Here is a 72,089-nt window from a genome sequence, read left to right as displayed (position 1 = left end):
CTAAACATTTATTAAACACAGCACGTACATTTTCTTTTGAAAGCGCTTTGATTTTTTTGTTTAGATACTATAATATTGTTTCATTTCAGAAATTTAAATAAAAGTAATAAAACAAGAAAATAAATAAAAAAGGAAAGAAAAAACCAGCGTTTCTCCCCACGCCGGGCCAGCCTAATAAGGCGCTGCTAGAAGCGAGTGCTCTCACTGCGAGGGAGGTATAGCCGCCCCAGGTCCAGCCAGGAGTCTACGGGAAAAACGATCAACATCACCTTGTATAGCGCTACAATTTGACGTGAATTGGCTCAGATTTTTTTTAAGGGAATGTCATCATGGCGCACATTATTTCAAGTTGAATAATTATTCATCTTTCATTACACCCGGGACAATAAAGCTACGGGGATTACCCTCCCAAAACACAAAAGAATTAGAAGTAAAAGCATGCCAAGCTAATGTGTGCGCCACCATGTTCACTTCCTGTTGCAATGTTGCACAGAGATATTCCCAATTCTAGATGCAATTTAAAAACAATCTACTAGTATAGCCGAGTATGGACTCCACCCCTGAATGACCCCCATTAAAAGCTTGTACAAGTTCTAGAGAATCTATTTCAACTATTATTGGAACACAACCCAACTTTTCCATCATGTACTGCCCTTCTGAAGCGTTGTTGCCTCTTCTGTTGCTGCATCAAAAATCGATCTAGAGGCCAGTAAGCTCCTGCAATAGCTTCACCAACTGCATTACGTAGCACTGCACCTGCTCCATCTGTTCCATTTTCAATAAAAGATGCATCGATGTTCAGTTTATATGAAATTATTGGTGGTCTGTGGTCTGCACCATGTTACATTGTTACTATACTAGATGACCCGTTGCGCCCATGGCGCAAAGACCGAGTGCAAGCCATGTATTGGAGGAGTGTGCATTGAAATATGTACATACAGATTGAAACATATATAAAATCCTTTTCAGTTGGCATACATCTGGACTTATTCGAGCAAATATTCTTGATAAGACATCTTTACACTAAGAATTTTAAAAAGTAGAGCTTGCATATTTGTAATGAGCAGAGAACATGCAGTAGACAAAGGAAGATTTTTTTAAAGTATTGTTGTTGCCAAAGCACAGCTCATGATACTACATGCAACAAGCAAGTGATACTGATAGACAATTATGCAGAGGCCCTTGGACGTGCACTTGAAGGCAAAAGCATACATTGGTTCAGAAGCACACCAGGCAACACTCTAAGCAGCAAATGACCGACAATTAAACACATAGGATGGTCTTAGGTGATTACATCAGATTTAAAAGCATGATAAACATAGAAGTCTTGGTAGGCATGTATACTAATGCTAAGTTATATAACAAGGGGCTCTTGCAACTTGATTATATTGAGTAGACGATTAGGTGCAGTCCCCTGGAAGTGCATTTGAAGACGAAAGCATATGCTTCACGTTCCTCCATGTGCGCCTGATGGAAGAAGTCGCTCTAGCCTCTAGTGATGGTGGCCCTTTTGTCAACACCCTTGATAAAGCGGGTTGTGATAGCGGTAGTTCCGTCTCCAGTAATGATTGGCACCATGGTCAGCATCCATGTGTGAGAAAAGCGAGCCCTTAGAAACAGAAACCCTAAAGTACTGAAAATGATAGTAAAGGTTAGTTAGTATATCATTTTATATGATGTCATTGTATGAAATAGAACAAAGTAATTGCAAAGGATTACCATCCTTTTGCCATCTGTAGCAAATGTTTCCATCATGTGGCACACATAGTACTGATTAGGTGTGGTGGTGTTATGGATGAGCTTTCGCAGCCTACGAACATTATGGTTGTAGAGCTTAACTTTGTTGCCCCCACACAACGTGCCGACTAAACTCATCTAGGTAGTGGATGCCAGGATTACCTATGTTAAATTATACAAAGTTATACCATTTTGTAGTTGTGATGAGAGTAGTTGGAATGAGAAGAGTAATGTAGCTCTTACTGCGGAGAATATACTTTCCTGGCTTTAGATTGATTTTATTTCCTTTGAATTTTTGCATTGAGCTTGCTTTGCGTGGGTGATGAATATACTCAAATGGTTTATTGTGCTTGCGACATAGCGGTTCGTCTGTAATGAATAAATAAAATCATGCTAAGATAAAATGATGTCTATGATTTGAAACTTGTCAATAGTCATCATAAATATGTTTTTGAGTATTACTCTTGGTAATTTGGCCGTCCCCGATATCGCTAGTTGTGTCTGCCTCCTCTTGTTTAACTGCTGACATCTAGAAAAAAGTAGTAGAATCATTAAGCTGACCTATCTGTATCTGATTTCAGCTGGCATGTTTAACAGTTATGCATGCGTTTGAATATAGTGAGACCGAGTTATTACTGGACATAATTTCACAGGCTATTACTATGAAATTGCAAGTGTATCAGGAAATGAATAATCTGTTGTTGCTGCATAAATATAGGAGCTGCATGATTTCTTATTCTCCACCAACCGCCTTGTTAGTGTGCCACATGCTTCCGTGGGGTCCTCACACCGCCCTCCCTTTCTCTTATCTCCAGCCAAGAGACACACAGCCACATATTCCTCCAAGCCCCTCCTCCCTTCCTCTGTTCCGCTCTCCCTGATCTGTTGCCTCCCCCAAGCCCCTCCTACCTCCCCGATCTGCTACCTCTATCAAGCGATGCAGCCAAATCGATGGCCTCCATGCGCATCCCAAGAGAAAGTGAGGTAGAGGGAGCGGCCCATGGCTGGATTAGGCAGCTGCAAAGCTCAGTGGCTCTGCTGCGAGCCTGAGACGGCGGAGGTGAGAGTATGGACGCCGGCTGACGACGGGATACTGTGGGCATCGTTGGCCGGGGCTACAATGGAGCCCGGCACCACGGCGCCCGGAGCTGCAATGGAGCTCTGCCGGGGTTGCAATGGAGCCCGGCACCACGGCGCCCGAGCTGCAATGGAGCCCGGCACCACGGCGCCCGAGCTGCAATGGAGCTCCATTGGAGCTGCCATGAAGAGTGGGTGCTACTGCCGGCGGTGTGGCAAGTCGAGGACGGCGACGCTCACCACCGGTGCTGCAATGAAGTGGGCGTTGCTGCCGACGGCATTGCAATAGAGCAGGTGCTGTTGCGGGTGGCGCAACAAGTCAAGGATGGCAGGGCAGCAAGTCGAGGACGGCGACGCTCGCCACCAGTGATGCAATGAAGCGAGCGTTGCTGCCAATGGCGCGACAAGTCGAGGACGGCGGTGCTTTAATGAAGCGTCGATGGAGCCACCGACGTCGGGCTGCTGCATGGCGAGGGATGCAATACTATGGCGGCCTTGGGCCTCGATGATGTTGTGTTTGTCTGGGTCACAACATCGCCGCTGCTGCCAAATTACCAAGAGTAATACTCAAAAACATATTGAGGACCTGCTGTAGTCACGTTGGTCACGCATAGTCAGAGTCGCGTTTGCTGCTTTGCGCTGGGAGTGGTGTATGCGAGGCCACTGTAAATTGGTGCTACCAAGGCGAGTGGTGGATCCCTGATCCCTACATGCAGTACCAGTTTAGATAGTAATACTGGTTAAATTAACTCATGATCAACTATTAAAATTTGCCGCTATAAATTAAGGTGAAAGGCCCCTTGAATTGTTTGCCTCGTTCACACAATGAATTCCTTGTGCAGGGAGTTCTAGCGATGCATTATACAAGGAGCTATGGCATGCTTGAGCTAGGCTTTTGATCACAGTGCCTTGCCAAGGTGAAAGGATTTACTACTTTCCAGATAGTTATATGGAACAGGTATGTGTCACCGCATTGGTGTTTGCTTTTCTTGATGCCAAATAACTAATGAATGAATTTTGCTACTCAACACAAACAATAGCTATTTGTACAATGTGACAGTGCTTGCTTCTTGTGTTAAAATGGCAATGACTTTGTTTATGCCGAATACTCATCTAGGTATTCAAATAATAATCATCCGCGTATTTAAAGATCGTCCACATACACATTTAGAACCTATTAGGGTCATCGTGTGTGCGAGACGTGTGCTTCTCTAGTATGGTCATGTATTAGTTGACAAATGAGTATCCATTAGAGGGTACCACTTTACATACAGTGCTTCCAGCCTTGTAGGCCTCACGAGAAGTCCCTTTGCCAAGCTTCACTGTGATGCCTAACTAACTATTTCACAAACATTTTTGTTAGCTAATAAAATCAATAGCTTTTCGCATGTGATGACAAACTGATTTCTTCCGGCTGCCCAAAAAACAGAGTACTAATACACTGAGAGACTGTACAATTGTTTAGCCTACTTTACAAATTAATTTCAGAACTGGCTAAACATATCAGGATATACACCGTTGACAGCGAAGAAAATAAATCATCACCACTAAATGAATACATCCATTCACATCTCCAGAATTGTACTCCCTCCGTTCCAAATTACTCGTCGCAGAAATGGATGTATCTAGAACTAAAATACATCTAGATACATCCATACCTGCGACAAGTAATTCGGAATGGAGGGAGTATTATACATGTCAAGAATGACTAACAGTACTTGTTCTTCTCTGAAAGCTGACAAGAAAATACAGTTGGTAGAAATGTTAAAATGATTTTGAGCTCTAAACTCCAGTTATGAATACACTTGACTGTCTACCGATCTCTGACTGGTTAATTTAGGAATCATCAAATTTACCTATAAGGGAGCATTTGTCTGTAAGATGTGACTTGTTTGCATGCATTTTATAGATAAATATTTAAATTAAAGTTGACTTGCATACCTGGATATTTACATTCACATCCAGAGACAATATATCTTCAATTTCACATATAGGAAAAGAATGTATAGTCACAAACTCACAATTCCATGGCAGCAAAAATCTTCAACCATCTGTGAACTCCATACAACAATGATATTAGAGATCTCTTGTTTTGTTGATATATTGATATATAGAGGAAGGAGATGTAGTCTATAGGACAGGAGAAGCAACCATCAATTGTGCTAATGTCACCTATCCATAGTGCCATATGTCCAAAGGCACTCGAGTAAAAATTAAAACACAAAAGTGACAAATGGCAATGGGAGTTTGTAGCTCATCCATCTGATTTAGATGGTCTGGGAAAGAACAACGATTTTGCCCTCTTGTGGATTTAAAATACAATTAGAAAAGTTCAGTTAACTAGTGAATAGGTGCTTTAAGCTCATCCAACCTCCTTAGTTTTGAAAATGAACAAATCCCTTTGATAACATAATTTAATACATCATATTTATGCAGACATTGCCAATTCAATTATCTGGCACACAATAGTTAAAAAATAGGAACTGCTAGTACATCATACATATACACGTAGTATATCACAAAGCATGGCTAGAGTTCTTTGGTTATTAAAATGCTCTCTTGTGAGTACAATAGCAGTTTAGGATAAAATCCTGGACCGCTAGAGTTCTTTTGTTAACAGCATTTTTGGTAGAAAATAGAAGCTTCAGCTAGCACCAAGTCATAAACTTATAGCAGATAACTCCAAGAAGTAGGTTATCAGTCCCTTGTGGATTCTTTTTATAAACAATGTTACCATGCTTTGAAGCCTCTCTGTATTTTACTGATCTGTACTTCTTGTGGGCAAATGCGAAGTGCCTCTCTTCATCACCAGCTACAGCCGCTCCTTCAGCTGCAGGCGTGGAAATTGTAGCCCAAACAAACACACCCTAAGTAATAGTAAGAAATTGGTTAGGAATAATATGCAACACATATATAAATAATCAAGAGATATGGGAATTCACATGCAGATTTTATTTGATAATAGTTCTTTATCTAAGAAGATACAAAATTCCATGTAACCATATTTCCTACCACCATATGATATATTATGGTGCCATTTCATTAAAAATCATTGAGATTATTAAGAAATGGATAGAAAAGATGAACTATAAAATAAAGTAGCATCTCTATACGGGCATCAAACAAATTACCATGCTGACCTAATAAGCACATACATGTAGCCTTAGCACCGAATAGAACATCTGAACATGAATAGACAATGTCATACAATATTAATGCAAGGATGCCATGGACTGATCAAAATGAAAATAGGGCCTATATAAAACCCTCTTTGAAATTCTAACTGGTGAATAGTTTGTGGATGCTTACAAATTCACTCAATGAGTTATGGTCGAAAGCAGTAAATTTGAACTATTTTTGTTCTGGCGGGGGATCATAATACACACATAAAACACTACTTGTAGATATACATATTGGATATAGACATCATCGAGGCTGCAAATTAAAATATACCTCTATAATAAGAAAATTAAGAAAAATCCAATTTCATAGTTTCCATCTTGTCAGCATCAAGGCTCAGTGTGAAGCAATGGTTTTAGGTAACGGTATGGCTCAAACATTTACTATGTTAATGCGTGTGTGCTATCTCCCATATTTCTACCTTCCAGTAACCACGGAATATTATTATTCCAAAACAACCCCCTGCAAAATTATGAAGGAAAAGAAAGACAAGAACAGAGTCAGTCATGAACAAAGCAACAAGGAATTAATAGACCAGCATGAAAGATACTTTCACACAAGAAGAAACAACCCACCCACATATATTTGCTTCCCACAATCCTTGCAAATCGGAGGAACACAAACAAAAGAGCAAGATATGGGGAGAGGAGAAGGATGAGCAAGAGGGGATCTTGTGAGAGGAGGATAAACCGACCACAACCATGGAGCTCGGGCCTCGTTGCTCCATCCCAGCAGGCCGGCGTCGCTGCTCCCCACTGCTGGCCTCCTGGGCCTCCCCTGCTCCTCCACCCCAGCGAAAAGACCCCGCCTCCCCAACCATTGGTCGTGTCAATTGTGCTAATGTCACCTATCCATAGTGCCATATGTCCAAAGGCACTCGAGTAAAAATTAAAACATAAAAGTGACAAATGGCAATGGGAGTTTGGAGCTCATCCATCTGATTTAGATGATCTGGGAAAGAACAACGATTTTGCCCTCTTGTGGATTTAACATACAATTAGAAAAGTTCAGTTAACTGGTGAAAAGGTGCTTTAAGCTCATCCAACCTCCTTAGTTTTGAAAATGAACAAATCCCTCTCATAACATAATTTAATACATCATATTTATGCAGACATTGCCAATTCAATTATCTGGCACACAATAGTTAAAAAATAGGAAGTGCTAGTACATCATACATATACACGTAGTATATGATAAAGCATGGCTAGAGTTCTTTGGTTATTAAAATGCTCTCTTGTGAGTATAATAGCAGTTTAGGATAAAATCCCGGACCGCTAGAGTTCTTTTGTTAACACCATTTTTGGTAGAAAATAGAAGCTTCAGCTAGCACCAAGTCATAAACTTACATTAGATAACTCCAAGAAGTAGGTTATCAGCCCCTTGTGGATTCTTTTTATAAACAGTGTCACCATGCTTTGAAGCCTCTCTGTACTTTACTGATCTGTACTTCTTGTGGGCAAATGCGAAGTGCCTCTCTTCATCACCAGCTACAGCCGCTCCTTCAGCTGCAGGCGTGGAAATTGTAGCCCAAACAAACACACCCTAAGTAATAGTAAGAAATTGGTTAGGAATAATATTCAACACATATATAAATAACCAAGAGATATGGGAATTCACATGCAGATTTTATTTGATAATAGTTCTTTATCTAAGAAGATACAAAATTCCATGTAACCATATTTCCTACCACCACATGATATATTATGGTGCCATTTCATTAAAAATCATTGAGATTATTTAGAAATGGATAGAAAAGATGAACTATAAAATTGTTGGGGAACGTTGCAGAAAACAAAAATTTTCCTATTCGTTTCACCAAGATCATCTAGGAGTTCATCTAGCAACGAGTCACGAGATGCATCTACATACCTTTGTAGATCGCTAGCGGAAGCGTTCGTTAGAACGAGGTTGAAGTAGTCGTACACGACGTGATCCAAATCACCGATGACCAGCGCCGAACGGACGGCACCTCCGCGTTCAACACACGTACGGGACGGGAGACGTCTCCTCCTTCTTGATCCAGCAAGGGGGAAAGAGAGGTTGATGAAGATCCAGCAGCACGACGGCGTGGTGGTGGATGCAGGGCGTCACGACAGCAGGGCTTCGCCGTGTACTACGAGAAAGGAAGAAGTAACGGGGAGAGAGGAAGCACCAAAAGCGTGGGCTGCAAGTTCCTCCTCCCCCCCACTATATATAGGGGTGCCAGGGGGGGCGCCGGCCCTGGTAGATGGGATCTACCAAGGGGGCGGCGGCCAAGGGGTGGGGGGCTTGCCCCCCAAGCAAGGGGGCGCCCCCCTTAGGGTTCCCCCCCAACCCTAGGCGCATGGGCCTTGGGGGGGCTGGCGCCCCAGCCCACTATGGGCTGGGTTCCCTCCTATTTCAGCCCAAGGGGCCCTCCGGGATAGGTGGCCCCACCCGGTGGACCCCCGGGACCCTTCCGGTGGTCCCGGTACAATACCGGGTACCCCGAAACTTGTCCCGATGGCCGAAACTGCACATCCTATATATAATTCTTTACCTCCGGACCATTCCGGAACTTCTCCTGACGTCCGGGATCTCATCCGGGACCCCGAACAACATTCGGGTTACTGCATATACATATCTTCACAACCCTAGCGTCACCGAACCTTAAGTGTGTAGACCCTACGGGTTCGGGAGACAAGCAGACATGACCGAGACGACTCTCTGATCAATAACCAACAGCGGGATCTGGATACCCATGTTGGCTCCCACATGCTCCACGATGTTCTCATCGGATGAACCACGATGTCGAGGATTCAATCAACCCCGTATGCAATTCCCTTTGTCTATCGATATATTACTTGCCCGAGATTCGATCGTCGGTATCCCAATACCTCGTTCAATCTCGTTACCGGCAAGTCACTTTACTCGTACCGTAATGCATGATCCCGTGACCAGATACTTGGTCACTTTGAGCTCATTATGATGATGCATTACCGAGTGGGCCCAGTGATACCTCTCCGTCATACGGAGTGACAAATCCCAGTCTTGATCCGTGTCAACCCAACAGACACTTTCGGAGATACCCGTAGTATACCTTTATAGTCACCCAGTTACGTTGTGACGTTTGGTATACCCAAAGCACTCCTACGGTATCCGGGAGTTACACGATCTCATGGTCTAAGGAAAAGATACTTGACATTGCAAAACTCTAGCAAAACGAACTACACGATCTTTATGCTATGTTTAGGATTGGGTCTTGTCCATCACATCATTCTCCTAATGATGTGATCTCGTTATCAATGACATCTTATGTCCATAGCCAGGAAACCATGACTATCTGTTGATCAACGAGCTAGTCAACTAGAGGCTTACTAGGGACATGTTGGTGTCTGTTATTCACACATGTATTACGATTTCCGGATAACACAATTATAGCATGAATAAAGACAATTACCATGAACAAGGAAATATAATAATAATGCTTTTATTATTGCCTCTAGGGCATATTTCCAACAGTCTCCCACTTGCACTAGAGTCAATAATCTAGTTACATTGTGATGAATCGAACACCCATGGAATTCTGGTGTTGATCATGTTTTGCCCTAGGGAGAGGTTTAGTCAACGGATCTGCTACATTCAGGTCCGTATGTACTTTACAAATTTCTATGTCTCCATCTTGAACATTTTCACGAATGGAGTTGAAGCGACGCTTGATGTGCCTTGTCTTCTTGTGAAACCTGGGCTCCTTGGCAAGTGCAATAGCTCCAGTGTTGTCACAGAAGAGCTTGATCGGCCCCGACGCATTGGGTATGACTCCGAGGTCGGTGATGAACTCCTTCACCCAGATTGCTTCATGTGCTGCCTCCGAGGCTGCCATGTACTCCGCTTCACATGTAGATCCCGCCACGACGCTCTGCTTGCAACTGCACCAGCTTACTGCCCCACCATTCAAAATATACACGTATCCGGTTTGTGACTTTGAGTCATCCAGATCTGTGTCGAAGCTAGCGTCGACGTAACCCTTTACGTCGAGCTCTTCGTCACCTCCATAAACGAGAAACATCTCCTTAGTCCTTTTCAGGTACTTCAGGATATTCTTGACCGCTGTCCAGTGTTCCTTGCCGGGATTACTTTGGTACCTTCCTACCAAACTTACGGCAAGATTTACATCGGGTCTGGTACACAGCATGGCATACATAATAGAACCTATGGCTGAGGCATAGGGGATGACACTCATCTCTTCTATTTCTTCTGCCGTGGTCGGACTTTGAGCCGAGCTCAATTTCATACCTTGCAGTACAGGCAAGAATCCCTTCTTAGACTGATCCATATTGAACTTCTTCAATATCTTATCAAGGTATGTGCTTTGTGAAAGACCTATGAGGCGTCTTGATCTATCTCTATAGATCTTGATGCCTAATATATAAGCAGCTTCTCCAAGGTCCTTCATTGAAAAACTCTTATTCAAGTAGGCCTTAATGCTGTCCAAGAGTTCTATATCATTTCCCATCAAAAGTATGTCATCCACATATAATATGAGAAATGCTACAGAGCTCCCACTCACTTTCTTGTAAACACAGGCTTCTCCATAAGTCTGTGTAAACCCAAACGCTTTGATCATCTCATCAAAGCGAATGTTCCAACTCCGAGACGCTTGCACCAGCCCATATATCGAGCATTGGAGCTTGCACACCTTGTCAGCATTCTTAGGATCGACAAAACCCTCCGGCTGCATCATATACAATTCTTCCTTAAGGAAACCATTAAGGAATGCCGTTTTGACGTCCATTTGCCATATTTCATAATCGTAGAATGCGGCAATTGCTAACATGATTCGGACGGACTTCAGCTTTGCTACCGGTGAGAAAGTCTCATCGTAGTCAACCCCTTGAACTTGTCGATAACCTTTAGCGACAAGCCGAGCTTTATAGATGGTCACATTACCATCCGCGTCTGTCTTCCTCTTAAAGATCCATTTATTTTCTATGGCTCGCCGTTGTACGGGCAAGTCAGTCAAAGTCCATACTTCGTTTTCATACATGGATCCTATCTCGGATTTCATGGCTTCTAGCCATTTGTCGGAATCCGGGCCCGCCATTGCTTCTTCATAGTTCGAAGGTTCACCGTTGTCTAACAACATGATTTCCAAGACAGGGTTGCCGTACCACTCTGGTGCGGAACGTGTCCTTGTGGACCTTCGAATTTCAGTAGAAGCTAGATCAGAAGTATCTTGATCACTATCATTAACATCCTCTCTAGTCGGTGCTGGCACCTCAGGAACATTTTCTTGAGTTGCGCCATTTTCCGGTTCAAGAGGCAATACTTCATCTAGTTCTACTTTCCTCCCACTTACTTCTTTCGAGAGAAACTCCTTCTCTAGAAAGGATCCATTCTTGGCAACAAAGACCTTGCCTTCGGATCTGAGGTAGAAGGTATACCCAATAGTTTCTTTAGGGTATCCTATGAAGACGCATTTTTCCGACTTGGGTTCGAGCTTTTCAGGTTGAAGTTTCTTGACATAAGCATCGCATCCCCAAACTTTTAGAAACGACAGCTTAGGTTTCTTCCCAAACCATAATTCATACGGTGTCGTCTCTACGGATTTCGACGGAGCCCTATTTAAAGTGAATGCGGCAGTCTCTAAAGCATAGCCCCAAAAAGATAGCGGTAAATCGGTAAGAGACATCATAGACCGCACCATGTCTAATAGAGTGCGATTACGACGTTCGGACACACCGTTACGCTGAGGTGTTCCAGGCGGCGTTAGTTGTGAACCTATTCCACATTTTCTTAAGTGTGTGCCAAATTCATGACTCAAGTATTCTCCTCCACGATCTGATCGTAGAAACTTGATCTTCCTGTCACGTTGATTCTCAACCTCACTCTGAAATTCCTTAAACTTTTCAAAGGTTTCAGACTTGTGTTTCATTAAGTAGATATACCCATATCTACTCAAGTCATCAGTGAGAGTGAGAACATAACGATAGCCACCGCGAGCCTCAACACTCATTGGACCGCACACATCAGTATGTATGATTTCCAATAAGTTGGTTGCTCGCTCCATTGTTCCAGAGAACGGAGTCTTGGTCATTTTACCCATGAGGCATGGTTCGCACGTGTCAAATGTTTCATAATCAAGAGACTCTAAAAGTCCATCTGCATGGAGCTTCTTCATGCGTTTGACACCTATGTGACCAAGGCGGCAGTGCCACAAGTATGTGGGACTATCGTCATTAACCTTACATCTTTTGGTATTCACACTATGAACATGTGTAGCATTACGCTCGAGATTCATTAAGAATAAACCATTCACCATAGGAGCATGACCATAAAACATATCTCTCATATAAATGGAACAACCATTATTCTCGGATTTAAATGAGTAGCCATCTCGAATTAAACGAGATCCCGATACAATGTTCATGCTCAAAGCTGGTACTAAATAACAATTATTAAGGTTTAAAACTAATCCCGAGGGTAAATGTAGAGGCAGCGTGCCGACGGCAATCACATTGACCTTGGAACCATTCCCGACCCGCATCGTCACCTCGTCCTTCGCCAGTTTCCGCTTATTCCGCAGCTCCTGCTTTGAGTTACAAATGTGAGCAACTGCACCGGTATCAAATACCCAAGAGCTACTACGAGCACTGGTTAGGTACACATCAATTACATGTATATCACATATACCTTTTGTTTTGCCGGCCTTCTTGTCCGCTAAGTATTTGGGGCAATTCCGCTTCCAGTGACCACTTCCCTTGCAATAAAAACACTCAGTCTCGGGCTTGGGTCCATTCTTTGGCTTCTTCCCGGCAGCTTGCTTGCCGGGCGCGGCAACTTCCTTGCCGTCCTTCTTGAAGGCTTTCTTACCCTTGCCCTTCTTGAACTTAGTGGTTTTATTGACCATCAACACCTGATGTTCCTTCTTGACTTCTACCTCTGCTGATTTCAGCATAGCGAATACCTCAGGAATGGTCTTTTCCATCCCCTGCATATTGAAGTTCATCACAAAGCTCTTGTAGCTCGGTGGAAGCGACTGGAGGATTCTGTCAATGACCGCATCATCCGGGAGATTAACTCCCAGCTGAGTCAAGCGGTTATGTAATCCAGACATCGTGAGTATGTGCTCACTGACAGAACTATTTTCCTCCTTCTTACAGCTGAAGAACTTGTCGGAGACCTCATATCTCTCGACCCGGGCATGAGCTTGGAAAACCATTTTCAGCTCTTCGAACATCTCATATGCTCCATGTCTCTCAAAACGCTTTTGGAGCCCCGGTTCTAAACTGTAAAGCATGCCGCACTGAACGAGGGAGTAGTCATCGGATCGTGCCTGCCAAGCGTTCATAACGTCTCGTTCGGCAGGGAGGACAGGTGCGTCACCCAGCGGTGCTTGTAGGACATAATCTTTCTTGGCAGCTATGAGGATGATCCTCAGGTTCCGGACCCAGTCCGTGTAGTTGCTGCCATCGTCTTTCAGCTTGGTTTTCTCTAGGAACGCGTTGAAGTTGAGGACTACGTTGGCCATTTGATCTACAAGACATATTGTAAATATTTTAGACTAAGTTCATGATAATCAAGTTCATCAAATCAAATTATTTATGAACTCCCACTTAGATGGACATCCCTCTTCTAGTCATCTAAGTATAACATGATCCGAGTTAACTAGGCCGTGTCCGATCATCACGTGAGACGGACTTGTCAACGTCGGTGAACATCTTCATGTTGATCGTATCTTTCATACGACTCATGCTCGACCTTTCGGTCTTCTGTGTTCCGAGGCCATGTCTGTACATGCTAGGCTCGTCAAGTCAACCTAAGTGTTTGCATGTGTAAATCTGTCTTACACCCGTTGTATGTGAACGTCTGAATAAAACACCCGATCATCACGTGGTGTTTTGAAACAGCGAACTGTCGCAACGGTGCACAGTTAGGGGGAACACTTCTTGAAATTAATATGAGGGATCATCTTATTTACTACCGTCGTTCTAAGTAAACAAGATGCAAAACATGATAAACATCACATGCAATCAAATAATTAACGTGACATGATATGGCCATTATCACATAGCTCCTTTGATCTCCATCTTGGGGCTCCATGATCATCTTGTCACCGGCTTGACACCATGATCTCCATCATCATGATCTCCATCATCGTGTCTCCATGAAGTTGCTCGCCAATTATTACTTCTACTACTATGGCTAACGCGTTTAGCAATAAAGTAAAGTAATTTACATGACGTTTCTTAATGACACGCAGGTCATATAAAAGAATAAAGACAACTCCTATGGCTCCTGCCGGTTGTCATACTCATCGACATGCAAGTCGTGATTCCTATTACAATAGCATGAACATCTCATACATCACATATAGATCATTCATCATTGATCACAACTTTGGCCATATCATATCACAAACCACTTGCTGCAAAAACAAGTTAGACGTTCTCTAATTGTTGTTGCAAGTTTTACGTGGCTGAATTGGGGTTCTAGCAAGAACGTTTTCTTACCTACGTTAAAGCCACAACGTGATTTGTCAACTTCTATTTACCCTTCATAAGGACCCTGTTCATCGAATCCGCTCCAACTAAAGTGGGAGAGACAGACACCCGCCAGCCACCTTATGCAACTAGTGCATGTTAGTCGGTGGAACCGGTCTCACGTAAGCGTACGTGTAAGGTTGGTCCGGGCCGCTTCATCCCACAATACCGCTGAAGCAAGAAACGACTAGTAGCGGCAAGAGAATTGACAAATCCACGCCCACAACGAATTGTGTTCTACTCGCGCAAGAAGAACTACGCATAGACCTAGCTCATGATGCCACAGTTGGGGAACGTTGCAGAAAACAAAAATTTTCCTATTCGTTTCACCAAGATCATCTAGGAGTTCATCTAGCAACGAGTCACGAGATGCATCTACATACCTTTGTAGATCGCTAGCGGAAGCGTTCGTTAGAACGAGGTTGAAGTAGTCGTACACGACGTGATCCAAATCACCGATGACCAGCGCCGAACGGACGGCACCTCCGCGTTCAACACACGTACGGGACGGGAGACGTCTCCTCCTTCTTGATCCAGCAAGGGGGAAGGAGAGGTTGATGAAGATCCAGCAGCACGACGGCGTGGTGGTGGATGCAGGGCGTCACGACAGCAGGGCTTCGCCGTGTACTACGAGAAAGGAAGAAGTAACGGGGAGAGAGGAAGCACCAAAAGCGTGGGCTGCAAGTTCCTCCTCCCCCCCACTATATATAGGGGTGCCAGGGGGGGCGCCGGCCCTGGTAGATGGGATCTACCACGGGGGGCGGCGGCCAAGGGGTGGGGGGCTTGCCCCCAAGCAAGGGGGCGCCCCCCTTAGGGTTCCCCCCCAACCCTAGGCGCATGGGCCTTGGGGGGGCTGGCGCCCCAGCCCACTATGGGCTGGGTTCCCTCCTATTTCAGCCCAAGGGGCCCTCCGGGATAGGTGGCCCCACCCGGTGGACCCCCGGGACCCTTCCGGTGGTCCCGGTACAATACCGGGTACCCCGAAACTTGTCCCGATGGCCGAAACTGCACATCCTATATATAATTCTTTACCTCCGGACCATTCCGGAACTTCTCGTGACGTCCGGGATCTCATCCGGGACCCCGAACAACATTCGGGTTACTGCATATACATATCTTCACAACCCTAGCGTCACCGAACCTTAAGTGTGTAGACCCTACGGGTTCGGGAGACAAGCAGACATGACCGAGACGACTCTCTGATCAATAACCAACAGCGGGATCTGGATACCCATGTTGGCTCAAACATGCTCCACGATGTTCTCATCGGATGAACCACGATGTCGAGGATTCAATCAACCCCGTATGCAATTCCCTTTGTCTATCGATATATTACTTGCCCGAGATTCGATCGTCGGTATCCCAATACCTCGTTCAATCTCGTTACCGGCAAGTCACTTTACTCGTACCGTAATGCATGATCCCGTGACCAGATACTTGGTCACTTTGAGCTCATTATGATGATGCATTACCGAGTGGGCCCAGTGATACCTCTCCGTCATACGGAGTGACAAATCCCAGTCTTGATCCGTGTCAACCCAACAGACACTTTTGGAGATACCCGTAGTATACCTTTATAGTCACCCAGTTACGTTGTGACGTTTGGTATACCCAAAGCACTCCTACGGTATCCGGGAGTTACACGATCTCATGGTCTAAGGAAAAGATACTTGACATTGCAAAACTCTAGCAAAATGAACTACACGATCTTTATGCTATGTTTAGGATTGGGTCTTGTCCATCACATCATTCTCCTAATGATGTGATCTCGTTATCAATGACATCTTATGTCCATAGCCAGGAAACCATGACTATCTGTTGATCAACGAGCTACTCAACTAGAGGCTTACTAGGGACATGTTGGTGTCCGTTATTCACACATGTATTACGATTTCCGGATAACACAATTATAGCATGTATAAAGACAATTACCATGAACAAGGAAATATAATAATAATGCTTTTATTATTGCCTCTAGGGCATATTTCCAACAAAAATAAAGTAGCATCTCTATACGGGCATCAAACAAATTACCATGCTGACCTAATAAGCACATACATGTAGCATTAGTACCGAATAGAACATCTGAACATGAATAAACAATGTCATACAATATTAATGCAAGGATGCCATGGACTGATCAAAATGAAAATAGGGCCTATATAAAACCCTCTTTGAAATTCTAAATGGTGAATAGTTTGTGGATGCTTACAAATTCACTCAATGAGTTATGGTCGAAAGCAGTAAATTTGAACTATTTTTGTTCTGGCGGGGGATCATAATACACACATAAAACACTACTTGTAGATATACATATTGGATATAGACATCATCGAGGCTGCAAATTAAAATATACCTCTATAATAAGAAAATTAAGAAAAATCCAATTTCATAGTTTCCATCTTGTCAGCATCAAGGCTCAATGTGAAGCAATGGTTTTAGGTAACGGTATGGTTCAAACATTTACTATGTTAATGCGTGTGTGCTATCTCCCATATTTCTACCTTCCAGTAACCACGAAAGATTATTATTCCAAAACAACCCCCTGCAAAATTATGAAGGAAAAGAAAGACAAGAACAGAGTCAGTCATGAACAAAGAAACAAGGAATCAATAAACCAGCATGAAAGAGACTTTCACACAAGAAGAAACAACCCACCCACATATATTTGCTTCCCACAATCCTTGCAAATTGGAGGAACACAAACAAAAGAGGAAGATATGGGGAGAGGAGAAGGATGAGCAAGAGGGGATCTTGTGATAGGAGGATAAACCGACCACAACCATGGAGCTCGGGCCTCGCTGCTCCATCCCAGCAGGCCGGCGTCGCTGCTCCCCCACCGCTGGCCTCCTGGGCCTCCCCTGCTCCTCCACCCCAGCGAAAAGACCCCGCCTCCCCAACCATTGGTCGTGGGTGGATAAGGGGTTGTGGGTGTTGGAAATATGCCCTAGAGGCAATAATAAAAGCATTATTATTATATTTCCTTGTTCATGGTAATTGTCTTTATTCATGCTATAATTGTGTTATCCGGAAATCGTAATACATGTGTGAATAACAGACACCAACATGTCCCTAGTAAGCCTCTAGTTGACTAGCTCGTTGATCAACAGATAGTCATGGTTTCCTGGCTATGGACATAAGATGTCATTGATAACGAGATCACATCATTAGGAGAATGATGTGATGGACAAGACCCAATCCTAAACATAGCATAAAGATCGTGTAGTTCGTTTTGCTAGAGTTTTGCAATGTCAAGTATCTTTTCCTTAGACCATGAGATCGTGCAACTACCAGATACCGTAGGAGTGCTTTGGGTATACCAAACGTCACAACGTAACTGGGTGACTATAAAGGTAGACTACGGGTATCTCCGAAAGTATCTGTTGGGTTGGCACGGATCAAGACTGGGATTTGTCACTCCGTATGACGGAGAGGTATCACTGGGCCCACTCGGTAATGCATCATCATAATGAGCTCAAAGTGACCAAGTGTCTGGTCACGGGATCATGCATTACGGTACGAGTAAAGTGACTTGCCGGTAACGATATTGAACGAGGTATTGGGATACCGACGATCGAATCTCGGGCAAGTAATATATCGATTGACAAAGGGAATTGCATACGGGGTTGATTGAATCCTCGACATCGTGGTTCATCCGATGAGAACATCGTGGAGCATGTGGGAGCCAACATGGGTATCCAGATCCCGCTGTTGGTTATTGATCGGAGAGTCGTCTCGGTCATGTCTGCTTGTCTCCCGAACCCGTAGGGTCTACACACTTAAGGTTCGGTGACGCTAGGGTTGTGAAGATATGTATATGCAGTAACCCGAATGTTGTTCGGGGTCCCGGATGAGATCCCGGACGTCACGAGGAGTTCCGGAATGGTCCGGAGGTAAAGAATTATATATAGGATGTTCAGTTTCGGCCATCGGGACAAGTTTCGGGGTACCCGGTATTGTACCGGGACCACCGGAAGGGTCCCGGGGGTCCACCGGGTGGGGCCACCTATCCCGGAGGGCCCCTTGGGCTGAAATAGGAGGGAACCCAGCCCATAGTGGGCTGGGGCGCCAGCCCCCCAAGGCCCATGCGCCTAGGGTTGGGGGGGAACCCTAAGGGGGGCGCCCCCTTGCTTGGGGGGCAAGCCCCCCACCCCTTGGCCGCCGCCCCCCCTGGTAGATCCCATCTACCAGGGCCGGCGCCCCCCCTGGCACCCCTATATATAGTGGGGGGGAGGAGGAACTTGTAGCCCACGCTTTTGGTGCTTCCTCTCTCCCCGTTACTTCTTCCTTTCTCGTAGTACACGGCGAAGCCCTGCTGTCGTGACGCCCTGCATCCACCACCACGCCGTCGTGCTGCTGGATCTTCATCAACCTCTCCTTCCCCCTTGCTGGATCAAGAAGGAGGAGACGTCTCCCGTCCCGTACGTGTGTTGAACGCGGAGGTGCCGTCCGTTCGGCGCTGGTCATCGGTGATTTGGATCACGTCGTGTACGACTACATCAACCTCGTTCTAACGAACGCTTCCGCTCGCGATCTACAAAGGTATGTAGATGCATCTCGTGACTCGTTGCTAGATGAACTCCTAGATGATCTTGGTGAAACGAGTAGGAAAATTTTTGTTTTCTGCAACGTTCCCCAACAGTGGCATCATGAGCTAGGTCTATGCGTAGTTCTTCTTGCGCGAGTAGAACACAATTCGTTGTGGGCGTGGATTTGTCAACTCTCTTGCCGCTACTAGTCGTTTCTTGCTTCAGCGGTATTGTGGGATGAAGCGGCCCGGACCAACCTTACACGTACGCTTACGTGAGACCGGTTCCACCGACTAACATGCACTAGTTGCATAAGGTGGCTGGCGGGTGTCTGTCTCTCCCACTTTAGTTGGAGCGGATTCGATGAACAGGGTCCTTATGAAGGGTAAATAGAAGTTGACAAATCACGTTGTGGCTTTAACGTAGGTAAGAAAACGTTCTTGCTAGAACCCCAATTCAGCCACGTAAAACTTGCAACAACAATTAGAGAACGTCTAACTTGTTTTTGCAGCAAGTGGTTTGTGATATGATATGGCCAAAGTTGTGATCAATGATGAATGATCTATATGTGATGTATGAGATGTTCATGCTATTGTAATAGGAATCACGACTTGCATGTCGATGAGTATGACAACCGGCAGGAGCCATAGGAGTTGTCTTTATTCTTTTATATGACCTGCGTGTCATTAAGAAACGTCATGTAAATTACTTTACTTTATTGCTAAACGCGTTAGCCATAGTAGTAGAAGTAATAATTGGCGAGCAACTTCATGGAGACACGATGATGGAGATCATGATGATGGAGATCATGGTGTCAAGCCGGTGACAAGATGATCATGGAGCCCCAAGATGGAGATCAAAGGAGCTATGTGATAATGGCCATATCATGTCACGTTTATTATTTGATTGCATGTGATGTTTATCATGTTTTGCATCTTGTTTACTTAGAACGACGGTAGTAAATAAGATGATCCCTCATATTAATTTCAAGAAGTGTTCCCCCTAACTGTGCACCGTTGCGACAGTTCGCTGTTTCAAACCACCACGTGATGATCGGGTGTTTTATTCAGACGTTCACATACAACGGGTGTAAGACAGATTTACACATGCAAACACTTAGGTTGACTTGACGAGCCTAGCATGTGCATAGACATGGCCTCGGAACACAGAAGACCGAAAGGTCGAGCATGAGTCGTATAGAAGATGCGATCAACATGAAGATGTTCACCGACGTTGACTAGTCTGTCTCACGTGATGATCGGACACGGCCTAGTTAACTCGGATCATGTAATACTTAGATGACTAGAGGGATGTCTAATCTAAGTGGGAGTTCATTATATAATTTGATTAGATGAACTTTATTATCATGAACATTAGTCTAAAATATTTACAATATGTCTTGTAGATCAAATGGCCAACGTAGTCCTCAACTTCAACGCGTTCCTAGAGAAAACTAAGCTGAAAGACGATGGCAGCAACTACACGGACTGGGTCCGGAACCTGAGGATCATCCTCATAGCTGCCAAGAAAGATTATGTCCTACAAGCACCGCTGGGTGACGCACCTGTCCTCCCTGCTGAACAAGACGTTATGAACGCTTGGCAGGCACGTACCGATGACTACTCCCTCGTTCAGTGCGGCATGCTTTACAGTTTAGAACCGGGGCTCCAAAAGCGTTTTGAGAGACATGGAGCATATGAGATGTTCGAAGAGCTGAGAATGGTTTTCCAAGCTCATGCCCGGGTCGAGAGATATGAGGTCTCTGACAAGTTCTTCAGCTGTAAGATGGAGGAAAATAGTTCTGTCAGTGAGCACATACTCACGATGTCTGGATTACATAACCGCTTGACTCAGCTGGGAGTCAATCTGCCGGATGATGCGGTCATTGACAGAATCCTCCAGTCGCTTCCACCAAGCTACAAGAGCTTTGTGATGAACTTCAATATGCAGGGGATGGAAAAGACCATTCCTGAAGTATTTGCTATGCTGAAATCAGCAGAGGTAGAAGTCAAGAAGGAACATCAGGTGTTGATGGTCAATAAAACCACTAAGTTCAAGAAGGGCAAGGGTAAGAAAGCCTTCAAGAAGGACGGCAAGGAAGTTGCCGCGCCCGGCAAGCAAGCTGCTGGGAAGAAGCCAAAGAATGGACCCAAGCCCGAGACTGGGTGTTTTTATTGCAAGGGAAGTGGTCACTGGAAGCGGAATTGCCCCAAATACTTAGCGGACAAGAAGGCCGGCAAAACAAAAGGTATATGTGATATACATGTAATTGATGTGTACCTAACCAGTGCTCGTAGTAGCTCTTGGGTATTTGATACCGGTGCAGTTGCTCACATTTGTAACTCAAAGCAGGAGCTGCGGAATAAGCGGAAACTGGCGAAGGACGAGGTGACGATGCGGGTCGGGAATGGTTCCAAGGTCAATGTGATTGCCGTCGGCACGCTACCTCTACATTTACCCTCGGGATTAGTTTTAAACCTTAATAATTGTTATTTAGTACCAGCTTTGAGCATGAACATTGTATCGGGATCTCGTTTAATTCGAGATGGCTACTCATTTAAATCTGAGAATAATGGTTGTTCTATTTATATGAGAGATATGTTTTATGGTCATGCTCCTGTGGTGAATGGTTTATTCTTAATGAATCTCGAGCGTAATGCTACACATGTTCATAGTGTGAATACCAAAAGATGTAAGGTTAATGACGATAGTCCCACATACTTGTGGCACTGCCGCCTTGGTCACATAGGTGTCAAACGCATGAAGAAACTCCATGCAGATGGACTTTTAGAGTCTCTTGATTATGAATCATTTGACACATGCGAACCATGCCTTATGGGTGAAATGACCAAGACTCCATTCTTAGGAACAATGGAGCGAGCAACAAACTTGTTGGAAATTATACATACCGATGTGTGCGGTCCAATGAGTGTTGAGGCTCGCGGTGGCTATCGTTATGTTCTCACCCTCACTGATGATTTGAGTAGATATGGATATATTTACTTAATGAAACACAAGTCTGAAACCTTTGAAAAGTTTAAGGAATTTCAGAGTGAGGTTGAGAATCAACGTGACAGGAAGATCAAGTTTCTACGATCAGATCGTGGAGGAGAATACTTGAGTCATGAATTTGGCACACACTTAAGAAAATGTGGAATAGTTTCACAACTAACGCTGCCTGGAATACCTCAGCGTAACGGTGTGTCCGAACGTCGTAATCGCACTCTATTAGACATGGTGCGGTCTATGATGTCTCTTACCGATTTACCGCTATCTTTTTGGGGCTATGCTTTAGAGACTGCTGCATTCACTTTAAATAGGGCTCCGTCAAAATCCGTTGAGACGACACCGTTTGAATTATGGTTTGGAAAGAAACCTAAGTTGTCGTTTCTAAAAGTTTGGGGATGCGATGCTTATGTCAAGAAACTTCAACCTGAAAAGCTCGAACCCAAGTCGGAAAAATGCGTCTTCATAGGATACCCTAAAGAAACTATTGGGTATACCTTCTACCTCAGATCCGAAGGCAAGGTCTTTGTTGCCAAGAATGGATCCTTTCTAGAGAAGGAGTTTCTCTCGAAAGAAGTAAGTGGGAGGAAAGTAGAACTAGATGAAGTATTGCCTCTTGAACCGGAAAATGGCGCAACTCAAGAAAATGTTCCTGAGGTGCCAGCACCGACTAGAGAGGATGTTAATGATAATGATCAAGATACTTCTGATCTAGCTTCTACTGAAATTCAAAGGTCCACAAGGACACGTTCCGCACCAGAGTGGTACGGCAACCCTGTCTTGGAAATCATGTTGATAGACAACGGTGAACCTTCGAACTATGAAGAAGCGATGGCGGGCCCGGATTCCGACAAATGGCTAGAAGCCATGAAATCCGAGATAGGATCCATGTATGAAAACGAAGTATGGACTTTTGACTGACTTGCCCGTTGAACGGCGAGCCATAGAAAATAAATGGATCTTTAAGAGGAAGACAGACGCGGATGGTAATGTGACCATCTATAAAGCTCGGCTTGTCGCTAAGGGTTATCGACAAGTTCAAGGGGTTGACTACGATGAGACTTTCTCACCGGTAGCGAAGCTAAAGTCCGTCCGAATCATGTTAGCAATTGCCGCGTTTTACGATTATGAAATATGGCAAATGGACGTCAAAACGGCATTCCTTAATGGTTTCCTTAAGGAAGAATTGTATATGATGCAGCCGGAGGGTTTTGTCGATCCTAAGAATGCTGACAAGGTGTGCAAGCTCCAACGCTCGATTTATGGGCTGGTGCAAGCATCTCGGAGTTGGAACATTCGCTTTGATGAGATGATCAAAGCGTTTGGGTTTACACAGACTTATGGAGAAGCCTGTGTTTACAAGAAAGTGAGTGGGAGCTCTGTAGCATTTCTCATATTATATGTGGATGACATACTTTTGATGGGAAATGATATAGAACTCTTGGACAACATTAAGGCCTACTTGAATAAGAGTTTTTCAATGAAGGACCTTGGAGAAGCTGCTTATATATTAGGCATCAAGATCTATAGAGATAGATCAAGACGCCTCATAGGTCTTTCACAAAGCACATACCTTGATAAGATATTGAAGAAGTTCAATATGGATCAGTCTAAGAAGGGATTCTTGCCTGTACTGCAAGGTATGAAATTGAGCTCGGCTCAAAGTCCGACCACGGCAGAAGAAATAGAAGAGATGAGTATCATCTCCTATGCCTCAGCCATAGGTTCTATTATGTATGCCATGCTGTGTACCAGACCCGATGTAAATCTTGCCGTAAGTTTGGTAGGAAGGTACCAAAGTAATCCCGGCAAGGAACACTGGACAGCGGTCAAGAATATCCTGAAGTACCTGAAAAGGACTAAGGAGATGTTTCTCGTTTATGGAGGTGACGAAGAGCTCGTCGTAAAGGGTTACGTCGACGCTAGCTTCGACACAGATCTGGATGACTCAAAGTCACAAACCGGATACGTGTATATTTTGAATGGTGGGGCAGTAAGCTGGTGCAGTTGCAAGCAGAGCGTCGTGGCGGGATCTACATGTGAAGCGGAGTACATGGCAGCCTCGGAGGCAGCACATGAAGCAATCTGGGTGAAGGAGTTCATCACCGACCTCGGAGTCATACCCAATGCGTCGGGGCCGATCAAGCTCTTCTGTGACAACACTGGAGCTATTGCACTTGCCAAGAAGCCCAGGTTTCACAAGAAGACAAGGCACATCAAGCGTCGCTTCAACTCCATTCGTGAAAATGTTCAAGATGGAGACATAGAAATTTGTAAAATACATACGGACCTGAATGTAGCAGATCCGTTGACTAAACCTCTCCCTAGGGCAAAACATGATCAACACCAGAATTCCATGGGTGTTCGATTCATCACAATGCAACTAGATTATTGACTCTAGTGCAAGTGGGAGACTGTTGGAAATATGCCCTAGAGGCAATAATAAAAGCATTATTATTATATTTCCTTGTTCATGGTAATTGTCTTTATTCATGCTATAATTGTGTTATCCGGAAATCGTAATACATGTGTGAATAACAGACACCAACATGTCCCTAGTAAGCCTCTAGTTGACTAGCTCGTTGATCAACAGATAGTCATGGTTTCCTGGCTATGGACATAAGATGTCATTGATAACGAGATCACATCATTAGGAGAATGATGTGATGGACAAGACCCAATCCTAAACATAGCATAAAGATCGTGTAGTTCGTTTTGCTAGAGTTTTGCAATGTCAAGTATCTTTTCCTTAGACCATGAGATCGTGCAACTCCCGGATACCGTAGGAGTGCTTTGGGTATACCAAATGTCACAACGTAACTGGGTGACTATAAAGGTAGACTACGGGTATCTCCGAAAGTATCTGTTGGGTTGGCACGGATCAAGACTGGGATTTGTCACTCCGTATGACGGAGAGGTATCACTGGGCCCACTCGGTAATGCATCATCATAATGAGCTCAAAGTGACCAAGTGTCTGGTCACGGGATCATGCATTACGGTACGAGTAAAGTGACTTGCCGGTAACAAGATTGAACGAGGTATTGGGATACCGACGATCGAATCTCGGGCAAGTAATATATCGATTGACAAAGGGAATTGCATACGGGGTTGATTGAATCCTCGACATCGTGGTTCATCCGATGAGAACATCGTGGAGCATGTGGGAGCCAACATGGGTATCCAGATCCCGCTGTTGGTTATTGATCGGAGAGTCGTCTCGGTCATGTCTGCTTGTCTCCCGAACCCGTAGGGTCTACACACTTAAGGTTCGGTGACGCTAGGGTTGTGAAGATATGTATATGCAGTAACCCGAATGTTGTTCGGGGTCCCGGATGAGATCCCGGACGTCACGAGGAGTTCCGGAATGGTCCGGAGGTAAAGAATTATATATAGGATGTTCAGTTTCGGCCATCGGGACAAGTTTCGGGGTACCCGGTATTGTACCGGGACCACCGGAAGGGTCCCGGGGGTCCACCGGGTGGGGCCACCTATCCCGGAGGGCCCCTTGGGCTGAAATAGGAGGGAACCCAGCCCATAGTGGGCTGGGGCGCCAGCCCCCCAAGGCCCATGCGCCTAGGGTTGGGGGGGAACCCTAAGGGGGGCGCCCCCTTGCTTGGGGGGCAAGCCCCCCACCCCTTGGCCGCCGCCCCCCCTGGTAGATCCCATCTACCAGGGCCGGCGCCCCCCCCTGGCACCCCTATATATAGTGGGGGGGAGGAGGAACTTGTAGCCCACGCTTTTGGTGCTTCCTCTCTCCCCGTTACTTCTTCCTTTCTCGTAGTACACGGCGAAGCCCTGCTGTCGTGACGCCCTGCATCCACCACCACGCCGTCGTGCTGCTGGATCTTCATCAACCTCTCCTTCCCCCTTGCTGGATCAAGAAGGAGGAGACGTCTCCCGTCCCGTACGTGTGTTGAACGCGGAGGTGCCGTCCGTTCGGCGCTGGTCATCGGTGATTTGGATCACGTCGTGTACGACTACATCAACCTCGTTCTAACGAACGCTTCCGCTCGCGATCTACAAAGGTATGTAGATGCATCTCGTGACTCGTTGCTAGATGAACTCCTAGATGATCTTGGTGAAACGAGTAGGAAAATTTTTGTTTTCTGCAACGTTCCCCAACAGTGGGGTGAGCCGCTCCTCGGCGCCAGACATAGATGATGGAGGTGGAATATGGGGACGGCTGCTGACAAGAAAGGATGGAGGAGAAGGGAAGGGGTATTGCGCTGTGGATCCATGGGAAAGAAAGCTAGGGTTCATGGAAACAATCCCCACACGGTGAGGCGGAGCAACACAGGAGGGTGTCCTCTTGGTCAGCCACCATGGCTGATGTGGGTCGGCAAGGGGCTGGAGAAGGAGCTGGGCGAAGATGCGGTAGGCAACGGGAGGTGGCGAGGTGCGGGCGGCCATGGGAGCGAGTGGGGAGGAGGCGCCGCCGGGTGGGCAGGAAGCGGCGTCGAGGGGTGGAAGGAACGAGGAGGAGGGGATCCCTTTTTACTGCTAGTAGTCTAGGGTAGTTCACCCTGAGCGATATTGGCCACAGACTGGGTCGCCTAACCCTTCGCTGCCTCATGGGCCAAGGATCATATGGGTCCAGTAGCAGTCACATAGGAAAAAAACCTGTGTGGTAACTAAACTTTACACCGAACAGTAAAATCCAACAGTGAAAAATCACTGGGCGTGCCTATCGGATGGCCAACATGTGTGCGCATGGGAGAGGCCTCAGATGGGCGGGTTGCCCAGCGTGATTTATATGTTCAATGTGGTTCAGATTTTGAATAAGCTCTCACATAGTTCGTTGCTATAGCTTGAATGGCAAAAGCAGAACGAGGTAGAGGAGTCACAACCACCCATTTTACGAGAGTTAGTTTGTCTCTTGGTGCTTGAGCAGCCTATTATCCCGTTGCATACAAATTCATGAGAAGTCAATGGTTTTTCTCCTGCACCTTGCTAGACAGCGCCACCTAATAAGCTATGTTTGGATATTGTTGAAGGTTACCACATATTCAATAAAGTTTGTTATTGTAACAAAAGTTTAAGTAAATTGTCGCCGAAGTTGTTATAAGATGCACAATGAAGTTGGAGCACGGTATCCACATAGGATATTTCAGCAAAAAAGAGAGATCCACATAGGATGATACCCGCCGAATACATTATATCATCTTTTTATTCATTTTTTCAAAAAACAGATGTGCACGCAGACAAGCACGCACTTTACCCCTTGATGTGAAACATGCACATACATACCATATTATTCATATAAGCATCTCCAAGAAACTAAGGTCTTAGGTAAACCACCACAAACACATCACGACACATCGCCTACCACTAAGGAAAAAAAGAGAAAGAAATACTTTTTTGCTTCAAAAAGATTTTAGCTCCCTTCAGAGAAGTATATAGTCTCAAGATCCTGGCAGCGAGGGGAGTCAAAAAAGGCATGTGGCACGAGGCTCTCATGAAATACGAGGAATCTGGGATCTAGTACACTATCGAATTTGAAATCTCCGCGAATCACCCTCTTATCTTTGAGATGGTACATCCTGGCCATGTCACATTTAGGACATCCGATGAGGATGGCACCATTCCCAAGAGAGATGACCTTGCTCACCGATACTTCATCGCGTTTGGAAAGTACGGGCATCGGCACATGGGCTCGATGGAGCAATGTCCAGGTCTCCGCCTTGTGGTCTTGTAGGCCCCATATGTCTAGGGATGTCAAGCATTCTGACATAGCCGTGACACAGAGCTCCCCATCGAGCTCAAATAAGGATGTCCTCACGGTATTGTCTGGCGAGGGTTGGGACATGAGCCGGAATGTCTCGGAAGCCGTGTCGAATGCTAGCATCTTTCTGGTGTGGTAGGCTTGAGGGTGCTTAGAGAGCCAATGTAGGTTTCCACGATGAGCCACTGGAACCTCGTACTTTGGTAACCTACCGGATGGGTCGGAAGGAGCTGGCCCCAGTTGACGTGGTAGGATGGCACCGGCCGAGAGGATGTAGTAGCGACGCCTCGTCTCAGGTTTGAAGTTAGAAGTAAATTCTTCCTCCTCTTTCTGAATGGCATGACATAAAAGGCGATACTCGCCGGAAGAAGTGTGGAAGTAGAAGTCGCACTCGAAGACCGAGCAGTAGGATTGCCGACCCAACTCAGGCAGGTTGGTCCACTGCCTGGTGGCCGGGTTGCAGATGACGAAGAGGGCCCAACTTTGTTTTAGCACACGCAGACCATCAAGAGAATACAAGACATTCTCAAAGTTGCCGGAGGGGTCATGGTCGCAAAGGAAGCGGTATATCTGCTCCTGCGTCGGCTCGAGAGACATGGCTTGCACTGCCGGGTATTGGTCACTGGTGAATTGGACGACCATCTCGCGGGGGCGGCTGGCGGCGTGGGCGATGAGGAAGGAACGGTCGGTGGTGACACGATGCCAGTCCTTGCAGACGGCACGACAACGGAGCACCGACACGGAAGGGAGGCGGACGAGGATGTGCACCAGAGCGTCGTCGCTTAGAGCGTGGATGCCTCCACCTGAGGTCTCCATCGATTCGATCGGTGGTGCAGCCTCCAACTTGACGCCACAAAGCAGTGTTGGCGCAGACCGGCGACTTCTTGTCCGCCTAGTTGAAGCAGAGGAAGACTCACCGCCTTGCCTTCCCTTATCTCATCATGTATATATGCTAGAATATATAACCGTATTCGTTTTGTATAGTTATACGGTTGTATATGTGTAGTCCTTGTATAGGTGTCCGTATATTGTACGATACGAACTCTGCCCTGTAACCTACATATATTGATCAATACAGGGCACCACAACGTGTGGTTTCCCCAATCTTACATGGTATAGAGCCTAAAAACCTAACCCTAGCCTGTGCCGCCCTCCTCCTCCTTCCGCTGCCACTGAAGCCACCACCCCTCTCGCCGCCACGCCCCGATCGCCGCCTCCATGTCGCAGCCCGACACGGACGCCACGAACCAGGCGCTGGCTGAGGCCAAGGAGCGCCAGGACGCCAAAGCCACCGAGGCCGCCAAGGCCAAGCTGCCTCTCGCGACCGCCCCCGATGGATCTGGGACGAGCGCAGGGTCTTTCTCCTTGACCTCGCTGCACGCCCAGGCCGTCGGCCTGCACTCCATCAAGGGACACGTTCCCGTCGAGCTCGCGCTTGACACCGGCGTTCACCGTCAGTGGCGCACCTTCTTCCGCGCCGCTTGCCGCAAGTATGCCCTCCTGGATCACCTCGACTTCGATGCCCCCAACGCGCCGACCCCGGAGTGGTCTATTCTCAACGCCACCGTCGTCTCTTGGCTCTATGGGTCTGTCTCGCTCAGCATCCTCGACGCCGTCATGACGCCCGGTGACGACCCCCTCGCCGTCGATCTCTGGAATAGCATCAACGGTCTCTTCGACGACCACAAGATCAATCGTCAGCTCCACCTCATGGCCGAGCTCGGCGATGTCAAGATGGGAGAGATGAGCATGGCTGACTATCTTCAGAAGGTCAAATCCCTCTCCGATGGCCTTGCGGATCTTGGCGCCCCCGTTGATGATGCCGAGATGGTGGTCAACTGCCTCAACGGCCTCTCTGAGCAATACGAGGCCGCTGCTGATCTAATCTCCCTCATGCCGGGCATGACCTTCGCGCAGTGCCGCTCATTGCTCGCGCTCCAGGACATGAAGCGCAAAAATCGCCATGCCCGCAACTCAGACACGGCCCTCTTCACCAACACCACCGGCAACCCTGGCAAGGCCTCTGGAAAAGGAAAGAAGAAGAAAAAGGCCGCCGCAGGCGCCGCCAAGGACATCATCCCGGCGCCCGCGACGTCGCCGGCTGCCACTCCTTCCTGGCCGTCACCACAGCACCCCTGGAACGGTGCCATCCAGATGTGGCCCTATGGCCAGGGAGGCCTGCTCGGCCGTGCGCCGTCCGCCTTCGCCTCTGCTCCAGGCTACGCGCCCCGGCACACCCCGTCGCCGCATGCGTTCTACGCCCAGAACCCGTACGGCATTGCCCCCTACGGTTCCGGCTACACCCCTGGACAGTCCTCCTATGGACTCATCAGCCCGGCTCCATCATCACCGGCGTCAACAACTGCTTCGTGGGACCAGGCTGCGCTCATGCATCAGTTCCAGACCATGGGGCTGCAACCACCCACCCGGGAGTGGGTGATGGACACCGGCGCCTCCTCCCACTTCGCGTCCGATCCCGGTATACTCACCTCCGTGTCTCCCCCCTCCTCCTCTCAGCGTGCTGTCGTTGTCGGTAACGGTTCCACCCTTCCGATCACCGGTACCGGGCGTGCACGTCTTCCTATTTCCACCACCTCTCATCCTCTTTATCTTCGTAATGTCTTAGTAGTTCCTAACATAGTTAAAAACCTTTTGTCTGTTCGTCAGTTCACCATTGATAATCGTGTCTCAGTCGAATTTGACCCTCTTGGTTTTTCTGTGAAGGATCTTCTATCCAGGACCGAGATTCTCAGATGCAATAGCTCCGGAGCTCTCTACTCCATCCGCCCCTCCTCTACCAGCCAGCCACACGCCTTCTTCGTTGTCGATGCAGCACTTTGGCACCGCTGGCTTGGGCATCCTGGGTGGCCCGTCATGGAGTCATTAGCTCATTCTTCGATCATCCCTAGGGAAAAGAATAAAAGTAGTTTGTGTCATGCTTGTCAGTTAGGTCGTCATGTTCGTCTTCCTTTTTCTTCCACCAATCATGTAACCACTACTCCATTTCAAATAATTCACTGTGATTTGTGGACATCTCCTGTTGAGAGTATTTTTGGCTTCAAGTATTATCTCGTTTGTCTCGATGATTTCACTCAGTATGCATGGGTTTACCCTCTACGGATTAAGTCTGAAGCCTTCTCGCATCTGTCATCCCTTCATGCTTTAGCGCTCACCCAGTTTAGTGCACGCTTGCAGGCTATTCAGTGTGATAATGGTCGTGAGTTCGATAATTCACTCCTCCATTCGTTTGCCCAGCACCATGGAATTGCACTCCGCTTTTCATGTCCATACACTTCACAACAGAATGGCAAAGCCGAACGCATTATTCGTACTCTTAATGACATTACTCGTACACTCCTCATCCAAGCTAGTATGCCACCTCGTTTTTGGGTCGAAGCTCTTCACACCGCCGTTATGTTGCATAATCGGCTACCTTCTAAGGCAATCTCGGATCGTATTCCTTTTCGTGCCTTACTTGGCGTAGATCCTGCCTATGCTGGTCTTCGGGTTTTTGGATGTCTATGTTACCCCAACACCACAGTTGTTGCTCCGCACAAACTTGCGCCTCGCTCCGTGCCATGCGTGTTTCTAGGGTACCCATCCCGGCATCATGGCTATCGTTGCCTTGATCGCTCCACCCAAAAGATCATCATCTCCCGTCATGTAGTGTTCGACGAGTCAACCTTTCCCTTTGCCTCCCCTCCGTCTTCGTCACCTCCCACTCCTTCCCTGCACACTTATGATTTTTTGCAGGGTACTGAGCAGCCGGTCTCGTTGATGCTGTTCACCGTGCCAGGCACGGTGACCCCGGATGTGGCCCCACGGCCGCCGCCACAGTCGCCGTCGCCACCGCCACGGTCCCCTCCACGGTCGCCGCCACCGACCTCGCCTCGGTCGCCGCCATCGACCTCGCCCCTGTCGCCTCGGGCACGGGCTTCTGTCGAGGGCCCTGCTGGGAGTCCTGATGGCGGCCCTGCTGGGAGTCCTTCTCCTACTGCAGCCGCGTCACCACCGGCAACGCCGTCGCCGACTCCTGCTGCTGTGGATCCACCTCGGACCCGCCGGCCGCGGGCCCCTCCTCCGCCACCATCCCACGCCATGGCCACTCGTGCTAAACAGGGAATTGTGCAGCCAAAAATGATATTTGATCTTCATGTTGAGGGTTTATCTCCAATACCGAAGACTTATCGTGGTGCTCTCAAGGATCCAAATTGGCATTCCGCTATGGTTGAGGAGTATGGTGCTCTTCTCTCCAACAACACTTGGGACCTCGTTGATCCACCTCGCAATGCTAATATTGTTACTGGTAAGTGGATCTACCATCACAAGATGAAGTTTGATGGTTCTTTGGATCGCTACAGAGCTCGTTGGGTGCTTCGTGGATTTACTCAGCGGGAAGGTATCGACTTTGATGAAACTTTCAGCCCGGTCGTTAAGCCAGCCACTATTCGAACAGTGCTCTCTCTTGCTCTCTCTAGTGACTGGTCCATTCATCAGCTTGACGTCAAGAATGCATTCCTTAATGGCACTCTCATCGAGACTGTTTATGCTCGTCAGCCTTCTGGGTTCACTGATCCTCGTTTCCCTGATAAGGTTTGTCGTCTCAACAAATCACTCTATGGTTTGAAACAGGCGCCTAGAGCATGGTTTCAGCGGTTTGCTTCGTTCATTGCATCGGTTGGTTTCATTGGCTCCAAGTCCGACAGCTCGTTGTTCGTCTATCGGCGTGGTGCTGACATGGCCTATCTCCTGCTCTATGTGGATGACATTATCCTGACTGCATCTTCCTCGACATTGTTGCACAGTTTGATTGCCTCTCTTCGTACCGAATTCAGTATGACAGATATGGGTGATCTTCATTATTTTCTGGGCATCTCTGTCACACGCAGCAAGGACAGTCTGTTCCTCTCACAGGAGAAGTATGCATTGGATCTTCTTGACAGAGCTGGCATGTTGCAGTGCAAACCCATCTCTACTCCAATTGATACTACCTCCAAACTTTCAGCCAAGTCCAGTGATCCAGTTGCAGATCCCACCGAGTATCGTAGTATTGCAGGCGGTCATCAGTACCTCACGTTCACTTGGCCCGACATCTCTTATGCTGTGCAGCAGATTTGTCTCCATATGCATGATCCTCGGGCTAATCATTTGCTCCTTGTGAAGCGTGTGCTTCGCTATATCCGCGGTACCACCGGTCATGGCCTCACTTTGTTTCGACGCAGCTCCAACAAATTGCTGGCCTATTCTAACGCTGATTGGGCAGGTTGCCCTGACACTCGCCGGTCTACCTCAGGCTATTGTGTATTCCTTGGTACTAACTTGGTGTCATGGTTTGCTAAGCGGCAGCACACGGTCTCTCGCTCCAGTGCCGAGGCCGAATACAGGGCAGTTGCAAATGTCGTGGCTGAAACATGTTGGTTACGGCAGCTTCTTCAGGAGCTTCATCGACCAGTGACTGGTGCCACTGTGGTGTTTTGTGACAATGTGAGCCCTGTTTACATGACACAGAATCCTGTTCATCACCAGCGCACCAAGCATGTGGAGATCGATTTACACTTTGTGCGCGATCGTGTCACTACAGGCGAGGTCCGGGTTCTTCACGTTCCGAGTTCTTCTCAATTTGCGGATATTTTCACCAAAGCATTACCATCTCCTCTCTTTTTGGATTTTCGGGACAGTCTTAACATTCGTCGACGCCCGTTTACGACTGAGGAAGGGTGTTAGAATATATAACCGTATTCGTTTTGTATAGTTATACGGTTGTATATGTGTAGTCCTTGTATAGGTGTCCGTATATTGTACGATACGAACTCTGCCTTGTAACCTATATATATTGATCAATACAAGGCACCACAACGTGTGGTTTCCCCAATCTTACAATATATACACAGCATAATCGGATCAGATCCCGGAGTCAGAATTGGAGTTCCACCCGTGCGAGAAAAAACCGGAAGGAAAAGTAGGACGTCCGATTCCGAATCCACTCGTACGGTCATACAACTTGGACGTACCGATTTCCTTTCCAGAACGATTGTCAGTCGTATTGCCTTCCTACTCTTCTTTCTCCGTCAGAACTCAGAAGCCGGACGGAGGGGATGAAGCCGCCGCGATGTCCTCCTCCTTGCCCCCATACTCTCTCGCCGGATTGAAACTCCTGTCGCTGGCCGGAAGCGGCAGCTCGAGCGCTCAGCCACGCATGGATCCTGGGTGGCCGCAGCGGCTAACCAGCTCGAGAGCTCCAGCCCGGACCTCGAGGAGGTAGATCCTGGCTGGGCACAGCTGCTTCGTCTGGCTCGAGCGCGGCAGCTCATACATGGAGGCGACTGCCTCTACCGGCTCGATGTTGCAAAGACTGGACTATTTTAGGTCCAGGTTCTTTTGGCAAGGAGATGATGAAAAGAAAAAATATAGGCTAGCGAAATGGAGTGTGGTTTGTAGGCCGAAAGACCAAGGCGGCATCGGTATTCATGACCTGCAGGTTAAGAATGAGGCCCTACTTAGTAAATGGTTGTTCAAACTTTTTACTGAGGATGGTGTTTGGTAAACCATGCTACGCAATAAGTATATAGACCAAAAGGCAGTTTCTCAGGTATATTGAAAACCTGAAGACTCACATTTTTGGGCCGGTCTAATGGCGGCAAAAAAACATCTTTTTTGTTTTGGATCTTTCGCGATAAAGGACGGGTCGGAGATTCGTTTTTGGCAAGACATCTGGCTAGGCAATGCTAGCCTCCGAGAATAATACCCAGCCTTATACAATATTGCACGCAATAAGAATAATACTATTGCGCAAGTGCTCAGCTCATCCCCACCAAATATTTCGTTCAGGCGGGATTTGATTGGCATCCGACTTATGTCATGGAATAATCTATTATCCCGTCTGGATTCGATTATCCTAACATAAGGTCATGATGTGTTTCGCTGGAACCTTACTGAAGGAAATATGCCCTAGAGGCAATAATAAAGTTATTATTTATTTCCTTATATCATGATAAATGTTTATTATTCATGCTAGAATTGTATTAACCGGAAACATAATACATGTGTGAATACATAGACAAACAGAGTGTCACTAGTATGCCTCTACTTGACTAGCTCGTTAATCAAAGATGGTTATGTTTCCTAACCATGAACAAAGGGTTGTTATTTGATTAACGAGGTCACATCATTAGTTGAATGATCTGATTGACATGACCCATTCCATTAGCTTAGCACCCGATCGTTTAGTATGTTGCTATTGCTTTCTTCATGACTTATACATGTTCCTATAACTATGAGATTAGGCAACTCCCGTTTACTGGAGGAACACTTTGGGTACTACCAAACGTCACAACGTAACTGGGTGATTATAAAGGAGTACTACAGGTGTCTCCAATGGTGGATGTTGGGTTGGCGTATTTCGAGATTAGGGTTTGTCACTCCGATTGTCGGAGAGGTATCTCTGGGCCCTCTCGGTAATACACATCATATAAGCCTTGCAAGCATAATAACTAAGATGTTAGTTATGAGATGATGTATTACGGAACAAGTAAAGAGACTTGCCAGTAACGAGATTGAACTAGGTATTGGATACCGACGATCGAATCTCGGGCAAGTAACATACCGATGACAAAGGGAACAACGTATGTTGTTATGCGGTCTGACCGATAAAGATCTTCATAGAATATGTAGGAGCCAATATGGGCATCCAGGTCCCGCTATTGGTTATTGACCGGAGACATGTCTCGGTCATGTCTACATTGTTCTCGAACCGTAGGGTCCGCACGCTTAACGTTACGATGACAGTTATTATGAGTTTATGCATTTTGATGTACCGAAGGTTGTTCGGAGTCCCGGATGTGATCACGGACATGACGAGGAGTCTCGAAATGGTCGAGACGTAAAGATTGATATATTGGAAGCCTATGTTTGGACACCGGAAGTGTTCCGGGTGAAATCGGGATTTTACCGGAATACCGGGAGGGTTACCGGAACCCCCCGGGAGGCAAATGGGCCTATTGGGCCTTAGTAGAAAGGAGGAAAGGGGCAGCCCACAGCTGGCCGCCCCCCCCCCCTTCCCCAAGTCCTAGTAGGACTAGGAGAAGGGGCCGGCCCCCTCTCTCTCCTTTTCCCCTTGAGAGTCCTAGTTGGAATAGGATTGAGGGGGGGAGTCCTACTCCCGGTAGGAGTAGGACTCCTCCCGCGCCCTCTCCTTGGCCGGCCGAACCCCTCCCCCTGCTCCTTTATATACGGGGGCAGGGGGCACCCCATAGACACACAAGTTGATCATTGTTGATCGTTCCTTAGCCGTGTGCGGTGCCCCCTGCCACCAAATTCCACCTCGGTCATATCGTTGTAGAGCTTAGGCGAAGCCCTGCGTCGGTAGTACATCAAGATCGTCACCACGCCGTTGTGCTGACGGAACTCTTCCTCGACGCTTTGCTAGATCGGAGCCCGAGGATCGTCATCGAGCTGAACGTGTGCTAAGAACTCGGAGGTGCCGGAGTAACGGTGCTTGGATCGGTCGGATCGGGAAGAAGACGTACGACTACTTCCTCTACGTTGTGAGATCGCTTCCGCAGTCAGTCTGCGTTGGTACGTAGACAATACTCTCCCCCTCATTGCTATGCATCACCATGATCTTGCGTGTGCGTAGGAAAATTTTCGAAATTACTACGTTCCCCAACAGTGGCATCCGAGCCTAGGTTTTATGGTTTGATGTTATTTGCATGAATAGAACACAAGTGAGTTGTGGGCGATACAAGTCATACTGCCTACCAGCATGTCATACTTTGGTTCGGCGGTATTGTTGGACGAGATGATCCGGACCAACCTTACGCGTACTCTTACGCGAGACCGGTTCCCTCGACGTGCTATGCACACAGATGGCTTGCGGAAGACTGTCTCTCCAACTTTAGTTGAACCAAGTGTGACTACGCCCGGTCCTTGAGAAGGTTAAAACGGAGTCTATTTGACAAACTATCGTTGTGGTTTTGATGCGTAGGTGAGATGTGTTCTTACTTAAGCCCGTAGCAGCCACGTAAAACTTGCAACAACAAAGTAGAGGACGTCTAACTTGTTTTTGCAGGGCATGTTGTGATGTGATATGGTCAAGGCATGATGCTGATTTTATTGTATGAGATGATCATGTTTTGTAACCGAGTTATCGGCAACCGGCAGGAGCCATATGGTTGTCGCTTTATTGTATGCAATGCAATTGCGATGTAATGCTTTACTCTATTACTAAGCGGTAGTGATAGTCGTGGAAGCATAAGATTGGCGAGATGACAACGATGCTACGATGGAGATCAAGGTGTCGCGCCGGTGACGATGGTGATCATGACGGTGCTTCGGAGATGGAGATCACAAGCACAAGATGATGATGGCTATATCATATCACTTATATTGATTGCAGGTGATGTTTATCCTTTTATGCATCTTATCTTGCTTTGATTGACGGTAGCATTATAAGATGATCTCTCACTAAATTATCAAGAAGTGTTCTCCCTGAGTATGCACCGTTTTCAAAGTTCGTCGTGCCCAGACACCACGTGATGATCGGGTGTGATAAGCTCTACGTCCATCTACAACGGGTGCAAGCCAGTTTTGCACACGCAGAATACTCAGGTTAAACTTGACGAGCCTAGCATATGTAGATATGGCCTCGGAACACAGAGACCGAAAGGTCGAGCGTGAATCATATAGTAGATATGATCAACATGACGATGTTCACCATTGAAAACTACTCCATCTCACGTGATGATCGGTTATGGTTTAGTTGATTTGGATCATGTGATCACTTAGAGGATTAGAGGGATGTCTATCTAAGTGGGAGTTCCTAATTAATTTGATTAACTGAACTTAAACTTATCATGAACTTAGTACCTGATAGTATCTTGCTTGTTTATGTTGATTGTAGATAGATGGCTCGTGCTGTTGTTCCGTTGAATTTTAATGCGTTCCTTGAGAAAGCAAAGTTGAAAGATGATGGTAGGAATTACACGGACTGGGTCCGTAACCTGAGGATTATCCTCATTGCTGCACAGAAGAATTACGTCCTGGAAGCACCGCTGGGTGCCAGGCCTGCTGCTGGAGCAACGCCAGATGTTATGAACGTCTGGCAGAGCAAAGCTGATGACTACTCGATAGTTCAGTGTGCCATGCTTTACGGCTTAGAATCGGGACTTCAATGACGTTTGAACGTCATGGAGCATATGAGATGTTCCAGGAGTTGAAGTTAATATTTCAAGCAAATGCCCGAATTGAGAGATATGAAGTCTCCAATAAGTTCTATAGCTGCAAGATGGAGGAGAACAGTTCTGTCAGTGAGCATATACTCAAAATGTCTGGGTATAATAATCACTTGATTCAGATGGGAGTTAATCTTCCAGATGATTGCGTCATTGACAGAATTCTCCAATCACTGCCACCAAGCTACAAGAGCTTCGTGATGAACTATAATATGCAAGGGATGAACAAGACTATTCCCGAGCTCTTCGCAATGCTGAAAGCTGCGGAGGTAGAAATCAAGAAGGAGCATCAAGTGTTGATGGTTAACAAAACCACTGGTTTCAAGAAAAAGGGCAAAGGGAAGAAGAAGGGGAACTTCAAGAAGAACAGCAAGCTAGTTGCTGCTCAGGAGAAGAAACCCAAGTCTGGACCTAAGCCTGAAACTGAGTGCTTCTACTGCAAGCAGACTAGTCACTGGAAGCGGAACTGCCCCAAGTATTTGGCGGATAAGAAGGATGGCAAGGTGAACAAAGGTATATGTGATATACATGTTATTGATGTGTACCTTACTAGAGCTCGCAGTAGCACCTAGGTATTTGATACTGGTTCTGTTGCTAATATTTGCAACTCGAAACAGGGACTACGGAATAAGCGGACGCTAGCAAAGGACGAGGTGACGATGCGCGTGGAAAACGGTTCCAAAGTCGATGTGATCGCGGTCGGCACGCTACCTGTACATCTACCTTCGGGATTAATATTAGACCTAAATAATTGTTATTTGGTGCCAGCGTTGAGCATGAACATTATATCTGGATCTTGTTTGATGCGAGACGGTTATTCATTTAAATCAGAGAATAATGGTTGTTCTATTTATATGAGTAATATCTTTTATGGTCATGCACCTTTGAAGAGTGGTCTATTCTTATTAAATCTCGATAGTAGTGATACACATATTCATAATGTAGAAGCCAAAAGATGCAGAGTTGATAATGATAGTGCAACTTATTTGTGGCACTGCCGTTTAGGTCATATCGGTGAAAAACGCATGAAGAAACTCCATACTGATGGGCTTTTGGAACCACTTGATTATGAATCACTTGGTACTTGCGAACCGTGCCTCATAGGCAAGATGACTAAAACACCGTTCTCCGGTACTATGGAGAGAGCAACAGATTTATTGGAAATCATACATACCGATGTATGTGGTCCGATAAATATTGAGGCTCGTGGCGGATATCGTTATTTTCTCACCTTCACAGATGATTTAAGCAGATATGGGTATATCTACTTAATGAAACATAAGTCTGAAACATTTGAAAAGTTCAAGGAATTTCAGAGTGAAGTTGAAAATCATCATAACAAGAAAATAAAGTTTCTACGATCTGATCATGGAGGAGAATATTTGAGTTACGAGTTTGGTATACATTTGCAAAATTGTGGAATAGTTTCGCAACTCACGCCACCCAGAACACCACAGCGTAATGGTGTGTCCGAACGTCGTAATCGTACTTTACTAGATATGGTGCGATCTATGATGTCTCTTACTAATTTACCGCTATCGTTTTGGGGTTATGCTTTAGAGACGGCCGCATTCACGTTAAATAGGGCACCATCAAAATCCGTTGAGACGACGCCTTATGAACTATGGTTTGGCAAGAAACCAAAGTTGTCATTTCTTAAAGTTTGGGGCTGCGATGCTTATGTGAAAAAGCTTCAACCTGATAAGCTTGAACCCAAAGCGGAGAAATGTGTCTTCATAGGATACCCAAAGGAAACTGTTGGGTATACCTTCTATCACAGATCCGAAGGCAAGACATTCGTTGCTAAGAATGGATCATTTCTAGAGAAGGAGTTTCTCTCGAAAGAAGTGAGTGGGAGGAAAGTAGAACTTGATAAGGTAACTGTACCTGCTCCCTTATTGGAAAATAGTACATCACAGAAAACTGTTTCTGCGACACCTATACCAATTAGTGAGGAAGCTAATGATGATGATCATGAAACTTCAGGGCAAGATACTACTGAACCACGTAGATCAACCAGAGTGAGATCCGCACCAGAGTGGTACGGTAATCCAGTTCTGGAAGTCATGCTGCTAGATAATGATGAACCTACGAACTATGAAGAAGCGATGGTGAGCCCAGATTCCGCAAAGTGGCTTGAGGCCATGAAATCTGAGATGGGATCCAGGTATGAGAACAAAGTATGGACTTTGGTTGACTTGCCCGATGATCGGCAAGCAATTGAGAATAAATGGATCTTCAAGAAAAAGACTGACGCTGATGGTAATATTACTGTCTATAAAGCTCGACTTGTCGCAAAAGGTTTTCGACAAGTTCAAGGGGTTGACTACGATGAGACCTTCTCACCCGTAGTGATGCTTAAATCCGTCAGAATCATGTTAGCAATTGCCGCATTTTATGATTATGAAATATGGCAAATGGATATCAAAACTGCATTCCTGAATGGATTTCTGGAAGAAGAGTTGTATATGATGCAACCAGAAGGTTTTGTCGATCCAAATGGAGCTAACAAAGTATGCAAACTCCAGCGATCCATTTATTGACTGGTGCAAGCATCTCGGAGTTGGAATAAACGCTTTGATAGTGTGATCAAAGCATTTGGCTTTATACAGACTTTTGGAGAAGCCTGTATTTACAAGAAAGTGAGTGGGAGCTCTGTAGCATTTCTGATATTATATGTGGATGACATATTGCTGATTGGAAATGATATAGAATTTCTAGATAGCATAAAGGGATACTTGAATAAAAGTTTTTCGATGAAAGACCTCGGGGAAGCTGCTTACATATTAGGCATAAAGATCTATAGAGATAGATCAAAACGCTTAATTGGACTTTCACAAAGCACATACCTTGACAAGATTTTGAAGAAGTTCAAAATGGATCAAGCAAAGAAAGGGTTCTTGCCTGTGTTACAAGGTGTGAAGTTGAGTCAGACTCAATGCCCGACCACTGCAGAAGATAGAGAGAAAATGAAAGATGTTCCCTATGCTTCAGCCATAGGCTCTATCATGTATGCAATGCTGTGTACCAGACCTGATGTGTGCCTTGCTATAAGTTTAGCAGGGAGATACCAAAGTAATCGAGGAGTGGATCACTGGACAGCGGTCAAGAACATCCTGAAATACCTGAAAAGGACTAAGGATATGTTTCTCGTATATGGAGGTGACAAAGAGCTCACCGTAAGAGGTTACGTTGATGCAAGCTTTGACACTGATCCGGACGATTCTAAATCGCAAACCGGATACGTGTTTACTTTAAACGGTGGAGCTGTCAGTTGGTGCAGTTCTAAACAAAGCGTCGTAGCGGGATCTACATGTGAAGCGGAGTACATAGCTGCTTCGGAAGCAGCAAACGAAGGAGTCTGGATGAAGGAGTTCATATCCGATCTAGGTGTCATACCTAGTGCATCGGGTCCAATGAAAATCTTTTGTGACAATACTGGTGCAATTGCTTTGGCAAAGGAATCCAGATTTCACAAAAGGACCAAACACATCAAGAGACGCTTCAACTCCATCCGGGATTTAGTCCAGGTGGGAGACATAGAGATTTGCAAGATACATACGGATCTGAATGTTGCAGACCCGTTGACTAAACCTCTTCCACGAGCAAAACATGATCAGCACCAAAACTCCATGGGTGTTAGAATCATTACTGTGTAATCTAGATTATTGACTCTAGTGCAAGTGGGAGACTGAAAGAAATATGCCCTAGAGGCAATAATAAAGTTATTATTTATTTCCTTATATCATGATAAATGTTTATTATTCATGCTAGAATTGTATTAACCGGAAACATAATACATGTGTGAATACATAGACAAACAGAGTGTCACTAGTATGCCTCTACTTGACTAGCTCGTTAATCAAAGATGGTTATGTTTCCTAACCATGAACAAAGGGTTGTTATTTGATTAACGAGGTCACATCATTAGTTGAATGATCTGATTGACATGACCCATTCCATTAGCTTAGCACCCGATCGTTTAGTATGTTGCTATTGCTTTCTTCATGACTTATACATGTTCCTATAACTATGAGATTATGCAACTCCCGTTTACCGGAGGAACACTTTGGGTACTACCAAACGTCACAACGTAACTGGGTAATTATAAAGGAGTACTACAGGTGTCTCCAATGGTGGATGTTGGGTTGGCGTATTTCGAGATTAGGGTTTGTCACTCCGATTGTCGGAGAGGTATCTCTGGGCCCTCTCGGTAATACACATCACATAAGCCTTGCAAGCATAATAACTAAGATGTTAGTTATGAGATGATGTATTACGGAACGAGTAAAGAGACTTGCCAGTAACGAGATTGAACTAGGTATTGGATACCGACTATCGAATCTCGGGCAAGTAACATACCGATGACAAAGGGAACAACGTATGTTGTTATGCGGTCTGACCGATAAAGATCTTCGTAGAATATGTAGGAGCCAATATGGGCATCCAGGTCCCGCTATTGGTTATTGACCGGAGACATGTCTCGGTCATGTCTACATTGTTCTCGAACCATAGGGTCCGCACGGTTAACGTTACGATGACAGTTATTATGAGTTTATGCATTTTGATGTACCGAAGGTTGTTCGGAGTCCTGGATGTGATCATGGACATGACGAAGAGTCTCGAAATGGTCGAGACGTAAAGATTGATATATTGGAAGCCTATGTTTGAACACGGGAAGTGTTCCGGGTGAAATCGGGATTTTACCGGAATACCGGGAGGGTTACCGGAACCCCCCGGGAGGCAAATGGGCCTATTGGGCCTTAGTAGAAAGGAGGAAAGGGGCAGCCCACAGCTGGCCGCGCCCCCCCCCCCCTTCCCCAAGTCCTAGTAGGACTAGGAGAAGGGGCCGACCCCCTCTCTCTCCTTTTCCCCTTGAGAGTCCTAGTTGGAATAGGATTGAGGGGGGGGAGTCCTACTCCCGGTAGGAGTAGGACTCCTCCCGCGCCCTCTCCTTGGCCGGCCGAACCCCTCCCCCTGCTCCTTTATATACGGGGGCAGGGGCACCCCATAGACACACAAGTTGATCATTGTTGATCGTTCCTTAGCCGTGTGCGGTGCCCCCTGCCACCAAATTCCACCTCGGTCATATCGTTGTAGAGCTTAGGCGAAGCCCTGCGTCGGTAGTACATCAAGATCGTCACCACGCCGTTGTGCTGACGGAACTCTTCCTCGACGCTTTGCTGGATCGGAGCCCGAGGATCGTCATCGAGCTGAACGTGTGCTAAGAACTCGGAGGTGCCGTAGTAACGGTGCTTGGATCGGTCGGATCGGGAAGAAGACGTACGACTACTTCCTCTACGTTGTGAGATCGCTTCCGCAGTCGGTCTGCGTTGGTACGTAGACAATACTCTCCCCCTCGTTGCTATGCATCACCATGATCTTGCGTGTGCGTAGGAAAATTTTCGAAATTACTACGTTCCCCAACACTTACTACATCAGGGTCTTTCACAGTAAACTCTATGTATCGTGCACTCACGCATTCTGAGGTACCGGTGAGTAATAACAAAAAAAATTGGAAAGTGAAGGTACCACTTAAAGTCAAAATATTCATGTGGTATCTTCATAGGGGAGTTGTGCTAACAAAAGACAAGCTCGCAAGAAGTGTTGTTTTTGTACTCATGACGAGACAATTAAACTCCTCTTTTTTCACTGTAAGTTTGCGCGTTCTACGTGGTCAGCCATCCAAATAGCGTCAAATTTGTATCCGTCCACAAGTGTTACCAATATTTTTGGTCATTGGCTGGACGGTATTCCAAATAGATACAAAACGCTAATAAGGGTGGGAGCGTATGCTTTACTATGATCGCTTTGGCTATGTAGAAATGATGTTGTTTTTAATGACAAAACTGCTTCTCCTTTGCAGGTTATTTTCCGTTATACGCACTTGCTTCGTACCTGGTGTACGCTACAACGAGCGGAGTACCAACCGCTGTTCAAGGCGGTGTGTACGCTGTTGGAGCAGGTGGCTACGAAGGTTTTTACCCAACATGGATGGCAGCATAATCTCCGGCTCAGTCCACCATCTCTTTCGACATAGGTATAGTGTCGGTTTATGGACTCTACTGTTGCCGAATTGTTGGTCTTTTATCTTTCTATTTATTAGACTACCGATGTTTGGCTATGTGCATCCTACTTACGCAGAGGCGGGTGATACTCTTAATGCTTTGTATCATTTTGATGCTACATTTTGAGATAATAAAAGCGTCCTTTATCAAAAAAAAAGCCTGAGGCTGAAGATCTGGACGCTGCAGCCTCGCAGTGGAGTGCTCGCAAGCGAACTACTGGGGACGATCTGCAGTTCGCTGATTCAGCTCTACATCCACACGACGCGACACAGCCACAGGTAAATTATTTTCTTGCTCTGTTTTGCGGGGAATTATTTTCTTGCTTTATTGCTCTCGTCACACCAACTATATAATGAGGTCACACTACTTAAATCGACCAATACGTTTGGTGCCATGGACACTCGGCAAAGGACCAAATACTGTCGGCAAAGCCGTTGCCAAGAGTTGCGCTCGACAAAGGCCACCCGGCATAGAAGTCTCAGGCAAACAGGAATTTGTCGAGAACTATTCATCGGACACTCGGCAAAGTGTTTGCCGAGAGCTAAACAATGCTACTCGGCAAAATAAAGTGACTTCATGGCCAGCTAATTCTGTCGTGTCTTTACAAAGTGCCCCTCTCGGCATAGTAGCTCCAGCAACTCCCAGCGCATAGGCCTTTGCCGAGAGCCACTTTCGGCAAACTTATGATTCCCGAGAGTGACGCTCGGTAAACATTCTGTGACAGTTTTGCTTCAGCATCTTCTCCGTCATACCGCTGCAGGGAAAGCAGATATACAATACATAAAGCAGTCCTTCAAGTCTCAGAGTTTAACAACAAACTCACATGCGCATTATACAAATAGTTCACACAAGCTTCATTTGAAGTCACAAGTAGTTCGCTAGTACAAGTGGCTACATAGTAAAAAATAAAATGGTCAATGCATGTCTACATATGACCACATGATAAAAACAATACCACAATTATGACGAACTGAAAAAGAATTATGAAGTTCTTCAATTCACTAAACCCAATAAGCAGTTTCTGTCTTGCACCATTGCCTACTTAAATTTTTCTCTTCTCCTTAAGCAAATACTGATTGTAATGATACTTGCCTTCTCCCTACTATTGAACGAGTAATGGGAGGCGCCTGGGTAATAAAGCACTTGGTCGTTGTATGCGCGGCCCATAAATCGTAGACTCCTGGACACCTACCTCAGTACACCGCATACCACTTCATCTACAAAGAAATAAAAAAAGATGCGGAGAAGGAATGCAAGGTTAAAATAGCACATCATACAATAATCCACCAGAGCATTCATCACCCATACACCCCAAAAGCATCGCAAGTGGCAATACAAGTCCATATCAGTAGCTACATAACTAAACCACTAAATCAACGTCAAACTATCTAGGTGGACTACTTCGATGTGTAGTCGGTGAAACCAGTGATCGTGGAGTCAGAGCACGTGGATGCATCACCCACAGTGGAGGACCAAGTGTCATCTGGAATGATGGTGGGTGGACTCAATGGCACCGGGTCGTCTCTCTCCTTACGTGGTGGGGCCTTGCTCTCCTTAGTTGGCGGATTCTTCCTTTTCAGATCCTCAAATACTTAATTATGATCAGTTGCGGGTTCTTCTCAATGAGCGCTGCCAAGAGGTCATCGGCGCTCTTCTCCTCGACCGCAGAATCGACCCTAAAGGAAGTTGCGTCGCCGGAGGAAGCCATAACCGCAAAATTGATCGGCACTAACTGAAGGAAATATGCCCTAGAGGCAATAATAAAGTTATTATGTATTTCCTTATTTCATGATAAATGTTTATTATTCATGCTAGAATTGTATTAACCGGAAACATAATACATGTGTGAATACATAGACAAACAGAGTGTCACTAGTATGCCTCTAAAAGACTAGCTCGTTAATCAAAGATGGTTATGTTTCCTAACCATGGACAAAGAGTTGTTATTTGATTAACGGGATCACATCATTAGATGAATGATCTGATTGACATGACCCATTCCGTTAGCTTAGCACTTGATCGTTTAGTATGTTGCTATTGCTTTCTTCATGACTTATACATGTTCCTCTGACTATGAGATTATGCAACTCCCGTTTACCGGAGGAACACTTTGTGTGCTACCAAACGTCACGACGTAACTGGGTGATTATAAAGGAGCTCTATAGGTGTCTCCGAAGATACATGTTGGGTTGGCGTATTTCGAGATTAGGATTTGTCACTCCGATTGTCGGAGAGGTATCTCTGGGCCCTCTCGGTAATGCACATCACTTAAGCCTTGCAAGCATTGCAACTAATGAGTTAGTTGCGAGATGATGTATTACGGAACGAGTAAAGAGACTTGCCGGTAACGAGATTGAACTAGGTATTGAGATACCGACGATCGAATCTCGGGCAAGTAACATACCGATGACAAAGGGAACAACGTATGTTGTTATGCGGTCTGACCGATAAAGATCTTCGTAGAATATGTAGGAGCCAATATGAGCATCCAGGTTCCGCTATTGGTTATTGACCGGAGACGTGTCTCGGTCATGTCTACATTGTTCTCGAACCGTAGGGTCCGCACGCTTAAGGTTTCGATGACAGTTATATTATGAGTTTATGAGTTTTGATGTACCGAAGGAGTTCGGAGTCCCGGATGAGATTGGGGATATGACGAGGAGTCTCGAAATGGTCGATACGTAAAGATCGATATATTGGACGACTATATTCGGACATCAGAAAGGTTCTGAGTGGTTCGGGTATTTTTCGGAGTACCGGGGAGTTACGGGAATACGGGGGAAGAAGTTTATGGGCCTTATTGGGCTTTAGGGGAGAGGGAGAGGCAGGCCGCGCGCCCCCCATTGACTAGTCCGAATTGGACTAGGGGGAGGGGCGGCGCCCCCTCCTTCCTTCTCTTCCCTCTTCCCCTTCCTTGTCTCCTACTCCTACTACTTGGAAGGACTCCTAGTTGGACTATGAAAGGGGGAATCCTACTCCCGGTGGGAGTAGGACTCCCCTAGGGCGCACCATAGAGAGGGCCGGCCCTCCCCTCCTCCACTCCTTTATATACGGGGGCAGGGGGCACCCCATAGACACACAAGTTGATCTTCGTGATCGTTCCTTAGCCGTGTGTGGTGCCCCCCTCCACCATATTCCACCTCGGTCATATTGTTGCGGTGCTTAGGTGAAGCCCTGCGACGGTAGAACATCAAGATCGTCACCACACCGTTGTGCTGACGGAACTCCTCCCCGACGCTTTGCTGGATCGGAGCCCGGGGATCGTCATCGAGCTGAACGTGTGCCAAGAACTTGGAGGTGCCGGAGTAACGGTGCTTGGATCGGTCGGATCGTGAAGTCGTACGACTACATCAACCGCGTTGATATAACGCTTCCGCTTTCGGTCTATGAGGGTACGTGGACAACACTCTCCCCTCTCGTTGCTATGCATCACCATGATCTTGCGTGTGCGTAGAATTTTTTTTGAAATTACTACGTTCCCCAACACTAACACCTTTCATTGCACAATGGAAAATAACATAAGAATCAATTTATTTCCTTCAAGAACAACTCTCATCTGTCAAATATGATGGACACTCTATCTGGTGGTTGTATATATGGTGGACACTCTCTCACAGGTATTTCGACTTCCGGTGATGGTCGAGCTAGGCGAGCCCATCGCGCGTTATCAAGGTATAACAGCACAAACTCACCCAGATCAACCGCCATCGTTAGACGTCGATTTCTTTTCCTCCATGAACAACTCTTATCGACTGTCGGTGATGGTCGCTCTTCCTTTGCTCAAAGGAGGAGCAAAGGAAGAGCGACCCACTACGACAACTGTCGGTAACATCTCTCATCTGTCAAAATATGGTGGACACTCTCTAGTGGTTGTACATATGGTGGACACTCTCTCACGGGTATTTCAACTTTCGGTGATGGTCAAGCTGGGCGAGTCTATCGTACGTGACAAATGTATATCACAAGAAGAACTCGCCCAGATTGACCACCATCGTCAGAAGTCGATTTCTCTTCCTCCTGAAAACATCTCTCATCTCTCATCTACACAAAAAACTACAAGAAACTAATACAAGAAAAACTACTACAAGAAACTACAACAAAAATCTACTAAAAAATCCATGCATCAATCTATGCATTCATCCATCCTTCTATGCATTCATACATCCATCTATGCATTCATACATCCATCTATTGATTCACACAAAAAACTACAAAAAATCCATGTATCAATTCATGCATCAATCCATGCATTAATACATACATATATACATTCATACATCCATGCATCCATACATCCATGCATCCATACAAGCTCGGGGGAGGTGGGAGACGAAGCTCACTGAGGGGGGGGAGGCAGCTCGGGGAGGGGGCGCCGACGGAGTGGGAGGCGTCGGCGGGTGGGGGCGCCGGCGGGGTGGGGGCGCTGGAGGGCTGGGAGGCATCAGCCGATGCGGTGGGGTGGGGGTGCCGGCCGAGGCGGGGGGTGGGGACGCCAGTGGGGGGGTGGGGGCGCGGGAAGAGAGAGAGAGAGAGAGAGAGAGAGAGAGAGAGAGAGAGAGAGTTTAAGTGTCCCATGGACCTTTACCGAGCGTCTGTCGGTACGGCTCTTAGTAATGGTATAAACCCAAAGATCTAGGGTTTATACCTTTTCCGAGAGTTCCTCTCGGTAAAAGATAATACCTTAGATCTAGGTTACCCATTTACCGAGAGCCGCGCTCAGAATATTCACCAATGCCGAGGGCTGCTCTCGGAAATGATAGGCCCCCTCCACAAATGGCCTACCATGGATTTTCCATGCCGCTTCTGGGCTTGATTTCATGGGTCTCCTTGCAGATCTGCAATTTCCGGTTGTGAAACCCTACCGGTGCAATAAATGTCTCAAATATTGCACATGGGTCTGGAAAATGCGGGGGCTTGGCACGTGTCATGTGATGGCCTCCTTTGAGAGAATGAAAAGTTTCGAGGCCAACGGAGCAACAAGACCAGGACTTCCTTCACAAACCGGACATGTTCCCTCTCGGTACCCAGAGACTGGCTCAGAGATGGTGTGGTTTACAAGCGGCCTGAGTGGAGGCTTATTCGAAGCACACCCAAACTTTTACCACACCCTGCGTAGGCCGTGTCATGACACCATGCCAGATCCCGGCCAATTCCACCATCGTACAATTTTCCGAGGATTTTAACGGTTGCATCAGGCATGCCACGGAGATGGAACTAAAGTTTGATGGGAGCCTTATCTCTACTGAGAGCTACTCTCGGCAACTGTTGTTATTCTAAGAGCCGCACTCGGTAAAGGTGCAGCTGGATCATAAAATTAATACATATTCTTAATAATGAACACCGAAGTTTAATGCAATTGGACTATCATACTATTTAAACAGGTATGCGAGGTGGGACTAAATCGACAACTATTGCTGTTCCGAGAGCTGCTCTCGGTAAAGAAGTCAGACCATGACCATTTCGTTAACCGCCGCCGGATGTGTCATGTGGCAAAGCTTTGCTATGCGGGCACTGCATGGCTCTCGGCAATACCCTGTGTTTGCCGAGATGCACCTGTTGCTGAGAGGCCCTGTCGGCATCTGTTACTTTGCCGAGTGCCCGTGATTTGGCTCTCGGCGAAGAGCCTGCCACCCGGCGTATACAAAAATTTCTAGTAGTGTCACCTACTATAGGTAGGGTCAAGAACTTGTCATATGGGGATCACCTAGGGCCCCACACAATCATTGGTAGGTTTCAAGACCACGCTCGCATTCGGATGCGTGTACAAGGAGGTCCACTCGGACAGCTCGACATCACTCGGTGACCACTCCCCAATCATCATGACCACCATCACTCGGGTTAGGGAGGTGAAGAGACAACCTGGGAGCTACAACGGTCGAGGAAATCTAAGTCATTCTTAAAGTAGAGCCATAGCTACCGTAACCTGTAACTGATGTAGTTGTGGCACTTTACTCCTGTAACTGCCGTAGTTATGAGATGACGTGGAAGCGATGGAGGCTGCAGCGCACTTTATATAAGCTGCACTCCTCCTCCAGAGCTTGGGTTAAGCAATCTTTGTAATCATACCCCTCAAGAAAACCAAGCCCCAGGGCACGAGACGTGTGGCTATTACTTTCACCGAGAGGGGCCTGAACTCGCCAAACACCAAGTGTTACACCTGTGCTATAGCTAGGCTCTGCCCCTCTTTCATACCCCTAGTACTCATTGTCAACCCTGACACTATGGTTGTGGGTCAAGAGCATACCCCGGTCAATATCGAGTTCTAATCAAAATTAGAGTCAACTATTGACTTGATTAAAACAATGCATTAACTTGGCTTCACTGTATTTGGATAATTTGGTTGATAAGTATGTGTTTAAATCCATGGTCAATAACAAGAAAATTAGTGTCAACTATGAAATTGATTAAACTGGCTTCGGTACATGAGATAAATCTTTTTATATAACAAATTGAGTATCTTAACAAGCGAATATGAGAAATCTTTTTCTGGCGTGACGTAACCTTTTGTTGTTCGACCTGCCACAAGCAAGTTGAATATTATACGGAAACCAACAATCCGTGGAAACTAGTGGAAAACCACGCAAAAATAATGTTTTGAAGTTTCAAAAAAATCTTAGAAAAATATGGGATGTTAAGAGGATGGTGTTCTATTGCCATGCAAAATTTCGAGGTCAAATACATTACTAAAAAAACACAATGATTAAAAACAAACCTGTAGCTAACTGATATTTTTCTAAAGATTTGGATGGAACTTTCAAGGCTTGTTACCCTATGGTGTCCCTGTGTGTACGTACACGTGCGCACATGTCATATTTTTTTTGAGAATCAGATGTCATATATTTGTTTTTTTCTGCAAGAATATCTTTCGGCAATAAAAGGCAAAATGGAGCAAATATGACACACGTTCTATTTATAAAGCTGAAATCATTGAGGCTAACATGTTATGGGATTATCCCGCAAAAAAAACATGTTATGGGATTCATGTTGGCCGGACCGGATTGGGACATATGTGGAATTGAGGTAGATTAACATAGTTCAAGTCTAAGCCGTCAAAATCTACTCAATCAAATGCATCAACATTAGCTAGCTGCTCCTAGCTTATGCTAGTAGCCCGTGACATGCATTGGAAATGTCTTGTTATTTATTACTTAGCAAAAAATATTTTGAAAAATATACGATACACAGTTAATCCTATATTGCTCATAGGATGTCGGACATCACAGCAAGTTCACCTCGTCTAGAATGGTGAAGTATCGAGCCGGCAGTTTCCATTGTTGGAGCTGCTCATTAGAAGGTTATAGAATTATAGGCGGCTGGTGGGATGAAGGAGTCCGTGGATGAAATAATTTGAGAATTTGTAGGCGGATGGTTAGGCTAGCTATAGGTGGAAATTTTCAAAGGTTTAAAGGTGGGTAAATTCTTCAAACATTAATGTTAATAAGTTGTTTGTTAGATCTGTTGGCACTAATTTATTGATCTATCAAATTGACAGTCAAGTGTATCTCGCAAAAAAGATGACCTTGTATTTAGACTAAAAATAAATAGGACAAAATCCCTAGAAAGCACAAAGTTACTACTTATAGAAGAGTGTTTCTATGCAAGGAATTCACAATCGATACATCCTTTCACATTTGTAATGGAGCCCGTAATAGAAGACATTGGGTTACAAGGACTCACCAACAGCCATAGATCAAGGATTGACCTGGGCTCGGGTACACAAGGACTCGTGTGCAAAGATACCTAGAGTATTTAATCGACACGCGGCTGTCCGGAAACAAATTCGTGATTTCTCTTTGCTTGATCGATTCCGGCTGTTTGGAAACCTAGACTCAAGTACACAGGGACTCCTATGCAAAGATAGCTAGGCTAGTATGAACACGCGGCCGGCTGGAAACAAATTCACGTTACGCGCACTACAACGGCTCATTGATCATTGCTTGATCTCCGTCGGCCGGAAACAAATTCACATCACACACACGTACACTACAATGGTTGATTGATCTTTGCATGTTCCATTCCGGCTGTTTGGAAACACATGAACTCACCCGAGTTTGCTTTATTGATCCACAACTTAGATTGAATGGAAAGCTTATTTGGCAGCCGGGCCCAAAAGAGGTTGGCGCTGATCGGCCAGCTGTGTTGGCCGTCCCGGCCATGCACCGGAAGTCCATTAAATTAGGGCATCCCATGGAGAGCACGCGACAGCTTGAAGGACGAAGATGCAGGTTTTAATTTTTGGTAGGAAAGGTTTCACGCCAAGAGGAAATAAAAGGTGTTACTTTACGTAATGGCAAAGGTGGGTAATTCTCTAAACCTTTTTAGTAAAATAATATCCAATGGTCATGTTTTACGGATGTGTCAAATAGACTATCAGATGTTTCTGATTTTTGTGGTAATTTCTAATAGATTTATCTTTTTCTGGTTAACCCGTAAAGCACTTTTTATATATAATAGATTTCACATGACAATAGAACATCATCCTCTTAATATCTTATATTTTTTCATTTTTTTTAACTTTCATACATGGTTTGCACGGAGTTTTCTTTGAATGTTGGTTTCCGTATGATATTCTCCCACACAAGTACGCGGGGTAGAGGATTTGATTAAATTGACTTCTGTTCCTAGAAGAAGACTTGATTTTGTCCTGTCATAGCAGAGGTAGAGGTCCCAATCATCTGTTGCTGTAGAGCTGAGTTATACAGTTGCACATGGTGTAGAAGTTATTTTCAGGGGTGCCCTATGCAGAAAAGTAGCAAAGTTTAATGGTGCTGAAGTTTCAAAATGATAATAAAACTTGACAATGTAGAATGCCTTATACCATTAGTGTGTTGTATGGTTGTAATCCTGACCACATTCTTTGGTTTTGTGGTGACATCGAGATTGTATTACCAAGTGATGGGTCCAATGAAGCATTTAGGAGTGAGTTGTATTGCAATTGCACTACATCCATTTGATTTGTCATAAACTTCAAATGATCCCATAAAAAGTGGTAAATAAATGTCAGTAAAAATAAATTTATTGTGTGAAACAAGTGAGACGGTCTTATACCTTCGATGTGTTTTGAGGTTGTAGTTGTAAAGAATCATCGGTCTTCTTTTTCTGATTTGTTTTTGCCTTCTCTAAGCCAACAGTAGGTTCTGGTGACATATAGATTTTATTACCAGGTGATGTTTGTATTGAAGCATTTAGGAATGGGTCGTACTGTAATTGTGGTGCACCCATTTGATTTGTCTGCAGATTGCGATCGCTTGTTATCTCTAGGACTTTGGCATCAATTGTCCATCTTTTCAAAATATATTGTTTAGAGATTGCTTCATATTATTGATATCAAGTATTTTTAAGCAACGTGAGCAGAGGAATCCAGCAAATTCAAACTTCTTGCAACCGCAATTTACCTGTTGTTCCTTTGGAGAAAATTTGACAACATGCTCATGTTGTGTGCCATGAAACTTTAAAGATATTTTACGATACATCATACTACCCAATTTAAGGAGTAGTATTAAGTTGATCCAACGGCCAATATGATTCAAAGTGGAGTTTAACTCGAGGACAGCTTAGTAATTCAAAAACACTAACGCACACATGTGTGGCCACGTTGCAACTCGCCCACACACTTGGATCATCGTTCAGTTAAGTTTGCATGAATCTTGACAAACCGAGGCAGTTTTCGCGTGCCATGTAGGACAAGGCCGGTGTGTGTGCGTTGGAGAGGTCGCCCACATGCCCCACAGCACGCGGTTGCCAGCTATACTGTGTGGGCGAACTAGTTTCTGCACACACAGCCACCATCTAGTCCGCGCGTGTGGGCGAACTGCTTTTCGCCCACACGACAGTCATACGTTGTTGGATGGCAACTGCAGTTGCGCGTACATGGCAACTAGGTAACACACATGGCAACTATGATTGGTTTGCTAGACGGCAACTGCAGTTGCGCGACGTAGCAAACAAGTAAACATACATGGCAACTGTGATTAACCACACGTGACAACTAGGTAAACACACATGACAACTATTATTTGACCATATGTGGCAAGTAGTTAATCACGCACAACAACTATGGTTTGATTACACGCGACAATTATCATAAATTAGACATGGCAACTATAGTTAACCAAAACAGAGAGAGTTGCCATACTTTTACAACCATATTTGCCATCCCGAATAACTACATCTGCCATTCCAGATGGCAACTAAATCGTCATCCCGCAGGTACCTATTGTAGTTGCGTCAGGACGTGTGGGCATATTTGCTTCGTGCCACTGCCACACACACAGAGTAGGGATGAGTAGTATTTGTTAAGCATGTGGCACGAAGTGACTGCGCCCATGCGTGTGGGCAATTCTACGGTTCACCCACACACAACTCGTGTGGACTACCCCTGCTCATGCCACACACGGCGTGTGGGCAAATGCTTACTGTGCCACACGTATGATGAATATCGGCGTCCTGGTAATTTCCTAGTAGACTGCCCCACGACCTTGCCTCCTCCTGCTGCATAAACGGCCGACGATTGGTCTTCGCTCAACCGTACTGCGCTGCCGTACGCGATGGGCGCCAGCCTCGGCGGCCGCTAAGCATGACACGACATCGTCGTGTTCATCGAGTTTGAAGGCATACACACATGTAGCTAGCCTCCACTCACGATCGATGCATGCAAAAGGAGCTCACTGACGTTGCCAGTATTCTTGGACAGGCGGACCCCTGTAGCCTGGTGCGGGAGAGCTGGTGGACGGAACGCGCTTGACTCGTGGACACTTACCGATACAAATTCCATCGGGGAAACTTAAATTCAGTCTAAGGAGTTGAATTGCCTAAAATACCCTTGATGCCTCAGTATACTCCACTAATTTTGGTGTAGTATAGCCCCATCTGGACCGTTCATTCAAAAAAATAAACGGCTCAGAATGATTTGATGTACCGTAAAAAGGTCTCAAACTTTGCTGTATAAACCTTCTGCTCTGTATCACTATCATCACAAAGGAATGTGTCATAGTTGAGGGTCCAAAGCACTTGGTCCTGACATATTTTGAATATTGCTGGAACACAACCCAACTTTTCCATCATGTACATGCCTTACTGAAGCGTTGTTGCCTCCGCTATTGCTGCATCAAGTAGTCGATCTAGAGGCCCGCAAGCTCCTGCAGTAGCTTCGCCAATTGCATTACATAGCACTGCACCTGCTCCACCTGTTCCATTTTTCAATAAAAGATGCATCGATGTTCAGCTTATATGAAAGTCTGGGCGATCTCTGCTCTGCACCCTGTTATTATATGTGGTTTGGATTTTGAATAAGCTCCCACATAGTTCGTTGCTATAGCTTGAGTAGCAAAAGCGGACCGAGGTGGAGGGGCCACAACCACCCATTTTCCGAGAGTTAGTTTGTCTCCTGATGCTTGAGCAGCCTATTATCCCGATGCATCCAAATTCATGAGAAGTCAATGGTTTTTCTCCTGCACCTCGCTAGACAGCTATGATTGGATCTGGTTGAAGGGCACCACATATTCACAGAAGTTTGTTATTGTAAATAGAAGTTTAAGTAAATTGTCCCCAAAGTTGTTATAAGATGCACAATGAAGTTGGAGCACGATACCCACATAGGATATTTCGCAACAACGAAAAACGATATCCACATAGGATGATACCCGCCGAATACATTATATTTTCTTTTTATTTATTTTTCAGAAAACAGATGCGCACTAGAAACATGCACATACATACCATATTCATATAAACATCTCCAAGAAACTAAGGTCTTAGGTAAAGCACCACAAACGCATGACGACATATTGCCTACCACTAAGAAAAACAGAAGGAAATATTTTTGCTGCAAAAGGATGCTAACTCCCTTAGAAGAAGTATATAGTCTTGATATCCGGGCAGCGAGGGGAGTCAAAAAAAGCATGGGGCACGAGGCTCTCATTAAATACAAGGAATCTGGGATATACTACACTACCGAATGTGAAATCTTCGCAAATTATCCTCTTGTCTTTGAGGTGGTACATCCTGGCCATGTTACATTTAGGACATCCGATGAGGATGGCACCGTTCCCAAGTGAGATTACCTTGCTCACCGATACTTCATCGCGTTTGTAAAGTACGGGCATCGGCACATGAACCCGATGGAGCAATGTCCAAGTCTCCGCCTTGTAGTCTTGTAGGCCCCATATGTCCAGGGATGTCAAGCTCTATGACATAGCCGCGACGCAGAGCTCCCTATCGAGCTCAAACAAGGATGTCCTCACAGTATTGTCTGGCGAGGGTTGGGACATGAGCCTGAATGTCTCGGAAGCCGTGTCGAATGCTAGCATCTTTCTGGTGTGGTTGGCTTGAGGGTGCTTAGAGAGCCAGTGTAGGTTTTCACGATGAGCCACTGGAACCTCGTACATTGGTAGATTACCAGATGGGTCGGAAGGAGCTGGCCCAAGTCGACGTGGTAGGATGGCACCGGCCGAGAGGATGTAGTAGCGACGCCTTGTCTCAGGTTTGAAATTAGAATTAGTAAATTCTTCCTTCTCTTTCTCAATGGCATGGCATAAAAGGCGATACTCGCCGGAAGAAGTGTGGAAGTAGAAGCCGCACTCGAAGACCGAGCAGTAGGATTGCCGACCCAACTCGGGCAGGTTGGTCCACTGCCTGGTGACCGGGTTGCAGACGACGAAGAGGTCGCAACTTTGTCTTAGCACAAGCAGACCATGGAGAGAATATATGACATCCTCATAGTCGCCGGAGAGGTCATAGTCGCAAAGGAAACGGTATGGCTGCTGCTGCGTCGGCTCAAGAGACATGGCTTGCACTGCCGCGTACGGGTCTCTGGTGAATTGGACGACCATCTCGCGGGGGCGGCTGGCGGCGTGGGCGACGAGGAAGGAACGGTCGGTGGTGACACGATGCCAGTCCTTGCAGACGGCGCGACAACGGAGCACCGACACTGATGGGAGGCGGACGAGGATGTGCACCAGAGCGTCGTCGCTTAGAGCGTGGATGCCTCCACCTGAGGTCTCCATCTCTTCTTGCCTTGATTCGATCTTTTCCGCCTTGCCTCCCTGATATTTCAATCGATGTATATACACAGCATGAGGATCAGATCCCGGAGTCGAGTCGGAGTTCCAAACAGGAAGGGGAAGTAGGACGTCCGTCCGATTCTTTCCAAACGTTGGACCGATCGATCGAGAGCCTCCACCACTTCCTGTTTCAACTGCCCGTTATTCACGCTGCCAAACCCTATGACCAGAGTACGTGAGCGGGTCTTGCTCAACCAGCCAGCGATATCGGTCTTGTGGCGAAAGTAGATCACAACACGGCGTACGTCCCGTGTACGAGACCCACTCTAGTCTTAGCTTTTTTTTTAGGGAAAAGCCTTGTGGCATTTTATTCAATTTGGGAAAGTGTTACATCAAATATTGCATGAGGTAATAAGAAACAAGGCATCTCATCTAACCACTCTTTACATATTTTTGAATCATAGCATCGCCTAGCTAGGAAGTGTGCAACTTTGTTTGCTTCTCTCGGACAATGAGTAAAAGATATATTCGGGATGTCATGGGCCAGATGAAAACAATCAGCAGGGGTAGCTGAGTATAGGGGCTCCAAATTTCTGTCTCTCCATTGCATGCATGTACCAGTTCTTCACAGTCTGATTCTACAACATTCGTGCACCCCACTGCATAAACCAGCCATAGCCCCAAGCGAAGAGCAATTCCTTCAGCTGATTGTGCACTAAGAGTGTTATGTATAAGCTCTCAGACCCCGGCAATCGGCAATCGCTTCTCCACGGCAATTACGAAGAACAGCAGCTGCAGCCCCACTCCAGTCCTCGAAGAAGGACGCATCAACATTCAGTTTGTAAGACCCAGGAGCTGGACGTTGCCATCGAGCTTCAGAAGTTACCGCAGCCGGACGTGTCGCGTGATTTGAAGTTATAGCTTGGATAGGAAACAAGGGTTAAACTGGCTTCACTACATGAGATAAATCATTTTTTATAACAATTCAGTATCTTAACTAGCGAATATGAGAAATCTTTTTCTGCAACCCGCAGCGCTCGCGACGGGTGACGGAGGAGTGTAAGAGGTTGTTGCAATGCACAATATATTGATCATGTGCAACATGCGCGTATATATGATGTACATGGTGGGCCTCTACCTCAATCTATACAAGGAAATATGAGTAGGTGTACATGGAAACAAAAGATGCATGCACTATGGCGTACTCAACACCACCCCACCCTCCACCCCCACTCTCCCCGGCAGTTGAAGCGTCGCCAATGTAGCGACCCGACCCGAATGGATCAAGTCTACGATGTGGCAATCACACACTTATTACAACGATGTCTCATAAGAGAACTTATTACAATAATATGGCTTAAGGCCATCTAATATCGATAACAGCGGAAGACTTGGAAGATAAATGGGTCCATCAACTCCAACGGCATCACTGAGTATAGAACCACGACCTAAAAGCACCTTAATCGTCGTCTGAAAAGTCTGCAACATTAACGTTGCAGCCCGAAACGGGTCAGCACATGGAATATGCTGGCAAGGTAACACATAGAGAGTAATGGAATGAAACAGCTATACTATATGCATATTTGGTTGGTGGAAAGCTCTATGGTTACTGTTTTGCGTAAAGCCAATTTTTCCCTACTGCAAAGGAATAAATTTATTTAACAATCATGGTGGTTGTTAAACATCGAGAATGGTTGACGGCATTCTCAATCCCAATTAAATAAACAATTAAAATCCAACGAAATTAATTTGAAGTAACATGTTGAGATTCACATGATATTCAAGTACTAAATACTCAAGATGTCCATAACCGGGGACACGGCTAATCATGATTAATTTATTACACTCTGCAGAGGTTTGCGCACTTTTCCCCACAAGACTCGATCGCCTCCGTTGGTTTTCTCGCACTACTGGTGTTTGAGAAACGGATGACCGAGACACAGTCTTTCAGAAGCGCTAGCACCTTACGATGGATAGACCGGTACACCTACTTTCCCCTACATCTGCTAGTCTACCCTGTAAGAGTTCGCACGACTTAGTCAACTATGCCAGAGCCCATAATGGCTTGTGGCTGCACACATAAGTATTTAGCATGAAAGATCTTATGATCCCTTTGAGCCAGGATGGCGGTCCAAAATAAAGCAGGCAAGTCCTGATAGACATCAGGTGCCTCAATCCACCCAAATGTGTGTTTAAGTTGCCACCTTAGATAAACCATTAAAATTATCAATCTCACATCTGTCATGTATATCACTCACCCAATCCACGCCAACTAGCATAGCATGGCATAATAAGCAAACGTAGAAGTAACTCCCAAAGGTTTCATAATAAACAGGTAATAGGTACTACCTCATCTACTTCCCACCCCACAATTTAATTAGATCCTGATCATGCAATGTGTGAGGATGGATCTAATGCAATAAAACTGGGTTGTAGAAAAGGTATGATCAAAGTGTTACTTGCCTTGCTGATGATCCGCGAGTCCTAGAGATTCGAAGTAACAGGCGGCGCAATCCGGGTAATCTATCGCAGACAAACAACAAGCATACAATAAGTACTCATCTAATGCACAGTTAAAACTCGAACAAGAGATCGAACCAGAAAGTTCAACTTAAGAACTCCGGTTGCAAAGAGAGAAAGAACCGAACAAAGAAACCGAAACAACGGCGGAAGAAAACAACTCGGTTCTAGCAAGTTGAAACTAGGTCAAATTTTACCGTAGCAAAAACTTAGTTAAAGTTGATTAGTCGGAACGGCGGTTTCGAAACGAAACTCTAGGCGCTTGAATCACCTGATTCGATAAACGAGCGAGAAGATAAATTAGAACGAAGATCGGATCTGAGATCGCGATCGCGGAATAAATCCGACGAAAAGAAAAAGAAGAACGGTTAAACGAACGGACATTCGTTAACCGGGAATAATCCGGTGATTACGTTCGTTAGGACGAACGGTCCCGCGAACGGTCTCTAGGCAACTAAACCGGAAAAGAAAACGGAACCGATCTAGGGTTTAGAAAAGAAAACCGAAACGAAAAACCAATCTAGAAAACGAATCGGAAGAGAAGAAAAGAATCGGAAAGAGGAGAAAAAGAACCGGAACGATTTAGAAGAAAATCGAACCAAGGGGAGAAAAAGAGACGCGGGGCAACCTCGGCGAGGCTCCGGCGAACGGGGGCTCCGGCGGTGGCGGCATTGGGTGGCGGCGGCGGTGACGCAGGGCGGCGGCGCGGGCAAGGTGCGGCGGCGGCGCGGGGCAAGGCGCGGGACAAGGCGCGGTTTGGGGCTTGGGGTTTGATTTGATGTCTAGAGGGGGTGTGGGGGTATATAAAGAGGGGAGAGGAGAGGAGACTTGGGGGAGGGGGCAAGAAAAAGAGGAGGAAAAAGAGAAGGAGAGGGAGATTGGAGTCCTAGTGGGACTCCACTAGGGCGGCGGCGGCGGCTGCCTTGCGCAGGCGCGCTAGGCGCGGCGCGGCGCGCGGCTTGGCCTGGCCCGGCCGGCTGCTGGGCCTTGGCCCAGGGCGCTGCGGATTTTTTTTTCTAAAACGGTTACGCGCGCAGAAAAACACAGAAAATAAAATCTAAACGAACTCCAAAACTCTCAAAGTAAATTTTCCCCGACTCCTAAAAAAATGAGTCGAACAAAATGAACTTTTCTCGGGACCTAGAATGCAACTTTTGAAAACATGCATTTTTCCCTATCCAAAAAAAGGCAAATGAAACTCCGACAAAACCAATGATCCTCTTTTCGAAATTTGAGAAAGCTCAAATATGAAAATGACGAAATCTCCAACTCTCTCCGAGGGTCCTTGAGTTGCGTGAAATTTCTAGGATCGACAAAATGCAAGAAAATATGATATGCATGATGATCTAGTGTATAACATTCCAAATTGAAAATTTGGGATGTTACAAATCTACCCCCTTAAGATGAATCTCGCCCTCGAGATTCGGGTTCGCTAGAAAATAGGTGAGGGTGGTCCTTGAGCAAATCTTCTTCTCTCTCCCAGGTGGCTTCATCCTCTGAGTGGTGGTTCCACTGAACTTTACAAAACTTGATAACCTTGCTGCGGGTAACTCTACTGGCATAATCGAGAATCTTGACTGGTTTCTCTTCATACTTTAAGTCGTCCTGCAACTGAATTGCTTCAAGCGGCACTGTATCTCTTAACGGTACCTCCGCCATCTCGGCGTGACATCTCTTCAGCTGAGAAACATGGAATACGTCATGAACTCCTGACAGTCCCTCTGGTAATTCCAACTTATAAGCGACTTCTCCCATACGTTGCAAAATCTTATAAGGTCCAACGGAACGTGGTGCTAATTTTCCCTTAACTCCAAAGCGCTTAACTCCTCGTAGTGGGGATACTCGGAGATACACCCTGCCTCCGGTTTCGTAAACTGTCTCCTTGCGTTTAGGATCTGCGTAGCTCTTCTGCCTGGACTGGGCTACCTTGAGCCTATCGAGAATCAACTTAACTTTCCGTTCATACTCCTTAATCAAATCTGGTCCAAAGAATTGACGGTCTCCAACTTCGTCCCATGACAACGGTGTCCTGCACCTCCTTCCGTATAAAGCTTCGAAAGGTGCCATCTTCAAACTGGTTTGGTAACTGTTGTTATAAGAAAACTCCGCATACGGCAAATTATCGTCCCAACTAGATCCATAATCTAGTGCACAAGCTCTCAGCATATCCTCCAAAATATGATTGACTCTCTCGGTCTGTCCATCTGTCTGCGGATGAAAAGCGGTGCTGAACTCTAGCCTGGTTCCTAAAGTTTCATGCAACTGATTCCAAAACTTTGAGGTAAATTGGGTTCCTCTATCTGATACAATACTCCTCGAAACTCCATGCAAACAAATGATCCTAGTCATGTATATCTTTGCCAACTTAGCACTGGTGTAAGTGGTCTTGACTGGAATGAAATGTGCTACCTTCGTCAAATGATCAACTACTACCCATATCGAGTCATATCCTGCTTTCGTCCTGGGTAGTCCTGTGATAAAATCCATGCCTATATTATCCCACTCCATTCGGGTATCGGCAATGGCTGCAACAATCCAGCTGGCTTCTGATGCTCTGCCTTTACTCTATGACATACGTCACAAACTGCTACATATGCTGCAATATCCTTCTTCATTCCGGTCCACCAGAATGTTTCCTTCAAATCCAAATACATCTTAGTATTTCCTGGGTGAATCGAATATGGTGAATCATGTGCCTCTTGTAGAATCAACTTCCTGATCTCCGGGTCATTGGGCACATAAACACGATCTTCAAACCATAGGGTATCATGCTCATCCTCACGAAATCCCTTTGCTTTTCCTTTGCTTAGTTTCTCCTTTATAGCAGCAATCTCCTTGTCAGATTTCTGAGCCTCTCTGATTTTATCCATCAATGTTGACTGAATCTCCAATGCTGCTACATAGCCTTTCGGAACTATCTCTAAACTTAGTTCACGAAGGTTTTCTGATAACTCCTTGGGTATTTCTCTTGTCATTAACGTATTGACATGGCTCTTACGTCTCAATGCGTCAGCTACTACATTAGCTTTTCCGGGATGGTAATGCAATCTCATATCATAATCCTTGATGAGCTCCAACCATCTCCTTTGTCTGAGATTCAACTCATTCTGTGTGAAAATGTACTTCAAACTCTTGTGATCCGTGTACACCTCACAATGATTTCCAATGAGGAAATGTCTCCATGTCTTCAATGCATGCACTACGGCTGCTAACTCCAAATCATGTGTGGCATAATTCAATTCATGAGGCTTCAGTTGTCGTGAAGCATACGAAACAACTCTCCCTTCCTGCATAAGCACAGCTCCAAGTCCTCGACGTGAAGCATCGCAATACACCTCATAATCCTTGGTCTGATCTGGCAAAATCAACACTAGTGAGGTAACCAAATGTTTCTTCAACTCCTGGAAACTAGCCTCACACTCCTCAGTCCAATTGAATTTGGTATCCTTCTTCAACAACTCCGTCATAGGCTTCACAATCTTTGAAAAGTTCTCAATGAATCTCCGGTAGTATCCTGCGAGTCCAAGAAAACTCCGGATCTCTCCAACTGTCGTTGGGGCTTCCCATTTGGTTACGGTCTCAACCTTTGCGGGGTCAACTGCTATCCCTTCTCCGGATATAACGTGTCCGAGGAATCCTACTTCCTTCAACCAAAACTCACATTTGCTAAATTTGGCATATAACTGATGTTCCCTTAGTTTCTCCAAAACCAAACGCAAATGTTCCTTATGCTCTTCTTCATTCTTTGAATAAACCAGGATATCATCAATGAACACTACGACGAACTTATCCAAAAACTCCATAAACACTTTGTTCATCAGGTTCATAAAATAGGCAGGCGCGTTAGTCAATCCAAATGACATAACGGTATACTCATACAATCCATATCTTGTGGTGAATGTTGTCTTAGGTATGTCCTGCTCTCGAATCTTCAACTGGTGGTACCCTGATCGCAAATCGATCTTGGAAAACACTTTAGCTCCTTGCAAACGATCAAACAGATCATTAATCATTGGCAGTGGGTACTTGTTCTTGATGGTTACTTCGTTCAATCCCCGGTAATCAACAACCATCCGTAATGATCTATCCTTCTTCTCCACTAGAAGTACGGGTGATCCCCAAGGCGAAGAACTTGGGCGAATGTAACCCTTCTCCAATAACTCCTTAATCTGATTCTTAATTTCTACCAAATCCTTTGCTGGCATCTGGTATGGTCTCTTTGATATTGGGCCTGTACCTGGCAATAACTCTATCAAAAACTCAATGTCTCTATCCGGTGGCATGCCTGGCAATTCTTCAGGAAATACATCAGGAAAATCCTTTACCACTGGTACTTCCTCCTGCACAACTCCTGTTAGGCAATTTACTTGTGTCCTATTTGGCACATGCCGGGATACATACTTGATCCTTCTTCCTTCTGGCGTTGTAAGCAAAATTGTCTTACTGGCACAATCAATGTTTCCTCCATACATCGATAGCCAATCCATACCAAGAATTACATCCAAACCTTGGGATTCCAGAATAATCAAATCTGTTGGGAAAACATGCCTTCCTATGCTTAATGGCACTTGAAAACATCCTTGACTGGCCATGTATTCTGCTCCTGGCGAACTTACTAGCATAGGCGTTTTAAGAATCCTAGTGGGCAGGCTATATTTTTCCACAAATCCCCTTGATATGTATGAATGCAATGCACCAGTATCGAAAAGAATGAGTGCGGTAAATGACTTAACCAAAAACTTACCAATTACTGCATCCGGCTGATCTTCAACCTCCTCCACGTTAACGTGGTTCACCTGTCCCCTATTCAAAGGGTTCGGCTTCTTCCCTGAGCTTCCATTGCCATTTCCATTCTGGCCTTCAGGACATTCATTGGCATAATGTCCGGTCTTGGAACACTTGAAACAGGTGACTTGACTCAGGTCTCTCTTGGCTGGGGTCGATGGGGTGGTCCGGTTCTGGCCGTTGCTTCCTCCATTCCCATTACCATTCTTGTGGCCATTGTGGTTGTGCGAACTACTTCCTCCATGGGTATGCTGAAACTGAAATCCCGATTTAGGGGTAAAACGGGGCTTCTGCTGGGCTCCAGAGTTATACTTCCCCTGTCCATACTTCCTCTTGCGGATCTCAATCTTCTGTTGCTTCCCTTCAATCATGATGGCACGATCTACCAACTCCTGGTAGTTGTTGAAACTTCCTACCATCAGCTGCATACTCAACTCATCATTCAGTCCTTCCAAGAACTTCTCCTGCTTCGTGGCATCCGTAGCAACGTCATCTGGGGCATAACGTGCTAACTTGCTGAAGTCGTCAACGTACTGGCCAACTGTCCTTCCTCCTTGGCGTAAGTTGCGAATCTCACGCTTCTTTATGGCCTTAGCTCCTGCTGAAACATGTGCAGTGCGGAAAGCTTGCTGGAATTGATCCCATGTGACAGTGTCAACTGGGAAGGTGGCTGTGAAATTCTCCCACCATGCTGCCGCGGGTCCTTCTAACTGATGTGCGGCAAACTTCACTTTCTCACCATCCGTGCATCCTCCAGTGGCCAACTCCCTTCCTATCTTGCGGAGCCAATCATCTGCTACTATCGGCTTGATGCTACTAGAAAACACCGGCGGATTCAGCCTAAGGAAACGGGCTAAGTGGTCGACAGGGGGTGGTGGTGGTGGTGGGTTGTTGTTGTTGTTCTGCTGATTCTGAACTAACATCTGCATCAATTGATTCTGCTGCTGGGTCAATTGAGTGAGCTCCGGTGGAAATCCATTGTCACGCCTCGGAGGCATCTAAGGGTTTAGAAAAGATGAGATATAATAATAGAAAGAGGTCTAAAGAGAAAACACTACCCCAATGCACATGAGCAAATTCACACAAAATCACTTCATTCAATCAAACAAGGGCTTACAATCAATCTAGCTATCGCAAAAGTGCTCGAACTATAGTGTTTACATGGGGGAAAATACTACTAATAGTTGGTGGTCATCTAGAAATTTGAACCGGTGGAAGACTCCATGATGTCCGTTCCAGCTTCGTCTTCAAAGTCGGGTTCACTTGGATCCGAGTCGGTGTCGTCGATGATGATGTAGTTGTCTGGACATGCGACGTACATGTCTTCCTTCCTGGATGCTAACTCCCTCTTGAGTTCTTCAATCTCCTGCTTAAGATCGACGTTGTGTCTTGCTAGAGCTACGATCTCGTCCATGTAGTCCTTGCGTGTAGCCTTCAGTTCTCCTTCTAGCTCGATGATCCTTGCTTTCGCATTCTTCAACTCTATCATATCATTGCACATCTGGTTCTCGTGGCGTCGAATGTGCTGATTTAACTCCTGGATGAAAGCTGCAATGGATCTATCCTTCTTGGTGCTGACTAACTCCCATTGTTCATCTCGGCGTCTGCAAATCTGGTAGATAGTGTCCTTGAGGTCTTCTTGATAAACTTCTCCAATGCGTCCTATGGTGATATGGGCTGCCATGCTCCTTCCTAGACTCCAAGTTGGTGCATTGAAAACACTATCTATGGGCTTCGTGATTGGCGCGAATGTCCTTCCCGGAACATGAGCTTGAATCTTCCAGCGCTCCTCTTCAGGCAAAGTGGTGTTGAAGGTTCCCGTGAAACTTGGTAATCCAATGTTTAGGTACTTGGTGACTTCCTTCAAGTGAAATCCAAAAGGTGTGCCTTCATCCGGTTAAGTGTACTTAATCTTCGCGTCCTTCATCCTAAAGAGTAGAAAAGATGAGGAGTTAGAAAATGAGGAGAGAATAGTGATCTATGGCTTTAACTTAGTGGTCGTGTCCTACAGTCAATGTGTGCTCTGATACCATCTCTGTAGCGACCCGACCCAAATGGATCAAGTCTACTATGCTCCGGTGTCATCCCTGGATCAGTAATGCTGACACCACACAGTACTTCGAAGGATTTATAGCAGAGTGGCAATCACACACTTATTACAACGATGTCTCATAAGAGCACTTATTACAATAATATGGCTTAAGGCCATCTAATATCGATAACAGCGGAAGACTTGGAAGATAAATGGGTCCATCAACTCCAACGGCATCACTGAGTATAGAACCACGACCTAAAAGCACCTTAATCGTCGTTTGAAAAGTCTGCAACATTAGCGTTGCAGCTCGAAACGGGTCAGCACATGGAATATGCTGGCAAGGTAACACATAGAGAGTAATGGAATGAAACAGCTATACTATATGCATATTTGGCTGGTGGAAAACTCTATGGTTACTGTTTTGCGTGAAGCCAATTTTTCCCTACTGCAAAGGAATAAATTTATTTAACTATCATGGTGGTTGTTAAACATCGAGAATGGTTGACAGCATTCTCAATCCCAATTAAATGAACAATTAAAACCCAACAAAATTAATTAGAAGTAACATCTTGAGATTCACATGATATTCAAGTACTACATACTCAAGATGTCCATAACCGGGGACACGGCTAATCATGATTAGTTTATTACACTCTGCAGAGGTTTGCGCACTTTTCCCCACAAGACTCGATCGCCTCCGTTGGTTTTCTCGCACTATTGGTGTTTGAGAAACGGATGACCGAGACACAATCTTTCAGAAGCGCTAGCACCTTACGATGGATAGACCGGTACACCTACTTTCCCCTACATCTGCTAGTCTACCCTGTAAGAGTTCGCACGACTTAGTCAACTATGCCAGAGCCCATAATGGCTTGTGGCTGCACACGTAAGTATTTAGCATGAAAGATCTTATGATCCCTTTGAGCCTGGGTGGCGGTCCAAAATAAAACAGGCAAGTCCTGATAGACATCAGGTGCCTCAATCCACCCAGATGTGTGTTTAAGTTGCCACCTTAGATAAACCATTAAAATTATCAATCTCACATCTGTCATGGATATCACTCACCCAATCCACGTCTACTAGCATAGCATGGCATAATAAGCAAATGTAGAAGTAACTCCCAAAGGTTTCATAATAAACAGGTAATAGGTACTACCTCATCTACTTCCCATCCCACAACTTAATTAGATCCTAATCATGCAATGTGTGAGGATGGATCTAATGCAATAAAACTGGGTTGTAGAAAAGGTATGATCAAAGTGTTACTTGCCTTGCTGATGATCCGCGAGTCCTAGAGATTCGAAGTAACAGGCGGCGCAATCCGGGTAATCTATCGCAGACAAACAACAAGCATACAATAAGTACTCATCTAATGCACAGGTAAAACTCGAACAAGAGATCGAACCAGAAAGTTCAACTTAAGAACTCCGGTTGCAAAGAGAGAAAGAACCGAACAAAGAAACCGAAACAACGGCAGAAGAAAACAACTCGGTTCTAGCAAGTTGAAACTAGGTCAAATTTTACCGTAGAAAAAACTTAGTTAAAGTTGATTAGTCGGAACGGCGGTTTCGAAACGAAACTCTAGGCGCTTGAATCACCTGATTCCGATAAACGAGCGAGAACATAAACTAGAATGAAGATCGGATCTGAGATCGCGATCGCGGAATAAATCCGACGAAAAGAAAAAGAAGAACGGTTAAACGAACGGACATTCGTTAACCGGGAATAATCCGGTGATTACGTTCGTTAGGACGAACGGTCCGGCGAACGGTCTCTAGGCAACTAAACCGGAAAAGAAAACGGAACCGATCTAGGGTTTCGGAAAGAAAACCGAAACGAAAAACCGATCTAGAAAACGAATTGGGAGAGAAGAAAAGAATCGGAAAGAGGAGAAAAAGAACCGGAACGATTTAGAAGAAAATCGAACCAAGGGGAGAAAAAGAGACGCGGGGCAACCTCGGCGAGGCTCCGGCGAACGGGGGCTCCGGCAGCGGCGGTGTTGGGCGGCGGCGGCGATGACGCAGGGCGGCGGCGGCGGTGACGCAGGGCGGCGGCGCGGGCAAGGTGCGGCGGCGGCGCGGGGCAAGGCGCGGCGCGGGGCTTGGGGTTTGATTTGATGTCTAGAGGGGGGTGTGGGGGTATATAAAGAGGGGAGAGGAGAGGAGACTTGGGGGAGGGGGCAAGAAAAAGAGGAGTAAAAAGAGAAGGAGAGGGAGATTGGAGTCCTAGTGGGACTCCACTAGGGCGGCGGCGGCGGCTGCCTTGCGCAGGCGCGCTAGGCGCGGCGTGGCGCGTGGCGCGGCCTAGCCCGGCCGGCTGCTGGGCCTTGGCCCAGGGCGCGGCGGAATTTTTTTTTCTAAAACGGTTACGCGCGCAGAAAAACACAGAAAATAAAATCTAAACGAACTCCAAAACTCTCAAAGTAAATTTTCCCCGACTCCTAAAAAAATGAGTCGAACAAAATGAACTTTTCTCGGGACCTAGAATGCAACTTTTGAAAACGCGCATTTTTCCCTATCCAAAAAAAGGCAAATGAAACTTTGACAAAACCAATGATCCTATTTTCGAAATTTGAGAAAGCTCAAATATGAAAATGACGAAATCTCCAACTCTCTCCGAGGGTCCTTGAGTTGCGTGAAATTTCTAGGATCGACAAAATGCAAGAAAATATGATATACATGATGATCTAGTGTATAACATTCCAAATTGAAAATTTGGGATGTTACAGCCAACGACACAAAGACTGGACCGAAACTCCTCGAAAGTGGAAGAAGCAGTCCCTTAGTCATCACATCGGCGAACTGTTGTGCTGTCGGAACATGAAGAACGCAGATGTGTCCAAGGTCGTCATGTTCGCGCACAAAGTGAATGTCAAGCTCAATGTGCTTCGTCCGGCGATGACGAACGGGGTTGGCGGAGAGGTAAACGGCGGATACATTATGGCAATACACCACCGTAGCGTGAGAGATGCCGTGATGCAACTCCTAAAGAAGTTGTCGTAGCCATGAACACTCCGCAATGGCACTAGCCACGGCTCGATACTCTGCCTCCGCGCTGGAGCGTGATACAGTAGGTTGTCGTTTGGACAACCACGAGATGAGGGAAGGACCAAAATAGACGTAGTAGCCAAAAGTAGGGCGGCGAGTGTCAGTAAAGCCAGCCCAATCGACGTAGGAGTAAACAACCATGTCAGTGGAGGGGGATGCCATCAACATGAGGCCAAGAGCCATAGTGCCGCAAATGTACCGGAGAATCCGCTTCACCAGGTTCCAATGAGTGTCACGAGGAGAATGCATATGAAGACACACCTGCTGGACCGCATACTGCAAGTCTGGCCTAGTGAGCGTCAAGTACTGAAGTGCACCAACAATGGAGCAGTAGAATGAAGCATCCAAGGCTGGTAATCCATCATGATCAGATAGCTTGGCCTTCGTATCAATAGGCGTAGAGACGGGTTTGCAATTAAGCATACCAGCACGCTCGAGAAGCTTGCAGGCGTACTTCTGTTTATGAAGGAAGAACCCATCAGCTCGGGGAACCACCTCAATCCTGAGAAAATAGTGTAAGGGGCCTAGATCCTTGATACTCCCTTCATTTACTTATACAAGGCCACTATGAAATATACATTTTGCATCTATACAAGGCCACCAACGGTAATCGAGGCAAAAATTAATGATGTTTCCTCGTACTAGCAACTTGTTTAATACTTGCATGCATGTAGTCATAATGACACTCATCTACTTCCTCCATATGCATGCGGTGTATTAAATGATCACAGTAAATGAGAAAGAAAGTTGGGTTACAAAACATGAATTAAATTTTACCTTGGTACCTGTAATTTGAGTTTGTGGCCTTGTATATAAAAATGGAGGGAGTAGCAAATTTGTCGCGCAGATGAGAAGTAAGCTGCTGAAGGAGCTCAACTGAGGATGTTGTCAGGATGATGCCGTCGACATATAGCACAAGATAAGCAGTCGCAGACGAATAGAAGGCAGCCCAGCGTGTAACACTGAACCCAAACTACTGCAGAAATGTGGTGACCCGCTGGTACCATGCACGTGGTGATTGTTTGAGCCTATAAAGAGAGCGCGAAAGCAAACACATGTGCTCAGGGTGAGTGGCGTCGATGAAGCCGGTGGGCTGCTGGCAGTAGACCTGCTCGGCGATATGTCCGTGGAGAAGGCGTTGGAGACATCCATCTCTTGCATTGGCCTTGCGCGAGAGACCATGAGCTGGAGAACTGTGTGGATTGTGCCCGATTTGACAACCAGAGCAATGTTGTCGATGAAGTTGACTCTAGCGCGCTGTCGAAAACCATGGACGACCCAGCGGGCCTTATACCGCTCAAGGGTACCGCTGGGATGATTCTTATGATGAAAGACCCACTTGCCGCTGATGACGTTGGTGAGGTGAGGCCGAGGAACGAGTTGCCATGGCCGATTACGCTAGCGAGCGTCAAATTCCTCTTGCATCGCAATGAGCCAATGAGGATAACGAATGGGCAGTTCGAGTTGACAATGGAAGAGGGGACGACATGGAAGTCTTGGCGGCAAGGAGGTACTCATCAGTCGAGTACCGGGTGCTGGGGCGATGAACACCTGCCCGAGCATGGCTCGTCATGACACGAGCAGGCGGAGGCGGCAAGACGGGTGAAGTAGGCGGTAAAAAACCCATTGAAGCCGAATCAGTGGAGGGCGTCGTGGACATCAAAGGATCGGCTGAGCAAGCCGGGCCGGGCGTAGAGGCCGACAGGGAGCCCATCGAGGCGGCTCTAGAGGCAGCCATAGGAGGGGCCGCAGGCGCGGCGGTGGCAGCAATACGGGTTGGTGAAGATGTTGTCGTGGTAGCGGAACCGACTGGTGGAGATGTTGTCGCAGCAGCAGAACCGGCCTCGAGCGTGGCAGCGGCTGCTGAAGCAGGGTGCGCCTCAAAGCCAGGAGGCGGGACGAGAGCAGCCCGCCAGCGCGCTTGGCATGGAACCGGCGAAGGGTCGTCGATGGACATCGGTGAAGAGGGACTAGCCGGAGGTATGATGACCCGTAAGTATAGGGGATCTATCATAGTCCTTTCGATAAGTAAGAGTGTCGAACCCAACGAGGAGCAGAAGGAAATGACAAGCGGTTTTGAGTAAGGTATTCTCTGCAAGCACTGAAATTATCGGTAACAGATAGTTTTGTGATAAGGTAATTTGTAACGGGTACCAAGTAATAAAAGTAAATAAGGTGCAACAAGATGGCCCAATCCTTTTTGTAGCAAAGGACAAGCATGAACAAACTCTTATATAGAGGAAAACGCTCCCGAGGACACATGGGAATTATCGTCAAGCTAGTTTTCATCATGCTCATATGATTCACGTTTGTTACTTTGATAATTTGATATGTGGGTGGACCGGTGCTTGGGTACTGCCCTTCCTTGGACAAGCATCCCACTTATGATTAACCCCTATTGCAAGCATCCGCATACAAAAGAAGTATTAAGGTAAACCTAACCATAGCACGAAACATATCGATCCAAATCAGCCCCTTACGAAGCAACACATAAACTAGGGTTTAAGCTTCTGTCACTCTAGCAACCTATCACCTACTTATTACTTCCCAATGCCTTCCTCTAGGCCCAAACAATGGTGAAGTGTTATGTAGTCGACGTTCACATAACACCACTAGAGGAAAGTCAACATACATCTCATCAAAATATCAAA

General features: G+C 46.0%; 3 protein-coding genes across 3 annotated transcripts; 1 reads left to right on the top strand and 2 right to left on the bottom strand.

Annotated features, from left to right (window-relative positions):
• Nucleotides 1–27,405: 27,405 nt before the first annotated feature.
• On the bottom strand, nt 27,406–28,569 carry LOC147967642 (F-box protein At5g49610-like). The gene has a single exon (XM_087523203.1). It carries the CDS (start codon nt 28,567–28,569, stop codon nt 27,406–27,408), a length of 1,164 nt encoding a protein of 387 aa, XP_087379329.1.
• A 402-nt stretch (nt 28,570–28,971) lies between these two features.
• Nucleotides 28,972–30,515, top strand: LOC147967641 (uncharacterized). The gene is made up of 2 exons (XM_087522801.1): nt 28,972–30,232; nt 30,478–30,515. The coding sequence occupies exons 1-2, from the start codon at nt 28,972–28,974 to the stop codon at nt 30,513–30,515; spliced, it is 1,299 nt and encodes a 432-aa protein (XP_087378927.1).
• A 25,720-nt stretch (nt 30,516–56,235) lies between these two features.
• LOC147967640 (F-box protein At5g18160-like) lies at nt 56,236–57,054 on the bottom strand. Its single transcript, XM_087523202.1, has one exon. It carries the CDS (start codon nt 57,052–57,054, stop codon nt 56,236–56,238), a length of 819 nt encoding a protein of 272 aa, XP_087379328.1.
• Nucleotides 57,055–72,089: the final 15,035 nt, after the last annotated feature.

This window comes from Triticum urartu, chromosome 5A, assembly GCF_056163025.1.
Source record: "Triticum urartu cultivar PI428250 chromosome 5A, HENAU_Tu73, whole genome shotgun sequence".
Classification (NCBI taxonomy): domain Eukaryota; kingdom Viridiplantae; phylum Streptophyta; class Magnoliopsida; order Poales; family Poaceae; genus Triticum; species Triticum urartu.
The sequence above is the reverse complement of the archived record's forward strand: the minus strand, read 5'-3'. Positions and strand labels throughout refer to the sequence as shown.

What these genes read in the sequence shown, in the direction of transcription:
- LOC147967641 (XM_087522801.1), top strand. Translation starts at nt 28,972, where the DNA reads ATGTCGCAGCCCGACACGGACGCCACGAACCAGGCGCTGGCTGAGGCC. An exon ending in CCACTTCGCGTCCGATCCCG is followed by an intron (nt 30,233 to 30,477) that starts GTATACTCACCT and finishes TTTTCTGTGAAG; the next exon opens with GATCTTCTATCCAGGACCGA.
- LOC147967640 (XM_087523202.1), bottom strand. Translation starts at nt 57,054, where the DNA reads ATGGAGACCTCAGGTGGAGGCATCCACGCTCTAAGCGACGACGCTCTG.
- LOC147967642 (XM_087523203.1), bottom strand. Translation starts at nt 28,569, where the DNA reads ATGGAGACCTCAGGTGGAGGCATCCACGCTCTAAGCGACGACGCTCTG.